The sequence below is a fragment of the Heterocephalus glaber genome, unplaced genomic scaffold, assembly GCF_053883595.1.
Source record: "Heterocephalus glaber isolate CG9 unplaced genomic scaffold, H.glaber_assembly_v1.0 deba00001608, whole genome shotgun sequence".
Classification (NCBI taxonomy): Eukaryota; Metazoa; Chordata; class Mammalia; order Rodentia; family Bathyergidae; genus Heterocephalus; species Heterocephalus glaber.
The window spans coordinates 38,613,426-38,684,850 of NW_028258379.1; the positions used below are offsets into that span (position 1 = coordinate 38,613,426).

At 48.1% G+C, this 71,425-nt stretch overlaps 2 long non-coding RNA genes across 6 annotated transcripts in view; both read right to left on the reverse strand.

Moving 5' to 3' along the window:
• Window positions 1-8,950: 8,950 nt before the first annotated feature.
• LOC101697405 (uncharacterized) lies at window positions 8,951-37,844 on the reverse strand. 5 transcript variants are annotated; one of them, XR_015444962.1, is made up of 7 exons: window positions 33,908-37,837; window positions 33,302-33,570; window positions 32,233-32,350; window positions 31,107-31,546; window positions 30,121-30,309; window positions 28,432-28,590; window positions 8,951-9,252 (listed from the first exon to the last, which is right to left on the reverse strand). It is a non-coding gene; the product is annotated as an uncharacterized LOC101697405 (long non-coding RNA). The 5 variants fall into 5 exon arrangements; XR_015444960.1 differs by having other exon boundaries at window positions 31,107-32,350; window positions 33,908-37,842; XR_015444964.1 differs by having other exon boundaries at window positions 30,121-30,188; window positions 31,388-32,350; window positions 33,908-37,841.
• Window positions 37,845-62,443: 24,599 nt separating this feature from the next.
• The window catches only part of LOC110345721 (uncharacterized), a 10,336-nt gene continuing 1,354 nt past the window's right edge, over window positions 62,444-71,425 (reverse strand). Inside the window, exon 3 of the long non-coding RNA XR_015445179.1 lies at window positions 62,444-63,098. This is a non-coding gene — a long non-coding RNA (uncharacterized LOC110345721). The remainder of the gene's footprint in view (window positions 63,099-71,425) is intronic.

The following is a 71,425-nucleotide window of genomic DNA, read 5'->3' on the forward strand; positions in this document are numbered from 1 at the left end:
CCCCTAAAGCTGTAGCTTTCCAACTTCTTTTTCACAAACCACTCAAAACCAGGACCCAGTGCACACACTCGGCAGACACGTGTACTCCGTGCATTGTGCGTTGTCTTGAAGGAAATTTTCCTGTCACTGGAACAAAATACCTAACACACACAACTTAAAAGAGGAGAGAGTTTATTTTGGCTTAGAGTTTGGGCCCATGGTCGGCCGGCTCCCAGGCAGAAAGGGCATTGTGTAGGGCCTGGGCAGAGGAAAGGTGATGGCATCTTGGCCCCCAGGAAGCAGAGAGAGAAGGGAGGAGCCAGCAGAGAACACACCCTTCCAGGTCATGCCCCAGTGCCCCACCTCCAACCAGGCCCCACCTCCTCACCACACATCCGGCCTCCGAACTCATCAATGGCTGAGTCTACTGATGAGCACAGCATCCCATGATCCAATGTCTTCCACACATATGAGGCTTTGGGGGATCTTTTTGATCTAAACCATAACACATAAGGACCAAGGACTGCATCAAACAGTAGCGATTGCTTCAGGGACCCTCTGATTGTTATATTCTGCTTATTTCTTTAAAGAATGTTGTTGTGGGTTTTTTTGGTACCAAGGATCGAACTCGGGACCTTGTGCTTTTGAGGCAGGCGGCAGAATCATTGAGCTAAATCCCCGGCCCTAAGTAATGTTTTTAATGGTCCACTAAAATGACTTTCTGGACCCACCAGGCATCATCTGACCTACACGTCAAAAATCCCAACCTAAAAGGTGCCTGCTTCCAGTGCTGGCTGGTCTGAGTCAAGTGGAAGAGTAGGTGTCCCACGGGAGCTCAGGTGGGCACCTGGGATCCTGAGGCCAAACTGAGGTGCAAAGGTTTGGTCCTGAGAACAGGGTTGATTTTAGGGTCCACAGGAATGGATTGTTGGAGCACTGAGCGTTGGGAGCTTGCTGGTTCCCAGAGCTCCAGGCATGGCCCTGGCAGCAAGAATAGGGAACTTTTCCCTCAGCTCTTCTGCCATGTGAATCTTCCATGGCACCTGCCTGGCCCTTTCCCCACCTCAGGGGACAGAATTTTGCCTCCTCTCCTAAATGAACGTGTTAAGGCCCAGCCTCCTGCATACAAATATTGAGAGATGGAGCCTTTGGGAAGACACTGGGACAGGAGCACAGAGTCCTCGTGGTGGTGGACTGTCCTCTTAGAGAGGCAGGAAGCCTTGGAGCTTTACCAAGAACCGAACCACTGGCACCTTGATCTTGGACTTCCAGCCTCCAAAGCCATGAGAAAGAAGTTTCTGCCCTTCAAGCCACTCTGTCTATATGATATTGTCTTAGCAGCTCACTAATACACCCACCCAAAACTGAATCCCTAGGCCTTCACAGACACCGTGCCTGGACACTGAAGTATTGCCAGAGCCACCCAGGAAGGCCACCACCATGTGCTATCCACTGGGAGACACCAGTACAGGAGACCTCCCTGTCCCCACAATTGTTCGGGGGAAACTTCCTTTTTTTCACTTCCTGAAGTTCTTGGCTGTTGTTCAACATGGGCTCTAGCCATCCACATGTTTGTGGGGCAGCATGGCGAGATGGCCCCGTCCCTCCCTGAGCAAAGGTGGCAGGACAGCCACTCTGCCGTTCCCATGGAAGACCAGAGCTCCCTCATTGATCTCACATTAACATCACTTGGGTCAAAAATACAACCCAAGGAGAACCAGAGTTATTACAGAAACATTCCTGGTAACTGCTTCAGCCTCTTGACACTTGGAAACGATGACTTCCCTCTTCAAACACAATTCTTTAAATTGACAGCAGCAGGGCTCAGTAAAAGATCCACATCTCCATGGGAGTGTAGCTGTCCAAGAGGAAAACTGCATCTACAAAATCTCCATCCATGCTAAACCTAGCTGGCTCCCTCCCACATGCCCAAGGCCCCCTCGCCTGGAGACATAAGAAAGCCATCATCTTTTCCTAACACACGGTCCATCTAATCAAAGGGGAGCACATCCAAGCCCCAGTGTGAGACACAGAATGGATGCAGACTGGGCCAGGTCCCCAGCAGGACCTGGCTGGCCGGGGGCAGGGCCAGTAGAGGTGCCGGCAGGCTGATCGGCAAGATCAGATGGGTTGTGCAGCCCTTGCCGCCAACCCAGACACCTGACGGACAGAATAGGACAGCAGGTGGCACCCGACACCCTCAGCAGCCTGTGGTTTCTCCCTCAGCAGCAGCGCTGCTCGGAGGATGGCAGAACTCCATCTTGCAGCTGAGTTCAGTTGATGGCAGCATCAGAGGAGGAAATTGGGAAGGAGCCAGCCGCCTCCCCACCCTGTCCTCCTGAGGCCCAGCCTGTAGGTTTTCCTAGGTGAGGCCCAGGCCTTCTGACCCTTAGAATGTGTACAGCACAGCCCTGGAGATTGCCAGAGCAGTGTGGCAGGCATGTGGGTAGGTCCCCTGGTCTCCAGGAGGCAGAAGAAGGGGTTGCCCTTCTCTCCTCTGCATTTCTCCACACAGTGGAGGGAGTCCCGTTCAGGCTTTGTAGCCACTTTCCAGCTTTCTCGTGCATGTAACTCTCATGATGCTGCCTCCAGACTAAGCTGCATCCTTGCTCTGTATCGGTGAGGAAGGGTCACTCACCGGCAGGGCTATCTTACTTCCTGGACAGTTGCTCCCTGGAGGCCACACCATAGCAACAGCAGGGTGTGCCCTCCCAAGGGACTTTGCACCATGCCCATCCCTGGCCACCCTACAGTCCTGCAGGCCCCTGGGAATCTTCAGACAAGGGGTGCCTGGAATCAAGGACTCCTTTGGAGAAGAGTTGACCTCCACAGAGTCTTTTCACATGTCATCTGTCCTCGGAGGATGCAGACAGGCTGGGAGGCCCAAAGAGGCAGTGATAACCTCACCTCGTGCACAACTTGCAGCGTGGCTGCTGTGGCCAGGCCCTCTAATGGCCATCAACCACCCTTCCAGCACCAAGGACCTCAAAATTTTCTTTTACAGAGGTCTTTTTAAGAAAAGAGAAGAAATTGTATATGTCCGCTCCACGTTTCCAGGGCCTAATTCCATTCCAAGGATCCCCACACCACTCATTTGGAAGAATGTCCTTTAGGGTTTCTCACAGTGGAATCTAGTCACAAAATCTTTCAGCATTTGCACATCTAAATAGGTGTTTAGTTTGCTCTTGTTTTTTGAAAGATATTTTTGCTGAGTATAGAGCAGAAGGTTGATCTGTTTTTTCTTTCAGTAAAAACATCACCTCATTGTCTTTTCATTAGCATTGGTTTTGACCAGAAATCTGCTCTCCTTCTCTCTGTCTCTCTGTCCCTCACAGGTGCCTTTTCTCCTCGTGGCTGCTCTAAGACTCTAGCTCAGATTTTTCAGCAATTTGATTAGATGTGTCTTGGCATGCTTTCCTTTGTGTTTCATATGCTTGGGACTCAATCACCTTGTTGGGTCCAGATGTTCATACTCTTTATCAAATTTGTAAACTTTTCAGCTGCTATTTTTTTCAGATTTTTTTCCTGCCTCCTCCTTTTCCATTCCAGAGATTGAATTTTACACTGACATTGGGGCTCTGGAAGTTATCCACCACTCCCTGATGGTCTGTTTACTTTTTCCCATCTTTTTTTCCCTCCAGATTTCTCTTTGGATAGTTTCTATGATTGTGTCTTCAAATCGACAGGTCTTTTCTTCTACAGTATTTAGTCTTCTCTTACTCTCATGCAGTGTATTTTTAATCTCAGAAATTTGGCTTCTATCTTCTTTTATTACACAGCTCTGCTTTGCATCTTTAATCTTTCCTTTAGCTTCTTGAGCAGAGAGAACAAAATTACAATGACTGTTTTTGTATCTGTCCACTAATTCTATCACTTCTATTATTTCTGAATCTATATTGATTAACTGGGTTTTCTCCTACTCGTGAGTCATATGTTCCTGCTTCCTTGCCTACTGGACAATCTTTTAATTAGATCCTAGATGCTGTGAACCTTCCCTTCTTGGGTGCTAGATGTTTATATTCCTGTAAATATTGCTAAGCTTTGCTCCACACAGTTAAGTTACTTGGAAACAGTTTGATTCGCTTGAGGCTTGGTTTTAAAATCCCAGCCCCGTGTGTGATCACTGCCGATGCTGACCCTTTCGGCTTATCCCGCCCCCCTCCGTGCTCTGCTCACACAAGAGCCCATCAGCCTTCTGCTGGGCACCCAGGAAGGACCCTCTGCACACCTCTGGGACTTCCTTTCTGCACCTCTACCTCTCTCTTGTTCCGTCTTCTACCAGCCAGATTCCAGCCGCCTCAGTCTCCTCCAACTCAGAAAGGCCCACTCCGCCTGCGTCTGCCTGCACCGCAGCCTGGGGACACTCCAGCTGGTGACCCTGCATGGTCACAGCCAGCCCAGCAAGGTCTGTACCCCATGTCCCAAACTGACTCGAACTCTTTGACATCCATTGTCTAAAACGTGTTGGTTTCATACATTCTGCCCAGATTTTTAAGTGTTTCCAGAAGGAGAGTAAATCTACTCTCTGTTACTCTATCTTGGCCAGAGGTAAAACTTCATCAAATATTTACTGAATGTCAAATATTGATGAAGTGCCAGCAATTCTGGACCATCTGGCAGACTTCTAGGTATTCGGGATGCCCCAAACCAAATCCAGCGTCTCTTACCCTCTGGGTGGATGTTGGAGCGGAGCGGGGATAGTCTGAACCAGAAAATAAAAAACAAACAAAAGAAATCAATAGATTCTATGGAGTAGGTTGGAAGCCAATGTGTGTGTGGAGGAAAGAACAGAGCAGGCAGGTGAGGGTCATGGTGCTGCAGCCCGTTCTGAGGAGGGACTCGGGGCAGGTGGGAGCAGACAGCCTCTCCCCCACCCTCCCTAGTGTGGCCAGACCAGGCTGCTTCCTTGGAGTCCGCCCACAACGTCATGGATTCCTGAGAGCCCCTCTCCTTACAGGCTCTGCATGCTGATCGCAGGGCTGGCCCGGAAACACACCCGAGGAAGCACGACCGCAGGCCCCGAGCCCATCTCAGCAGTCACTGATGGCTGTACGTGCTGTCAGACCGGAGGGATGTTTATACTGCAAAATCTAGGACTCAGATTCAATGCGAAATGCCTCTCTGCAGGTGAGAGTCTGGGTCTGATCAGGGCTTCTGGGTCTGAGTGGCTGGGCTGGGCGGCGCTGGCCACCGTCTGGTTTCCTGGAGATGAGCAGAGCCCACGGTTGGGTCCCCGAGCAGGAGCTGCACCATGCCCACCCTGGCGCTTCTGCCCCAGCACGGGGTCTCCCTCAGGGCTCACTGCGCTCGTGGTGCTGCTGCTGTCCCTGGACGGTCCTCTCCAGGCTCCTGCTCGTGGGCCAGCCTCTGTGGCACGCGGATTCCCAGAGTGCCCAGCCCACACTCACTGCCACTGCCCTGGGGCGGGACATCCCGTCCTGGGCCCTCCCGCCTCACTGTGCCATCCGGAACCAGTGTCTGTGGCCCCTGCCGTCCAAGACGGTGCAGAGGGCAGGGCACATGGCGGGAAGGATGGAAGGCAATGGCAAGAGCGGAGGGCATCCTCAGGGGAGCGACATAGCCAAGGCGGACAGCGGCTGAGATCCCAAGAGTGGAGTCACGTGGTGGGAAAGACTGGGGTCTTCTAACAGTCTGAGGGTGTGGGGAAAGGGTGTAGACAGCAAATGTGATTACCTAGGGAATGTCTTTCTCAGGGCCAGCTGCGCCCTTAGATCACATAGCGTCCTGTCGACCTCTCAAGTGGGAAGGGATCAGGTAACGGGGAGAGGGGATGGAAAAGGAATTAAGACGTGCTTCACACGTGCACCAAGTCCACTCACGGAGTGTAAGTTGTGCTGCAAACATGGACTGAACACATGATAAATAGACAGCACTGGGCTTTGACAAGACTGTGCCCCTGGCCTATGGGAGGCCTCTCAGCTCGGCCCACGAGGTCCGGGCGCGTGTAGTTTGGATCAGTGTTGTATTGTCTCACGGCTCCCTGCTCGGTCCTGGCTGCACAGGGTACCTTTCAGGCAGGAGCTCTGCTGCTAAGGGTTTTAACCCTCTTGTTGACAATGGGTATGCTCTACAGCCCCCCAAATTCCCATGCTGAAACCCTAACCTCCAAGCCGCTGGTGATCAGGGGAGGGGTCTGCAGGAGGTGATGGGTGATGGTGGGAGTGTGTCCCTGAGCGCCCCCCACTTCCACAGCGAAGGCATCAGTGGAGGGATGGAGCATGCCCCGGGGATTCTTAGAATTGGACCTGACACTCGGGAAAAGCACCAAGCTTGTCTGTTCAGTGAAGATGGAAAAGAAGGCCACTCTGCAGGCTAAGAGGGGCCAGTGGAAAGGCTCGCAGCAGTCTCAAGGATAAAGGAAGGGAGGCTTTTGTATCCAAAATTCCTGGGCTGGCTTCCCACTCATGAAAATGAGGCACAGGGATGGCTGTCCTATCAAAACCTCACTTGGTGTTGTGCCAGACTGAAACTGTCCGTGGAAAGCCGTACTTGGCCTTCAGCCAGATGTGAGGGTTGAAAAAGAGGCCTGGAAGGCCTCTGATTGGCCCTGGAGCAGCGCCAGGCTTAAATGAAGGATTAAAACCCGAGCGGCCCCACAGCACTCAGCTGTAAGCCTGGTGTCCCCTGAGGTCCTGTGTTCCGTGTGTGTGCTCTCTTTTTTAGGAAACGTCTCCCTCAACTTGTTGGCCATAGGGGTTTTGATCTTGGACATGTTCTGCCCACTCAGTTGCCCGAGATGCCACAGCCCTAGTCTTCAGGGCTTCCCCTGCACCCCACCTTGCTGGCCCCGATGCTGGGCTCCCAGTATCCAGAACTGGGAGGCAGAAGCCTTGCTGTCACCACCCCCAGTGTAAGGCGACCAAAGATAACCTTGGCCTTCTTCAGCCCACTCTCCTCCCTGGGGTCCCACATTCCACCCTAGGCTGGGCTCCCTCCTGGGCTGCAGCCCCGGGGTCTATAAAGGACCCATGAGAAGCTGGGACTTTGGAGGGGCAGACTCTCAGGAAAGGTGGCTAACGATGATGGCCACAAAGTCCCTGGGTTACAGGAGCCCCGAGAGCAGCAGAGCCCAAACACTGTGTCCCTCCCGGGCTCCTTCTGCATCCCTGGGAGACTCACTCCAAAGGCCAAGGCCCGGGTAGCCCCCTGTCGCTGGGGTGTGTGAGGCACAGGGCCCTCGACAGAAGAGCAGCTGGGCGGGGAGTGAGCACACTGCTCCTTACTCGAATATTTTGACCTTGCTCGTGGATTTCTTCCAAATCATTCAGCTTTTCAGTTGCACAAGAACAATTTCTTAAAACGTTTCTAAAACTTAAACAAACAACCTCAACAAAACAAAACAAGAAACAAAAACAACCCCCCTCCCCCAAAAAACCTTTTCATTTTCATTTCCCCCAGGCACAGATCCTGAAAGATGGCAAAAAACAAAACAAAAACAACTCCTCCCAGTAGAGAATCAGGTGGCTGGGTTACCTCCCCACCGTGCCCGCTGCCCAGTCCCAAGGCCCCCAGCCCTCTGCACCCCAGGGTGCCCTCTCCCTGAGCACTGGGGGGCTCCTGGGGTGCAAAGCCGCTGTTCCCCTAAGCTCCACTCCTCTCCGACCACTACACGGTGTAACTCAGCCTCCCCAGGGCGCAGTGTACAGGTGGTGTTGCAGGGCATGGGCTGCAGTCTGCTCGGGGAGCACCAGACCCTAGAAGGCCCCACTGGCACCCCGAATGTGCACCTCCCGTTCTGCAATCAGACTGAGCCACTGGTCCGGGTCGCCTTTCCTCCTGGGTCGCTGTGAAGGTGCACTCAGGTTAGAGAACACAGATGGAGGATTGTGAGAGGGTGGGCTGTATGGATACCTTCCTTACAGCCTGTTCTCAGCTTCGTGGGGGGTCCCATACCATCCTCCCCAAGTCTCAGTTCCCTTATTTGTGGACTTGTTCCTGGAGTAATTATGTGGGGTTAAAATGCAGTTTGTGAAGAGGGTTCATTGATTGGGAGGGAATATGATTTATTAACATGTGAATGGCCCCTGTCATCCCGGGAAGAAAGAATTTTGACCTTGCTGGTTCAGCTTCCCCCAAGAAGGCTTTCTATCTGCCAGCTGGGCTTCAGGCGTCTTTGTGATGTAGATCTTGGCACAAAGACAGAGGTGTCCAGAGGGCAGTGGGGCTTCTCACTGGCCAGCGAGCCCCAGGGCTGCCTTTGTGGTGGAGAAATATGGAGAATGGGCAAAGCAGAAAGGAAACCAAAAAGAAGCCAGGGGGCCACGGCCAGCTAAGGCACAAAGAACCAGGGCGGGGGGCAGTCAAGGAGAGAGAAAGCTGGTGACAGGAGCAAGGCGAGGTTTCTGCCAGCTGGGCGGGGTGAGGCTGGGGACCAGGAGGAAGGCGGGGTGCATGGTGGGGTGGTGCTGTCCGGCTATGAAGCAGCATCAGCCCAGTGCTCCAGCAGGGCAGGGGTCAGAGCTTTGCAAAACCTTTAGCTGCTGGACAAGACCAGTTGGCGCTGGCCTAGATGCATGAGCATGAGCCCAGGTGCATCTGGCCTCCACTGCCCCCACCCTGCTTCCTACACGCCCAGGGAGCAGAGGGGTCCATGGGGCAGGTAGGGGTTCTGGTGTCCAGAGGGCCAAGGTCTCTGCCTCAGAGAAGCAGGGCATGTGCAGGCTTTCTCCACCCAGAGAGGAGCAGGTGGAAAGACCTTCGCCTACAGGGTCAGAGGAGACGCCTGAACTCACCCTCCTCGGAGAACTAAGTGGCAGGTCTGTTGGTTCCAGTCACAGAGAAAGAATTGAGCTGGGCGTGGTGGTGCACTCTTATAATCCCAGCACTGGCGAGGCTGAGGCAGGAGGATCACTGTGAGGTCCATACCAACCTGGGCTACCTAGGGAGACCCTGTTTTTTTTTTTTTTTTAAAAAAAACAAAAACAGAAAAGAAAGAGACTTTTCTAGATGGATCAGGAAGAGACATAAAGGGATTTATTAGGCAGAATCTAAAGTAAACAAAGAAATACGTGTGGACTCTCAAGAGAAAGAGGTGCTCCGATTGCAGCTGGTATTTTATGGGGCGTCTTGAAGAAGGGTGATGGGGGGTGTGCTCCTGCTGCCCATCTTGTCTGGTGGGCTGCATCGGCGCGAAAGCCATTCACATCCACTAATACTGGTGCTTCGGTGAGAACGGAGAGGCGAGGGTGGAGAAGTCCATTCCCTGGGGAGAGGGCCGGTGTGCGGGTGGAAGGAGGGGCCAGCTTGGTGTGTCTGGGGAGAAGGAGAGAAAAGAAACTAGGCTTGGGCTTGAGTAACTTTCGTGTCCTGAAGCTGCAGGGTCTTTTTTTTTTTTTTTAGTACAATTTTTAAATTTTCCTGTCTCCTATTCTTCTTTTCCTGTCTCCTACCTCAGGCCCAGGACAGGAGGAGGTGCAGCCCATGGCTAAAGCCTCCAGCTGGAGTTAGTCCTTAAATCCCTCCCTGGGCAGAGGAGGTGGTCAGAGTAGATTTGTTTTGGCAGCTGAGGGTGGTGAGCCCACCCAGCCTGGGTGTGTGTGTGTGTGTGTGTGTGTTCCAGCTCTGGGAAACTGAGGCAGGATGGTCCCTCCTCTAGACATGACTCTCCCTTCTTCCCCCATGTTCCCGCAGAAGCCTGGGGTCACAGGACCAGCTGGAGAGAAATCAATTTGCTCTTGGCTGCAGCCCGGCTCAGCCAATTAGAGCAGCCCAAAGTGGTGGTGGACCCAGGCCTGTGCCCTGCTCCGGCTCTCTAGCACCCAGCCTGCTCACTCTGGCCTCACCCACGCCCTTCTTCCCCTCTTCCAGGGCCACGTGGATTTCAGGGAGGTGCGTGACCCCTCGGCAGGTCTCGCCTCACCTCTACGGGCTGCCTGCACCATCCCTTGGCCCCTCCGTCCCTCTGGGCCACCAGCCCCTGTGTGCACCACTTCACCTGCCCTAGGAAGAGGACAAGGCGGCTTCCACTTCCTTCGGGCTGCCCAGGCCTCGGCCATGGGGGCTGCAGGGCTCCAGCAGACAGTGCCGGGGGACTCCGCCCGAGCGTCTCATTCCCCCACACAGCCCGACTCTGGCTCCATTTTAGTCTGTGCCACATGCGTTTTGCGACAGTGCCAGGGGGTGGGACAGGAACTGGGGCTGTCCCTGTGTGGGGTTTCCTGGGCACAGCACACACGCGTATGTGCGCACACACACAGAGACACACACACTCGTGTGCCAGGCCCCTTGTCCCCCCGCCTTGCTCCAAGCCAAGTGGGTGCTCAGGAAGGGCCCACGGCTTGGGGTGGCCCTGGGTCATCACAAGACACTGCCACCTCCTCTGACCACTGACCACAGTGCTCCTGCACACATATCCTGAGACTCCACCCACCCGGCCGCTCCTGGCTGTGGGTCTGAGCCCCCTCTGGGCCCCCAGGGGCCCTGGCTCCTGTTTTCCAGGAAGCCTCACCTGCAGGCTGGGATGAGCGGCTGTGCCTGCTTCCTGGAACTGGGCTTCTAGGAACTGGGAGGGCAGCTGGGGAGGGGCCACCTCTGTCTCCTCAGGGCGCCTGTCCAAGCAGGCGGTGCAGGGGCCTCCGGGCTGCCCCACTCCAGCGCACAGTCCCCTCCCCTCCGCTGGGCCCCACTGTCCTCTCCACTGTCCCCTCCGATGCCCCCTCAGCATCACTCCCTGCTGCCCGATTCGAGGACGCCAGGCTGTTCCTGCCCAGCCCAGAGACCTCGTGGCTGGCTGCCAGCTCCCCCACTTCCTGAGCGCCTCCTGCCGGCCAGTTCGGGGCTGGGGCTGGACTCCACCATCCAGGTCCTGGGGAAGATGTCAGGGTCCCGACCAGACCCTCCGAACCCCACTCAGGTTGTCGGGAGCCCTCACGAGGGAGAGCTGGGCTCTGGGCAAAAGTGCTAAGCAGGAGGTGACATCCAGTGCCCGGAGGGGAGGAGAGTGCTCCCCTCGAAGTGGCCCGCGGGGGAGGCAGGGAGCCTGGGCAGGTGGGGGGACACAGGGCCTCCGCAGCTGCCCGAACCTGGGCAGCAGGGTCCTGGGACGGTGGCAGCCAGAGCGTGCAGGTGGGAGCCACCCTGCCCGGCACACCGGCCCCGGGAGCTTCGCCTGGGCAAGGCGGACTCCCCTGCAGGGTCCTGTGCGGCAGAGAACAGGGCAGAGTCAGGACACTGCCCAGGCCACTGGGGGCGGCCCCAGGCGGGCCTTCAGGCCCTCGAAGGAGGAAGAAGGAGGAAACCCACACAGGAGGTGTGCGCACGCGGACCCGCACAGGGAGGCAGCAGGTGCGGGTGGGGCCCCAGCAGCCTGGGCCGTGACCCACAGGAAGCCGCCTGTGCTGGTCTGGCCAGAGTGTGGTTTCACAGCAGTGGGATGGGAGGACAATGGCAGTGGAACCCAGGGTCAGGTTCACGCTGCCTCAAGGGCCGTCTCCCGCCTTGTCCTTCCCTTCTGCCTTTTCATTGCCCCCCCTCCCAAAGTGTTGTAACCCTGTACCACTGCCTCCCCCCAGCCCTGTCCCCGCCCAGAGCAGCCGGCTTCAGCCCCTGGCTCCTGCAGAGCGGAGCAGCCAGCCAGCGCCACCTTCCTCTCTCTCTGCTTGTTCTCGCTCTCAAAAAAAAAAAAAAATCAGAATCAAGAACTTCTGGTAAACAGCAGCGCCAGGCTCACTCCCAAGCCGCGTGAGTCATCGCTGTTGTTTTGCTGCGGGGACCTTGTCTCCCTCGAGGACCCGGGGGCTTCCAGGAAGACTGCGAGGACCCCAGGCCCGGGACCGAGGAGCTGGCTCTGCACCCGAGCTCTGGCTCGGCCAGGCCAGCTCACCCGGGGCCCGGGCCCGGCAGTGGCACCGCTCCTGGTCCACCCACCTCGGGCCCGGAGCACCCAGGACACTGGGGGCATGGAGGCTGGGGGCGGCCGTCCTGGCCACTCCTCAGTGCCACTGATTCAAAGTTGTCCCCTCGCCGGGCCTGTGAGCCCCAGTCCTTGGGGAAGGCTGGAGTGGTTCCCGTCCTGCTCCCTGGTCCCAGCTTGGGGTCTGTGGGTGGGGACAGGGCCCTGATGAGAGGGGGTCACCCTGGCAGGGACAACCAGGGGGCTCTGTCACCCGGACACCCAGGACAGGCAGCGAGCCTTGCTATGGCTGGCTGTACCTTCTCACTGGGCCATGTGTCCCCACTGCTTCAGGGCCCCATGGGAAAACTCTGTTCCAGAGCCACTGAACGGTGGCTGGTTTTGATGGAGCCTTTTCCTAACACCAGTACAGAGGCTGAGCCATAGGACAGCTGTCTCCAGGACACGAGAGGGACCTCATGACATCCCCATCATGCACGTCCCCCACATTCCCCAGACACTTGAGAGGAGGAGCTGGAAAACCCTATTCTAAGGGACAACAAAGACAGTAGAGCTGAGCACATTTCTCTTTTCACCTTGGCTGCCAGGAATCTCAGAGATAAATTCAAAACACCAAACAAACCTACTATACAGGACCTAGAAGCCTCCATATCTCTGCTTCTCCTTGTCATTTAATTCTTAGAGCTCAGTCCTGGGAGCTTTTCTATGTCTATATTTCATGCATGTTTGCTACTTCTCTCTCAGGGGCTGAGGCATTCCTTCATGAAGTAAGGCCAGGTTTCAGTAAATGCCAACATGCACCCGGCCTGAAGCAGACCCTCCTCTGGCTCCGTAGTCTCAGGAGAAAAACCTACCCCATCCCCTCCTCCCGAGACTGTGCACTCAGGACTGCCCAGAATGCCAGTCTGGGAAAGCGCCACTGCCTGGTGGCATGAGGACCTGACCCACAGGGACACCTGGTCCTTCTTTCAGGGGGCATCAAAGCCGAAGGGCAGGTGGTACCCCATCACAGAGCTCCGAGGTGCTGCTCAGGGTAGCTCCCCTGGCTTCCTCCGGCACACAAACACGCGCTGGCAAACCTGCCCCAGTTCCGGGCCAGTGACCACCTCACGGGTGGCAGTTGGAGTGAACATGACATTAATTATTATTACTGACCGAGGGTCCGAGCTGTGGCTGGAGATTTTGGGAACCAGGACAGGAACTTCAGACAGCTGGATGCTTTCATCACACCTTTCTGCAATGTGGGAGCCACCTGGAGCCCAGCCTGAGGTCTCCCCTCAGGGCAATAAACACTGCCGGGCCAGGACCTCCAGCAGGAAGCACCCGGGCCACAGGGAGACCTAGCAGCTGCGGTGGGAAGAGAGGACGGACGGGTGGTTGCCACAGCCACCATCAACCTTGTGCCCACCCCATGCCCCCGAAGTCTGGCCCGAGTGCACCTGCGTGCTCACATGGTGCTCTGCACATGCATGTGCAAGATACACACACACACACACGGTCACGCATGCACACATCCCCGTGCGTGCACACATGCTCTCAAGGCAGAGCAGGGGGTCTTGTCCACTCGCAGCCTCGAGCAGCCCTGCCCCCTGGCCAGGGATGGTGAGATGGATGAGGACGCTGCACCGCACACTTGCTTGGTGCTGGGCACGCTGTGGGGAGAAGCAGCTGCCCCAGCCCTGGGGAGGCAGGCTGGTTAAAGCGGTGCCTCTCCATCAGGAATGGAGAGCAGACCTGAAGCCCAAGTGAGCGCAGCGCTTCCTGAGTCCTGCCCTCCCCCAAATCCCAAGCCCCAGCTCCCTGACAGACACCCCGCCCACCTGCCAGCCCCTCATCTACTCTTTCCTGGGGAGGGGGCTGTTTCTAGGGCCAGGACCCAGGCCACCCGCAGGCTGCGCCCCATCCCCTCTGAGGCCAGGCCTCAGGGCATCTCTCCTCCGGGAGCCCACCCAGCCTGGGCGCCTCTGGCTGAAGGAGCCTGATGGCAACAGATCAGAGCCCAGCCAGGTGCCTGCCAAAGGAAGGCCCTGGGAGAAAAATGTCCCCTCTGCCCAAGGCGCTCAGGGACCTCCATAAGAAGACCCGGGTCAGTCACGTGGGGAGTCCGGCAACAGGGTCCCCGGGCCCAGCCTCCCCTCCAGGGTGCACAGAACCTGAGTCCTACTCTGCACCACATGCTTCTGTAAGCTCTGATCCCACAGGCACCCCGAGAAGTGGGCTGTGCACCTCCACCTACAGAGGAGGCACTGGGGCAACTGGGAGGGGCGGCAACCCCCTTGGCAGCCGCAGCCAGGATCTGAATCCAGGCTGGACGTCCACACGAACCCCAGCTTCCCATGGAGCCCACCAACGCACATGACTGCACAAGGACACTGCACCCCAGGGCCGAGCCACACAATGACCCGAGCGGGTGGGGGTCACAGCAGGCTCACCTGGCACCTGGAGAAGTGGACACGGGTGCAGACGCCACCTGGCCCAGAGTCTGCAAAGGAAGGACCTCGGGCTTGGGCTTCCTCTGTGTGGAGGTGGGAGATGCAGTCAGGACCAGCTGGGTAGGCTCTCCTCTCTGCCACTCGGTTTGGATTTTGCCATTTGTACAATGGGCAGCAAGGACAGCAAGGAAGGAAAGATAGGAGGAGAAGAGCAGGTGGGATCCCGGTCTCCAGGGGGCAGAGAGGTCGGAGAAAACGTTAACGCTAACGCTGGAGCAGCTCCTGTGAGGCCCTCGGGCTGGGTGCATTGGGAGGTCCAGCGCATGGGCTACGAGGAGCTTGGGGCCGGGCTCCAGGCGGAGGGCGGGGTTCCATCCCCATCCATGGGGCGGGCAGTTGGCCTGGGCCTGCACGGAGGGAGGGAGAATCAGACAGAAGCGTGGCCCGAGCGTGGCTGGAGTGTGGCTGAGCATCTCTGTGTGTCGTGCATGCATGTGAGGTGGATGCCTCCACGCATGTGTGTGCAATGCGTTGCGAAGTGTGTGAGTGTGGGGTCGGAGCGAGCACATGTGTGCTCACTATCGTGTGTGCTTCTGTGTAGGCAGGGGCATGAGGTGGATGCTGGGGAAAGCCCAGGCCCCAGCAGAGCCTTGGCCCACGGGCTGGGCAGGAGCATCCTCACGCCAGGCTCTTGTCCCCCTGGGCAGGGCCCACTGGGTGGGCAGCATGGTGGATTCCTGCCAGGTCTCCTGGCCAGCACTGCCCCCCAGTGGCCATGCCCTGCACCCAAGGGACTGGGGCAGGGGACAGGGAGCTAGCTGGCTGCAAGCCCCCGGGGGCCAGGACCACAGTGCCCTCCCAGCAGGACCCTGCTCTCCACCTCCTCCAGGGACAGGGCACATTTTCTCCCTGAGACCTGCAGACCCAGCAAGACAGTGGCCACCAGCCTTCGGGAAGGAAGAGCCAGATGCTTGGCGTGTCTCTACTGCCAGGGGCTCAAAGAAGACCCAACCTGTCATATGTTATATGCAGTGACCCCAGCACCTCCCACAGCCACCTGGTCAGGCCCCAGGACACCAAGGCCTCCCCGTGTCCAGGACTCTGACTTCTCGTCACTGAGCAGGAGAAGGGTTCAGCCACTCAGAATCCCCCAACACAGGGACCTCAAGAGCCCCCCCAGGAGTGAGCAATGCAGCCAGGGACCCAGGCCGCACTGGACAGGAGCCCTCCCTGCACCAGCACTGGGCACCAGGGCCAGGGGCTGGGCACCCCCCATAGTGGGGTGCGTTTTCCAGAGTTGCTATTTCTGGCAGGACAGAGCTTGCAAGTCCCCCGTGGCCTGAGTGATGGCAGGGGACAAGGTCCGCACCCCAGATGGCACAATCAGTCGGAACCCAGGCTCCCTTGCCAGGTTTGCAGGTGAAATATAACACATCCAGCTGTGCCCCAGTTCTGATAAACACAGTGCACATGCTCGCTGGGCCGTGTTTGCACTGCAACATTCCTTGTCGTCCCTCTGAAATGTAACTGGGCATCCTGTATCTTCATTGGCCGAATCTGGCAACCTCCAGCTTGTCAGTGACGTTCTCTTTCCCTGGCACAGGGCCGGGCCCAGCTCCCCTCAGGAGGGCACCATCCTGGGGGAAGCTCCCGGGTCTCCACTGCCTGCAGAGCCCGATGTCCTGTGGGTAGCAGCAACACCCACAAGGTCACATGCACAAGGGTGGCGAGCACTTCCAGCCCCAGCCTGGCCTCCCTCATACGCCATCAGGAGTTCAGTTCTGCTCAGGAGGAGCCAGGGCCCAAGGACCTTATGGAGTATTTCAAATGCACTTGCCTCGTGACCGTGAAGGCCCCCAGGGCTTGCCCCCCAGGTGTGGGTTCCCCTCTGTGTCAAGGGGCACAACTGCATCTTGTCTGAAACAGGTCAGAAACCAGCACCGCTGCAGGGGCTGCGCGGGCACAGAAAGAGCCAGTCCTGCTGAGTGTGGCTGAAGACCGGCAGAGGCCCCTGTGCCCGAGTGCAGCTGGCCAAGCTGTCCAAGTCTCTGCTTCACCCCCAGTGCCCACTCAACCCCCTGCGGCACCCCAGGCCTCCGCAGCCGCTCAGATGCCCCTGCTGCACTTGGAGTGCCTGGTTACAGGGCTGGCGGCCAGGCCCTGGGGAAGAAAAGGGAGCAGTCTCTCTGGCCTCAGAGATCCTCAGGCTTGGGGGGCCGGGGCTCTGTCTGCTGGGACAGTGGGAGTGGGAGATGGTGACAGGGCAACAGGAAGTCCAGAAGCAAGTGTGCCAGGCGTGAGCACACAGAAGTGTGGCCCGCACATCACCTCCCCCGGGAAGCCCACCGTGACTGCCTGAGGCAGGGCCAGCCCGTGCCCTTCCACGTGTCCACTCCCCGGGCAGAGGGTGGGAAGGGGACTAGACGTCCAGAACCATTTCAGTATAACACGGTACGCAAAAGTGTGCTTGTGCAGCACAAAGTGCAAACACACGTGGAGGTCCTGTCTCGCTCTACGCCGTACAGTGATCACAGCCGGCCACGTGGCGCATGGGGACCCTGCTGGTGGACAGTGTCCACACTCGTGACAGAGGCCCCATCAGATCCCAACAGAGCCAAAGGGCTCCTGTCACCAGAGACTTCGCAGCACGATGCCTTCCTTGTGTGTTTATGGTGAGGCTGTTGTGAACAAACGCACACTGCCGGGCATGTAAAAGCACAGTGTGAACAATCACAGGCACAGCATTCACTGCAGGGTGTAATTTACAGAGTTGCTACGCTAGACATTTCTTTCCTTTTCTTCTCTCTCTTCTTCTTCTTCTTTTTTTTTGTATTCAGGATTGGACCCCAGGGCCTTTGCATTGAGGTACATCCTCCTTTTTTAATTTAAAGGCAGGGTCTTACTAAGTCACTCAGTTGCCCAGGCTGCACTCAAACTTGCAATCCTCCTGCCTCAACCTCCCAGATTCCTGGGATTATAGGCACGCTCCACCACACCACATCACTTTTGTTGTTAGACTGTGCTCCAACTTAAAGTCGACAGTAAAAGGATCACCCTTCTATGGCAGCAGCTTCGTCCACCTCAGGTTTATCCCAGCTCTGCGGGCAGAGTTTTTCTCTAGCTCAGAGCTCTTGCTGTTATGTCCATCAGGAGTCCGAGGCCACTGCACACAGACCGCGTGGATACATGTGGTGAGTTACGCTGCCTGGCTGTGTCTGTGCACTTGACTGTGTGTAATTGTGCAACATGTTATGGTTTCCGGATGTCACCATAAAATGAATCAATACGATCTTATTAGTAATGGAACATATTTTAACATTTTAAGTTTTAATTTCAAATGTAATCAATAATAGAGTATATGATAACATGTAAATATATTTTTATGTAAAATACAGAGCCTGCCAAAAAATGTATACACGCTTCAGCAGCTCACCTTACTAATAGCTGTCCGGAAGCTCATGGACACCACTTCGAGCCCCTCTTCCAATAGTAGAGGCCAAAGGTGTCTTGTATTAATCTCGTGGTGTTTCAGTAAATTTAGTATTAAAATATTTCCGCAAGTTTTTCTTTTCCTGATGGATACATCTTTTGGGTGTACTCTACATAGAATAAAAATATAAAGAATTGGGTAGACACATGGGCACACTTAACGTTGACTGCGCATTTGTTAAATTGCTGTGTAGAAGTCCACTGAAGGGATTGGAGGGATTGGGGCCTCCTGGGAGTGGCAGGAGTTGAATGCTGAAGTATGGCGGCTACTGTGGCCTCCCCATGAGCACAATCCCCAGGACGGGGACCCGGATGCTGGCAGGACCTGGTCCTCACACCCTGAACAGCCCCTCCTCGGGAGCTCAGCTATGCACCTGAGAAGAGCAGAGGCCGCATCTGGGAGTGAATGGGCATCGCTTTGGCCTCCTGAGCAGGGCGGACATAGGCTCCGGGGTGAGCTTTGGTCTGCAGCCAGCCGGGGGTGAGCAGGCCCTGCTGAGAAGGGAGTGGGGCGTCGGGGGCTGGAGTGGGGAGGGTGAGAGGGAGAGTGCGGGGTGGGCAGGTGCGGCAGGAAGGGGACAGTGGGGTGAGAGGGCTTCAGGGCGTGGGCTGGAGCGTGGGCAGCTGGTGGGAAGGTCAGTCGTGCATGTAGTGGTGCTAACAAGCGCTAACAAGCTACACCTTGATGATGAAGCAATGAGGCACAATAGGACAGGCCTTTGCCTTGCCCCCATGATTTTTTTCTCCATAAGATGTTCTGTCCCAGAGATGTAACTGTTTGGGCTGCACACTGTTCCTGCCCAATGTATCAAAATGTTCTGACTATTTGTGCTGTAGGATGTACCTGCTCAATGTATCAAAAGTGTTGTGTTAAACAATGTAACTGTTAGTACCTGATGTTTCTACCTGCCCCCTTCTAGTTATGTCTCCACCCTAAAAGCTTCCTCTCAACTTTTTTCCCCCAACTGTATATAAATGGACTTTCACTGCAACTCAGGGCTCAGAATTCGGAGTTGGCAAACTCCTCTGAGCCAACCAGCTAATAAAGGTGTTCTCCATCTCTTCCAGTAACTTTCAGATTCTCGAGTCTTCAAATTGCTGTGGCTGTAACAAAAAGCTGTAGCACTTGGCTGTGACCCTTAGCTGTTCCACTTTGCCACAACACTGGGACCCAGAGACCTTTGGGAAGCCCTGCTAACAGGGAAGGGTGGGTGGGTAACAGCTACCAGGTCTGGCTCCAAAGAGCTGTCTGCCCTGGCACCACAGACCCAGGGCTCCAGACAGCCCAGAGGGTTGTTCTGAGTGCAGGGAAGCAGGGCATCTCTTACCCTAAAGGGAAGGGTGAAGAAGTCAACAGAAATGGAAGACAGCCAATCAGATCTGTCATCCCAGCTACTCAGGAGGCTGAGGCAGAAGAATGTCAAACTTAGTTCAGCCTGAGCAACTTAGCAAGAGCCTGTGTCAAAATAAAAACAGCCAGGGATGTACTAATAAAGTATAAAAATAAGAGGCTGGAAATGTAGCTCAGAGCTAGAGTCCCCCTGGGTTCAACGCATAGGACAACATACATACAAAATCTACTAGATCCACATGATGTGGCCTACAGGCTGCCAGGGTCCAGAGGTGCTGGTTTAAATCTCTGCTGCGCTGGTGTCTATGACTTCCATAACAAAGCCCACCACCCAGGTGGCTGAAAACCACAAAATGTACCATGTTCAGGTCAGGGGCAGAAGTCTAAGCTCATGGACAGACCCATGGGGACCCTCCCTGCCTCTCCTCATCTGCACTGGTAGCCACAGTCCCTGACCACTGTAGGCTCCTGGCTCATGCTGCATCACTCCAGATGCTGCCCCAGTCACCACAGGACCAGGCTGTGGTCCCTTCTCAAATGACCCCTGTCATCACGAGGAAGAGGGAACCCTAACTCCCTCTAATTAATCATACTGCCTCAGCCCTGCTTCCAGATAAAGTCACATCCTAATATCCTGGGGGTTAGGACTTTATGTATCTTTATTTTGAGGGGAGAGCTAATGCAGCCCATAATACTCCCTTTGACCACCCCCTCCATCTCCATTTTTGTAAATGCAGAAAGACTGTATTGAAAACCTTTAGTGAATGATCAAATTGATTTCATGATGCCACTTCCTGAGAGGACTGTGTTGCTAAGCAGAGAAGGTGGCACCATTGCCGTGGGAGCCGAACCCAAAAGGAAAACACTACGAAGGAATCTGATCATCTTGGTCACTTTCCTTGGTGCCAGAAAGAAATACCCGATGGCTACACCTTAAAGAGGCAGGGTGAGTTTTAGAAGTTTCAGCTGTGGCATGGTTGACTGGCTCTAGGCAGAAGCAGCACGGTGGAAGGGTCTGGAGAAGGACAGCTGCTCAGCTCATGGCAGCCAGGAAGCAGAGAGACCAGGGAGAAGCTGGGAAGGGAGACACAGCCTTGCAGATCCCCCGTGACTGCCTCTGCTGACCAGACCCCACCTCCTGACAGCCAATCAGCTGTAGCACCCCCACAATGCAACCACCTTCCCAAAGCCCCACCTCTGGGCGCATGAGGCTTTTGGGGGACATCTAGCTGTAAATCATAAAACCGACGATGTCCAAAGGGCAGGAATTGGCCGGTTTCCCAGGTGCCTGTGGGCTGTACTGCCCATGGAAGTGGTGCCAGACAGTGCCTCCAACCCAGGTCTAGCCAGGGTCCCCATCCGGTCTCAGTGTGTCCAATTGTGCAACGAAGCTCCTCCAGACCTCAGTAGCACTGAAGTCATCGAGAAAGCAGAGGTCACCAGGAGTCACTCTATTATCAAGTTAGTAGAGAAGCCCAGCCCAAACCAACTGCACCCAGAAAAGCTCCAGGCACATGCTACAGCGACTGGGTGGGTGGGTGGTAGCGTTAGAACCACGCCTTGATATTTCTTTTTCCAACTCCGCATATGCTTCATGGAGCCAGAGCGGTGCCCCTGTGCCTGCGTCCCTCCAGAAACCCAGCTTCGGGGCCCTAACAGGCACGCAGCGAGCAGTTGGTGCATTCAAGAAGATATACACATCTCCCTGACCACCCTGATCCTAGGTATCCACTAGAAAGTTTCAGATAAGCAACTTTCACCACAGCATCTTTCCTCAGCAAATGAACTGTTTCCACAGTGATTCAAAAGGGTTATGTCTGCGAACCACTCCGCGGGTGGCATTTGACATTTTCTCTGACATTTAGCTGCTTGGCAGGGCCTCGTCCTTGGTGAGTACCACAGCTCTGGCACACAAGCTGCCTGCAAGAGGCCCTTGATGCATGAATGAAGAAATCGACAGGCACAGGTTGCTCATCACAGGCGACTCAGGAACACCTGCCTGCCGGGCCTCTGCTCAGGCTGAGTTCAGGAGGGCAGGGAGCAGCTCACTTGCTTCTCACCCCGAGCTGCTGGCAGGATACTCAGTTCCCTTTCTCTCTCCCTCTCTTTCTTTTTCAGTCCTTCCCTCTCCCCTTTCTCCCTTCTCTCTCCTTTTTTGCTTTCTTTCTCCCTTTCTTCCTCTGTGCATGGAATCCAGGGACTCGTGTCTGCCAAGCACTCGCTCTGTACTGAGCTCCCCGTACAGGAAGGAGCAAACCCTCCCCTCGAGAAGCAGGTGCAGGACACTGAGCCTACGGCTCACACCAACACGACCCCTTGTGCCAGCCACACAGCCCCCTGGTGACATGATCCCCATTCTGCACGGGGATCCCCAGTTGACCCTTTCAGCCCCTACCTGTGTTCTCAGGGCTTAGCAGAAGTGACCCCAGGACTGCTGCCCTCAGCTATCCCTCAGGTGCCAACCAACTGAGTCCACCGAGTCTTAGGCAGAGGCCAGGGCCGCAACCCTGCACACAGCCCAGCCTCACCATGCAGGGCTCCGCCCCTTGCAAGACACCTTTTCAGCTATTGAGGGACAGATTTACCAGTCAAGGTCTTGCCCTCCCCCTGCTTACTGCTCAGAGCCAAAGTCTTTCTAGGTCATCTATGAGGCCCACAGGAGAGGCCTGGGTGGAAGGGAAGACTTGGTAAACAGGAATACCAAGTACCAGTACCAAGGACCAAGGATCAGTACCAAGGCTGAGAGTTTGCTGATCTCCCGAGAGAGTGTCTCAGCCTGTCTTGGATGGAAAGCGGGAGCAATCTGTATCTTCTAGGCCACTCATGGCTGCACAAGCACAGAGGCCGCAAGCACAGGGAGAAGGCAGCTCAGTCTCAGCTGTCCAGGCGCTGCATACCGCTCCTGCTGGAAAAGCGCTTCCGGGAGGCCCAGGACGGAGCCTTTGTGGTCACGCTGGTGAACCCTCCACACCTGTCCCACCATTTTCTTTTTCTTTAATGAGAAAAACCATCTCAAAAACTTTTAAGTGAGTGGTTGCATCAATTGCATGTCCCAGCTGCCTAAAAGGACCAATGTTGAACATGCAAAATTCACTAGACTTTTAAGAAATGTCCTAAAGTATTTGCTTTTCACCCAAATCCTGTGGGAACAGTGGAGGACTCCACCTGCTTCAGAGCCAGGCAGTCGCGGGTGGGGTCTCCTGAGCTCTGTCCCTGTGTCCCCAGCCTACGAAGGACAAGAAGCAGAACCTGGCCTGAACCAGGCATCTCCCTGACCCCAAGAGTTAGGAGAGGCTTGGGATGGTCTGGCCTGCCTGCTCAGAGAGGGAAACTGATCCCTGAGCTCTTCCAAATGGAGAAGCTTGGCCAGCTGTTGTTGGAGAGAGATGTATGGGCCGGGAGAGGTGGCATTTATGTGTAATCCCAGTATTCGGGAGCCTGAAGAAAAAGGCTCCCTGTGGTTCGAGGCCAGCCTGGGCTACATTGTGAGGCCCCAGTTTAAAACCAGAAAGAATTAAAAAGGCAAAGAGAGTGACGCGCAGATGGGAGACGGATGGAGAGAGGCTGCAACCCCAAGGGCTTTGACTATGAGGCGCCTGGAGCTGAGGCACCCAGGCAGCTGTAGAAGCTGGGAGAGCGGAGACGGAGCCCCCTCCAGAGCCTGGGGTGGGATGCAGCCAGGCCACCCCTGTCTGCATTCAGCAGGGACGCGGAGGTCCGACTTCGGCCTTCAGAACCATATGGTAATAAACCTGTGTTGTTTTAAGCCTCCAGGTGGCAGCTAATTTCACAGCAGTGCTAGGAAGGGAATTGTAATTCCCATGGAATAAAACCCATGTGTCCCTGGAGCCAGGGCTCTGCTGCCGGCTTCCTGAGTCCTGGCCCAGTGCTCAGGCTCCAGAGCAAAGCATTTGTTTTTTTCTCCAATAGTGGCAACAGACAGTGGCCTGGCAGCTGGCAGCCCTCTGGCCTTGGGGAATTCAGAGCACAAATGCTCTCACTGTTCCCACGTCCCTCCATCCATCCATTCATTCACTATTCTGCAAATAATCCCTGAGCACCAGCCTGACAGCCGCTGTGCTAGTCCCTGGCGTGCAGCCCTGAAGGTCACCTGATGTCCTGCTTCCTGTAGCTGATATTCTCAGCCCCTCTGAGATGATCCCGCCCCTCCAGACACCTACATGCTATAGACAGCTCAAGCAGTGGATTGATAAACAAAACTGTGTCTATCCATATACTGGAATATTATTCAGCCATAAAAAAGGAACGGAGCTCCGACACAGGCTACAGCAGGGATGAGCCTTGACAATGGACAGGAGCCATTCACCAAGGGCTACATATTGCACGAAGCCATTCATACAAAGTTAGGCAAATCCCAGACAGAGACAGTGTGCACTGGTGGTTGCCAGGCAGGGAGGGGGGAGCGGGGAAAGACTGCCAATGAGGACAGGCTTTCATCTGGAGTGATGCAAAGGTTTGGGGACCGGATGGTGGGATGGTCGCACACCAATGTGAATGTATTTAAGCCACCGAATTATGCACTTTACAGTGGTTTAAATGGCAATTTTTTTTGTTATGTTCCGTTACCACAAAACAAAACAAAACAAAATAACTCAAAAGAACAAGGCAATGAAATTATGTGCACCTCTTGGCGAGGCATTGGGTTAGCTCTATTCTGACTGGCCAGGAATCCGGGAGTCTTGGGGGTTCTGGCAGCATGCACGGGCTTGCATGTTACCTCCTCCAACACGTGGCCACCTCCACCTGGCCACCCCACTGGAGTGGCTTCCCGAGCAGGCTCAGCCCAGCTGGCTTCCTCCCACCGCCGATTCACGCTGCTTGATGGCTCCTCCAGGCTGCTGAGCAGCAAACTTTAAACCTTTTGGAGGGCATCATTCGGTGGCTGCAGTGCACTCACTGCCGTCTAAATGCAGAACATATGGCCATGGGTGTTTCAGCCAGCCCTGACCTCCGTGTGAATGAGCAGGGAGCTCCACGTGCCCCGGAGAAGGGTGGAGAGGAGAGATGCGTGCAGATGTGCTAGCATCCTGTCAGGGGCAATGAGAGGAGCAGAGTGCCTCAGTACATGGGCACGGAGCAGCTCTGTTCCTTCCGCTCCAACCTCAGAGACACCAAGACAACCTACACTTCACAGCGAACCTAAAGCGCTGGGTATAAATGCTTGCAGACTTTCCATTAACCCACTCAAAGATCTGTCTGCAAGGCAGCCACAGTGTGAACATGAAGAATGGCTTGAGGACCGGTAGAGGTCAAAATTCTCAACCCGCAACCCATGTGCTGCTCAGCACCCCCCGGCTTGGCCGCAGCCTTCAGGCACTGGTGCCAGATGCTCAGCAGCCCGGGGCCAGGGGCTGTGGCCCTGCATGGGGCCCACTCCGGACGCCCCGTCCTGGGCAGGCCGTCCGGGCGGCTGACTGCTTTAAATAACCGGCCACTTTTCCAGCCGATGGCAGGCTGGTGGGATCAATCGGGTACACTGAAACAGATTACCAAGCAGGTGGCTTCGGGCTAAAGATAAATTGTGTCCTCATGTAACTTGGAAGAGTGGGCTGTGCACACTCCTACCGTGCAAAGCAGGATTGTTTCGTTACTTCTTTCTGCTGGGGAGCCCGGGCTGGGCTCCGAGAAGCCCGAGGACCCCCCACCAGCTCTGCCGGTGACCGGGGTGAGGCTCCTGCTGGCCAGGGTTTCCCAAGGCTGTGCGGATCCTGCAGGTCCCCACCTGGCCCGCGAAGCCACTACCCACGTACACACTGCCCCCGGCCATGCTTTCCTCCTGCCTCAGTTCCCCTCTGCAGAACCAGGCCAAGCAAACCTCCCCCAGAGACCTCCGCAGCTCCTCCCTCAGGGCCCCTGTCCCCACCTTCTCCTCTGCTCACAGGGCAGAGAAGTCTCTGTCCCTCACCGCCGTCCTGACAGAGCGGTAAGTAGCACAGCAGCCCCAGGAGGCGACCTTGCAGTGTCGCACACGCACACCGCCACACCGCGTTCCTCTCCCAGCCCACAGCCGCGGAGCTTCCGGGACAGGCGAAGCGGCTTTAACCAGCTCACTCCTGGCGGCTGCAGCCAGGCAGCCTGAGTCAGAGACCCTGGCTGGTTCCAGCCCTGCCTCTTGCTGTGTCCTCCTGTGGGACAGGAAGGCCATCTCCCTTTTACGCCTTCCTCATCCCTAACCCTTGCAACCAGTACTTTCTTTCCATAATTTTGTCCTTAACTTTAGGAATGTTCCATGGAACTGTCCAAGACTGGCTTTCTCACTCTGCACAATGCCTCTGAGATCCATCCCAGTTGTCCTGCGCATCCACAGCCTGTCCCTTTTTATGGCTGACTAGTGTTCCCATCATGGTTACTCACTCACCCACGGAAGGGCGTCTGGGTTTCTAGTTTGGGGACATCACCCAGGAAGTGACCATGAACATGTGCTCAGGTTTGGGGTGGAACATAAGTTTTTGTTCCCCTTCGAAGAATTCCCAGGAGAGGAACTGCTGGGTCAAACGCACACTCCTTGTTTTAAGGAAACTGCCAAACTTTTGCAGAGTAGCCGTGCCACTTTCCACACCCGTCAGAGAGAGAGATCAGCTTCTCCACAGCCCACCAGCCTTTGCTGCGATGACCTCACCTCTGTTCTGCTGTTTTGTGGAGCATTGGTCAAGTGTTCTCTAGAAGGCCTCCAGTGCAGCCCCCTTCTCATTGTTGCCCGTACTGCTATTTCAGTTGCTCTGACAGAGATGTCCTGCCACCTCCCTGCTGTTCATCTGCATTTCCCTGATCCTAACACTGCTGCACCTTCTCCATGAACTTGTTCGTCACCTGCCCTCCTCCTCTGTGGCGCTGTTTGCTGGCCGCTTCCCGCTGCCCAATGGGAACTGTTTGGCACTGTGGAGTCCGTAGCTCCTCCTGTGCTCCAGACTCGAGCCCTGTGCGGGACACGCACTCTGCATGGATTTTCTGCCAGTCCATGCTCGCCTTCTACCCTCTGAACTTCTGCACAGTACAAAGGTTCTTACTTTTGATGAAACGCATCTTATTTTTTCTGTTAGGAATTGTGCTTTCAAAGCCACATCTAAGAACCCTTCACCAAGTTCTTAGGTCCCAAAGATTGACTCTTACATTTTCTTTTCTAAATGTTTTGTAGTGTTACTGTTAAACCTTTGACCCCTTTTGAGGGATTTTTCTTTTCAGTATGAGAGATTGAACCCAGGGCCTTCACATTGAGCTACAACCCCAGCTTTATTTTCTTTTTTGCTTCATTTTAAGACAAGGTCTCAGTCAGTCACTAAGTTGTCCAGGCTGGTCATGAACCTGAGGTCTTCCTGCCTCTGCCTCCCAGGGTGCTGGGATTTCAGGCCTCCCACTCCTGCATCTGACCTCCAGACCCCCCCTTGCCTGTGGCCCCACGTGGAGCCTGCCCCTACCTGTGCTCAGTCTCAGGGGACATGGCCACCACTGCCCACTGACGGCCCCGACAGCTGCAAGCCCTTCCCGAATCACTGCTTCTGTCCATGTGGCCGACCTCAAGATGAGCCTGTCCTGCTGCACATGTCCCAGAGTGATGTCCCTGTCTCGTCACTGTGAGGCCTCCTGTGAGTCTGGCCTCAGCGCCCGTCCGCCCAGCTCATTTCCCTCCCCTTCCTCTAGTGGGGCGTCCTCATACCCCCTCCTTGGTGCCCCCCCACGCCCACGCCCCTGCCCGGAGACCCGTCACCATGGCAGAAGGAGGACATGAAAGCCTGACTGTAGGTCCAGGAGAGTTCTCTAAGCCCCAGTCCATACCACCGAGTCCCCCTGGATCGGGCACTGTGAGTCTCATCTCTGGACCCAGACCTCAGCACCCCAGCTGTGTTTCCTGGCCGCCATTCCCACCTCTCCACCCGTCCCTAGCCTCCCTGGACTTGTGGCTTAGAGCATGCTAGCCCTGCCCTGCCCAGAGCCTTCTCATGCCTCAGTGGGAAGGTTCGGCCCCATGAGGGACAAGTCTCCTCCCAGCCCCAGCCCTCAGTTTCCCCATCAGTAGGGCAGCACTTTGAGGTCTGGGTCCAAGTAATCCCAGCACTTGGGAGGCCGAGGAAGGAGGATTGCCGAGAGTTCAAGCCCATCCTGGACTACATGGCAAGACCCTATCTCAAAAAATAATAAATAAATAAATAAGTAAAAGGAACCTGACGCTGAGCAGGAGCTTGAGGAAGAACGAGTGGGTGGACAGATACAGAAGACCAAGAAGAGCCGAAAGCTGGAGACCCAGTGGGACAAAGCAGACAGGAGTCTCCCCGCCCCCAGGCCCACAGAGAGGGAGATGCGGGCTGTGCCCAGCAGGGGCCGGCCCACGGCGGGACAGGCCAGGAGTGAACAGAAAGGGAACTGAAGGACACAGAGAATGAGAGACAGGGCCCGAGGGCCACAGAAGCTCTGTGTGACTGCACAGTGTGGCCCAGAAAGACAGGAGTGGGCTGGACCAGGCGAGGGTGGCTGATGCTGACACTGTCGCCGAGGTTCTAGTTGCCCCTGGTGGAAGGAGCTAGGGAACAACAGCCACTGCGACCTGAAGTGACACCTGTCTCTGCCCTGCAGGCCCTGCACCCTCCCCTCCGTACCTGCCCAGCCTCTCAGGGGTCAGGGTGGCTGCCCCCTCTCCTCGGGGGTGTCCTGCCCCCAGTGCTCACCGGTGGTGGCTCAGCTGTCCCCCTGCACCTGTGGGTCCCTTTCTGCCTGCTGCGGCCACCAGACAGGGGGGCCGTGTCCTCAGCTGCCCGGCTCAGGGCAGTGGTCCTGTGGGGCTGGCCACCGTGGCTGTGCACCATTGTCCTTATTTGACTCAGCCTGGTGCGAAATGTCACCTGACCAGCCCGGTCTGAAGCAGGGTGGAGGCTGCCTCTCCAGCAGCCTCACAAGCCCACCCTGCCTCAGTCTGGGAGAAGGAGGCTGTGGCAAGAGCTTCCCCACGGACCCCGGACCTGCAGAACCACGCCACGCCTGGCCTTCACCAGGAGGTCCCAGGGGGAGCAGGTACCCCCGTAGAGAGGAAAAGGGGGTGCAGCTCAGGGGTGCGATGCTTGCCTGGGACACAAGGCCCCAGTGCATTCCCAGCGCTGCAGACCCCTGGCTGCCCCCGGGGTGGGACTAGCTGTGCACAATGCAATATGGGGCTCCCTAAGAGGAAGTTCATGCCAGCGACAGCAAGGACATTAAGCCACAGAGTGGGACCCAGGTGCAGGTCCACGAGTCCGGCTCAGCCTGGGGCCCCAAATAGAAATTCATGTCCCTGCCCAAAGAGATGGATGCCAACTTACACAAATGGCCTCCTCTTGCTGTTATGTAAGTTCACACATCACCCAAACAGTCTTCCTCGGGAACAGCCTCCTCCTGCCAATGAGCATCTTCGGTGGACTCGCTGTGGGGACCATCCGTCCTCCTGGCCCCGCCTTCCTCAGCCCCAGGGCTGCCCTTTCCTGCAGAAGGGGGTCTGGGTTAGCAGAGCCCTGCCTCGGCCGGGAGGACGGATTCGGGACACAACAGGGACCAGGCGCTCCCCAGCTCTAGCCTCCCACCCTCAGCCCTGACCCTAAACTCCTTTCCCCTCCTTGCATGGTGTTTTTAGCAAAGATCCCTCATCTTTGGACCAAACCCAGCTGTTACCCTGGAGGCCACCAATAAATTTCTTAGGCAAATAAAATTGACTGAAAATTAGCATAAGAAGCCTTAAATTAACAGGATGTAATTTTATGAGTATCTCACAAGCCAGTCAAAGATGTATGTCAGCCCGGGTGAGTCAACACTTGAAAGTGTCTTTCATTATATAATGCTGCTAATTTTTTTCAAATGTAAGCAATGTGCTTTCTTCCTAAACATTGTGTTCTTTGTTCTGAAATTCGGAAAAATAAATTCTCTTTAAAGCAATGCTTTGCCTAACCACAAAACAGAGCGGGAGGCTGGGTCAGAAGTGCCGGCCTCCGCTCTGTCTGGGGAGCCCCCGGTCATGCCCGTGCCCCAGGCTCGGAGACCCCATCTCCAGGCACAGCAACCAGTGGCTGGGAGACTTCCAGGCAAGCCCATGTGTGAGGGGACAGCCGGCCTCTGCTTCTCCCCAAGGACCCGGCTGGGTGTCAGCACCAGGCCGTGAGGCCCAGCCCTGTCATACTGTGCTGTAATGGGTGCTGGGGGCACGTGGAGGGGCGCTCCCGGCTCCCCTTTGAGCTGTGCACAGATTTTCAAGAAGCAGAGGCATGGCCAGGTGGGCAAGATGGCCTGCTGAGCACCATGGGGCCTGCGGGAAGCTCCCCGTAGCCCAAGGCCAGCAGAGGCTACAAAATGGCAGAGCATGGAGGAGGCCTCAGACACCAGCACCAGTCGCTGGTCCGGGGGACTGCGCTGTCAAAGGCCTCATCAGAACATCAGAGAGGGTCTGGCCTGGGGCTCCTCTCCCAGATTGTGGTTCCCAGGGAGACCAGGGCCCCAGGAAGCAGCTAACCCTAGGTCAACTCTCTGCCTGTCCCCCGAAGGCAGGCCTTGGGAAGGAAGACGTTGGCACAATGGGTGTGGCCAGAGGGGCACCCAGGCTTCTGACCGCACCCCAAGGGTGAGCCAGAGGGCTCCGACTCAGCTCAGGGTTGGCCAAGGAGGAAGGCTTGGCCATCAGGTGAGGGCTGGCAAGATCTAAACTCCTCAGTGTGCAGACAGTCCCAGGGCCTGAGCAGGGGAGACCCCCATGCTTTGCAGAGCTGGAGGTTCCATCTCTGGAGCCAGGCAGAAAGGTGGGTGGCACGCAGAGTGGACAGGAGCCTCCCGCCATGCCCAGGCCCTGCCATGGTGAAGCGGAAGTGGTGTGCAGTGGCTCACACATCCGTCCCTGTCCCACTGCCTGCAGAGCCTCCAGTGTCCTGGGCCAAGTGCTGCAGGTGGAGCTGAGCATCCTCTGAGCCCCCTGCACAGCTGGGCCTGCGTCACCGCGCAGCAGCCCATGGCTTCAGAAAGCATCTCACCTGCCTCCCCTCAGGCGGTGTGGAGATCCCAGGGGTCACTCTGAAGAAACAGCCAGGATCTGGGGAGCCTGGAAGTAGGCAGGACGGGGCCTCTTGCTGCCTCACAACCCCTGGGGCTGATGACCACAGACCCAGGCTCCCCACTCCCATCACTTGCACAGCCCACGAGGCCAGGAGGTCTGGCTGCCCCTGGTGGGGAGACAGCACGAGAAAGTCACCCAGGAGACACACCCAGGTTTGCAAAGGGGAATTAGGAATCCTGGCGCCCCTTGTACGGAGCAAAGATGTGTCCCCCTTTCTTGTCCTTCCATGCCTGGATGACAGACAGCTGCCCTGGGCAGAGGGGCAGTGGACACGGAGCCCTGCCTACTTTTGTCACACTGTGTATTGGATAGACTCTCCCACTGCCTCAGTTTCCCCTTCTGGACAAAGCCAGGGACATGCCTAGGGGACCTGCCTGCTGTAACCATCGTGCAGCTGGTGTGGAGCACCAGTGAACTTCTGCACCTTGCGCCTGCCCCTGAAGTCCCTGCCCACCGCTCTCCACAGCCTCGGTGCTGTCCCCTCCATCCCCCCGGCCACTGTCAGCCTGTGAAAGGTGGCAGATGAGTGGCAGACTTGTCCCCACCAGGCGGGGTGCTCTCTGTCCAGAGTTCAGCAGTGGATAACTAAACGAGATCATCTCAGACCCTCCCACTGCACCTAGCTGTGTGCCCAAGGCTTTTGCAGTGCTGCCCAATGTCCAGGACACTCGTGTGACAAGGGCACAGCCACCCGCACGCTTGGCCAACCAGTGCCTGTGACAGAGACACCTGGATTCAGACCCACTCGCTTTTCTCACCCCTGGGTTGTCCCAGGGGAGCCCAGAGGCACAGACACAGAAACAAGGCAACAAGGCTGCCCCTGGGAGGCCAGGCAGAGACCAGACCAGGAAGCCTAGGAGATGCAGGTCTCGATGGATAAGTTCGGCTCCCCAGGAATCAAACCTCAGCTTAGAGTCGGCCAGGCCTTCGGACCCACTGTCATTGGAGAAGGTCCCGGGGTGGCAGAGAGGAGCAGGCGGTGGGAGACAGAGCCAAAGGGCTTCTGGGATTTCGGGCAGCAGGGACCCGTGTCCGGGCGCCTCCCTCCCGCCATGCTGGCAGGCCTGGCTGTTGTGCAATGGCTCGCTGAGCTATTCCTGTCTGCTGCCAGTAAACAACTGTCCTGTGGCGCTTGCCATCTTGGCTCTGATTCCCTGCCAGGGGGACGCTTGGTCCTGACTCACCTTCCCACGGACATCCAGCCTCCTCGAGCGCAGGGGTCCTGCCCACACAAGTGTCTGGGCCTCGTGATGGAGCATGAACAGGCTGGCAGCTGGCTTTATGGGCTTGGCTCTGCAGCGTCCCTCCGTCCCCATGACGCCGAGGCCGGGTGCGAGCCAGACCTGGACCCAGAGTTGCCCAGAGGCTGTGAGGGACCATGCGCCACCCCGGGCTCCCCAACGGAAGGGCATGGGTTCCCAAGATGGTGGGCACAAGGCCACTCTGAGGCCCCTTGTGCCCCTCCCTCTTGCTCTTGTTTTGGGAACTCCCATCCTTGCAAGTCCCTGTCATGCTCAGCCTTCCTGGGGGACATGCTGGAGTACAGAGCAGCATAGAGCAGGGACAGCAGGACCCAAGCAGGGACACAGGGCAGCAACTGGTCAGCGACATGTGCCACAGGACGGGACACCTGCTCCAGAAAGAGGCTGCCACCACGTTGAGACCTGCCATTGGAAAACAGGCAGGTTCCCAGGGGAAGGACAGATATTTCAGCCACGCCAAAAGGCCAGCGTGGGTAGACCAGGGAGTGTGAGATTGCCGGAGGATGCACTAACTACCACAGCTGCCTGCCATAACAAAGCCCTGAGACCCAGGCCGAGACAAGAGGACGTTATTTTCCACAGTCCTAGAGGGTGGAAGTCCAAGCTCAAGGCGTCCACAGGGTTGGCTTCTTTCAAGGCCTCTCTCTTGCCTGCAGCTGCTGCCTGCTTGGTGTCTGCTTGTGGCCCCAGCCAGTGCCTGTGTGCTAACATCCTCTGCTGGGAGGACACCAGCCATACCCAATTAGGGCCACCCAAAGTGACTTCACCTCTCCAAAGACCCCATCTCCAGGCAGCCACAGTCCTGGGTATTACAGCTTCAACAGGGGATTCGTGGGCGGGACACAGTCCATCCCCTAACAAGGCGTGGAAGTTGAACCTAAAGCACTTGAAAAGGAAGAACAAAGAACATAAACTCCAAAGAACATCCTCCCCCACCTTTGGGGCCCCGAGGGAGGGCCAGAGGTGGTGAGCGAGCCGTCGGGAAGAGAGCAGGACCTGGCCTCTTAATCAGGACAGGCTCTCAGCAAGACACAGTGGAAGATAAGTGGGAAAGCACTTCATCTCCAATGCGTTAATCTGCCCTGAAATCAGCCAAGCATTCATCATCATGATGCTGATTTTCCAGGAAAATTAAATAATTGCAGCCCAGGTGGGAGGACCTGAGTCACGGCCCTTAACACCGCCCTCCAGGGCCTCGGCGAGATGGATTCCATTGCTGCGGACTTGCGCAAAGCCTCTTTTTTGTGTATGGAGACTGTGGGGATCTGACAGCCAGCTCCTGAGAGCTGGTGGGCGGCTGTCACAGCGACGGTTCTCTTGGACATGAGCTCTCACGGTGCCTCTGGTAATGGCCCACTTCAAGAGACTGAGGGTCTCTCCAGCCTGTTACCAAGTCCTACAACTTCTGAATCACAGAGAAGTGGGTGCCAGGGGTTGCATCCGAGCAGGGACAGCAGTCTACGTCCCTGGGACGCCCAAGCCCAGCCCTGGCTTCGAGCCACCACGCCCTGTGCCCAGGCTCCGCAGCCTCCCTGTCTGTTCTTGGGAGGCACAGTCACAGCTGTCCTCACTCTGGGATCACAGGCCTTGGCTCTGGGAGGAAACCCCTGTCCCTGAGAGTGACACACAAGGCCCTGGGAGGACAGGCTCCCTTCTAGGGCTGTCACCAAGATCTCTGCAGCCAGCAGCCTCCTTTCTTTATTTTCCTCATTTCCATATCTTTTCTAGATGCCTCTTGGTTTCAAACAGTTGAGTTCATCTTACTCCTTACTTCCTGGCACATAATGATCAACTGCCCGTCACATTTAATGCTACAAAACCCCTATGCCCACTTACCGGTGCCCCCAAAGCACTCACTGGAGGACTTCATCTACACTCTTGGATGTGCGTTGAAACAGGCGGAGCTCTTGTTTTGTGTGCAAGCATGGCTTCCGCTGTAAGTATGTTTTGTTGTGCTCTCCAGCCCCTGTTTCTTACTTTTTTCATCCAACAATATGCCTTGCAAATCTGTCCGCGTAGCTCGTTGCAGTATGTGCCTCCAGTTCGGTGATTCTGACAAGAGCACGAATCTTGAGTTCCACATCTTCCTGTTACTTACAGGTGCCCTGGGGTGGACATGAATGGACCGTCTTCCCCCTGCACCGAGCGGAGGGCCCTGAGGAGCCTCCCAGGGATCCCCTGGCTCTTGGAGCGTCACTGAGGCCTGCTGTGGGCCCAGCCCCGGACCTCCCCTCGAGTTTCTCTGGGCACATGGGAAAGAGGGAGGCCATACAGTCGAGAGCCACACAGGCTGCGGGTGGGCAGAGCACTGTCTGGCAGGCATGAGGCCCTGGGCTCATCCTCAGCACTGAGAAAGGAAAAGGAAACCACACAGACGGACTGTCACTGTGGGCCCCCAAGAGCAAAGCACTGACCTGCCCTCCCTCGAATCTCTCCACCTACCCGTTAGCTTTGCAGGTTTTCCTTCTCTGCACTGCCCGTTGTGTTCCACACACTGGCCCAATTTGTGTCTGAGTTCTGTACTCTGGAGAGCAGCCCTGCACCAATGTCCCTGTTGTAAACATCACACCGCAGCCTGACCTTTGCTCCTAACCTGGAGTCCACTTTCCATGGACCGGTATCTTTAACTCTGATGTAGGCAAACCCACCAGCAAGTCGCCCTGAGGGTTATGTTTTGTAGACCTTAACCAGCCCCACCTGCACCTGAAGGTCACAGAGGTATTCCATACATTTTTAACTCATGTGATAGTTTCACTCCTCATGTGTAATATTTGAACCATTTATATTTAACCTGCCCACACTTCCTAGACATGTGGTATGAAGTGTGAGGAAATCCACTTAATTCTTCCTATATACAGGGAGCCAGTTTTCCCAAAGGGATGATAAATTTATACCGTCCCCTCTGGCTTCTGATTCCCCTGGTAGCATTTACACTTCGTTGTCTGTATCTCCCAGTCTTGGACCAAATAAGTTTTAAAAGATGGCTTCCTGCTTTCCCTTTCTGGCCATCATTCCCCAAACAATGCAGTATAACAATTATTTACATAGCACTTCCATGGTATTAGGGGCTATATGTCATCTAAAGCCGATGAGAGGATACGGGTGGACATGTGCGGTTCCCTACAAGTGCTACATGTCATAGGAGGGTCTTGAGCCTCCTCAGCTTGGTATCCATGGGGATGCTAGAATGCGTCCCTCTGATATCCAGGGATGACTAGACCGTGCCTCCTTATGTGAAGGGTGTGGCTCTAATCTCTGTGGGCTTTTCATCATCATGGCATGGTAGATGGAAGTCCAAGATGCCCCTAAGACCCCCACAGTGTAGAACCCCTCTCACTAATGGGAGGGCAGCCTGTGTCCTCTGTGGGGCATCACTCCTGGGATTGGGCTACTAACCAGGTGACTCAGAGTTGATCAAAAAGGAGGTTATCCTTGTGGCCTGAATAAGGTGAGCCAAGGCCTTCCCTGGATGAGAGGTTCGACACGGGCTCAGGTGATAGGAAAAGTATCTGGGGCTTTGCAGAAGAAAGAGGGGTCTGGCAGACAGCACAGGAGGCCTCTGGGGACTGGGAGTGGCCTTCTGTGGGTACTCAGTAAGGAAACAGGTTCTCACCCACACCAAAGTCAACTGGACCCACCACAGAATGAACCTGGAAATGAACTGTTCCCCAGAGGAGCCTGTGACAGGTGATGCCATGGCCCCAGCAGAGACCTGATGGGTCAGGCCAGACTTCTGACCTGCAGAACCCCACACAAAAATTTTAAAACTGATACACGGTAAAAGAAAATGAATGCATTGTCCCTGCAGGATGTCTCCATGCTAGGCAGGACAAGCCCACCTCCTCCTTACCCTCAATCCTGAGCTCTCCTTTTAAAATAAACTTAGCAAGTTGTGGACATTATGGCTTATATATATTTTAGAATGAGTTTGTCAAGTCTCTCAAAAAGTCCAGCTGGTATTTTGAACAAAATTACATGAAATTTATAGATTAATGTGGGAAGATCTGACATTTTGACAATTTTAAGCGTCCGTGAAATGGTCTCTCTCCACTTGTTTGTGGGTTCCTTTAGGTCCTTCCAGTGCTTTCAATTTTATCTCTCCCTTCTTCATGGCTTCTTTTGTGTCCTTTGCATTTTAAAGAAAATTTGGGCTTTTACCCTAAAAGGTTTTTTGCATTTATTTTTTACCTAATTTCTAGATCCTTCATCATTTTGGTTCCTCTTGTGAATGTTTGTCTTTTTCTATTATATTTCTAATTGGTTAATGCCGGTGTAGAGGAAAGCCACTAATTTTAGTAAGTTGATCTCGTATTCAGGAGTCTTGCTAAGCTCTATTATTAGTTCCGATAAATTTTCTGTTCATTCTGTTGGGCTGCTATATAGATGACATATAATCTGTGTGTGCTGACAGCCGTCTCTTCCTCTCTTCCTCTCTTCACAGCCTTTCACTTTCTTGGTCCAGGGGCCCCGCCCAAGGCTCCCTTTGGGGCTGAATAGCTGCGGTGTCTCCACTTGTCCTATTTCCCAAGTGCAAGGGAATGGTTCTGAAGCACCTCTGTACCGTAGCTGATTTCCCACTGAGGTTTTAATCTGTAAAGACTTTGCCACAACAAAGATGTTTGTTCCTACTGAGAGTTTCCTGAGTTGTTGTTTTGTTTGTTTCTTTGTTTGAATTGCAGTCCTAGGGAGTGAACTCGGGCTCTTCCCACGGAGCTGCAGCCCCAGCCATTTCTTTTTTTTTTTTTTGGTACCAGGTATTGAACTTGCTCGGGTCCTTGCACTTGCAAGGCAGGCAGCAGAACCACTGAGCTAAATCCCCGGCCCTCCAGCCAATTTTAAAATTTTATTTGAGACAGGGTCTCGCTGAGTTGGTAAGTTGCTTGAGAATTTTTTTTTTCAAATCACCATTTGATGTTGAACTTTACCAAACACTTCTCAGTTGCTCTTTTAGTCCTTTAATATAGTAGATAGCACATTCATGAGATTTGTGATGTGAAGTTGTTCTCGCATGCCTAGAATAAGCTCAACTAGATCATTTTTCAAGATATACCACAAGGTTAACTAGAAGCTTATTTTGAATTTTGCAACAATTTTTATAAATTAAATAGCCTTTTTTTTTTTTCTTACATTGACCAAACCCAAATTTGGAATCCAGGTTAGTTTAGCCTCATAAAATGAGTTAGGCAGATTTCTCTTATTTTCACTCTTCTGGAAAAATGCCTCCAAGAGTATTTTATCTGATCTGATCCTTAAATATTCAGTAGAATTCTTCTGTAAAGCTCTCTAGGCTAGGCTTGATAATTTTTTGACAGGAACGTCTTTCTCATTTCAGCTTTCTCCCTTCTTTCCTTCCTTCCTCCCTCCCTCTTTCCTTCTCTCTCTCTCTCTCTCTCTCTCTCTCTCTTCCTTCATTTTGTTTCTGTTGTTGCTGCTGGTTCCAGAGCCCAGGGCCTCAGGTATGCTAAACAAGTGCTCTACCTCTGAGGTACAAACCCAGCCCTGACCGCCATTTCAATATCTTGAGAATTCGGTTTCCTTATATGTTATTACAATCTTCTCTATATTTGTTTTATTTATTTTTTGACTGATTGAAATGTCAATCTATCAGTTCCTAAGAGGAACATTTTATAAAAAATGTTCTAAATGTTGATTTATACCCAACTCCCAAATCAACATTTAGAACATTTTTTAATCAGGCCTTATTCCAGTGAGCATTCTCTCTTTAATATCAGAGCTTGGCTTGCCTGCTGGAGAACTTCACTTAAAAAGAGTTGTCTTCGTTCATGTCTAGATTTATTCAGCCCAATTCCATGGATGGTGATTGTATTAGTCACTTTCCTGTCACTGGCACAAAATACCAGATACCTGCAACTTAAAAGAGGGGTGGTATATTTGGCCTGCAGTTTCAGTGGGTTCGGTCCATGGTTGGCTGGCTCCAAGGCAGAAATGGCATGGTGGAAGGGCCTGGTGGAGAAAATCTGCTCAACCTATGGCAGGCAGGAAGTGGAGAGGGAGGAAAGGAGGAGCCAGGGACAAAAATACCCCCTTCCAATGCCTCCAGTTATTCACCTGCTTCAACCAGGCCCCACCTCCTAACAGCACACTTAGCTATGAACTCTTTAATGAACTAATCCACTGAGGAGCACAGCACCTCATGCTCCAATCATCTTCCAAAGGCCCCACCTCTGAACACAGGAGACTTTGGGGGGTATCTTAGATCTAAACTGTAATAGTCATTCAGGCCATTGCATATATCAGTCAGAGGTTCTTGGTGCCATAGAATAGTTTTCCTGAATAGCCTATAATGTATTTATTCATCAACTGTGGAGGACATGCAGATTGCTTCTGGTTTTTAGTTACTATGAATAAAACAGCTATATATGATTTTATATAAAAAATTTAGAGATTTGTGTTTTTATTTCTCTCAGGAAAGTACCTAAGAGTAGAACTGCTTAATGACTAGGTAAGTGTGTATTTACATCTATAAAACCATCAGGAAATATCACATGGTAACTCATAAACATGCACAATTTTTATGTCAATTTATATATAAAAAAAAGCTTCTCAAAAGTTTCCAAGTGATGGCAGCATTTGACACTTCAATAGTACCAAGAAAGGCCACTTACTATCCTACTTTTCAAGGGTACAGAAGGCACCATCCATGAGGAGTCACAAGACACTAAATCTGCAGTACTTTGACTGTGGATTTCCTGGCCTGCAGATCAGAGAGAAACAAATGTTTGTTGTTGATGGGCCACTCAGTTTGTAGCATTTTGTGATAGCATCTCAAACTAAAACCCTTTCTTTTTCTTGGGTAAATACCTCGGAGTAGAATGGCTGGAACATAGGACATGTCCGTGTTTAACGTTTAAGGAACTTAGAAAGTGTTCTCAAAGGGGTCACATGGTCTTATACTCCTCCAGCAGTGCTGGAGACTCATTGCTCTACACTCTTGTCAATACTGGGTGTGGTGAGTCTTTCCAATTTTAGCCATTCGAATAGGCCTGCAGTGGTGTCTCACTGTAGCTCACTAATGACTACTGACACTGAGCATATCTGCCATCCACGTGTGTCTTCTTGGACCAAGTAAATTTTCAAACATTTTATTCATTGTAAAAATTAGATTGTGCTTTTTGTAACTGAGTCAAGAGCTCTCTATGTGCTAGATAAAAGTTCTTTGTCAGACACATGCTTTAAAAATATTTTCTTCCAGTCTGTGCTTTGTTTTTTTATTCTCCTAACAGTGCCTTTTGAAGAGCACAAGGTTTTGCTTTTAATTTATCAATGTAGTTCTTTACAGAGTGTACTTTTAATGACATATTTAAGAAATATTGGCCGAGTTCGGAGTCACAAAGATTTTTCTCCTATATCTTTTTTATTAGAAGATGCATGGTTTTACATTTTACATTTAAGTCTAGGATAAACTTCGGGTTAATTTTTTGTATATGGTGCAAGTTAATGGGCCAAAGTTGAACTTGCAGGATATGGCTGTCCGACAGACCCATCATCATTTGCCACCATCCACTCTTCCACCTTTGCATTGGTATCAAAAATCAGTTTGGTATTTTTTAAAGTTTATTTCTGAACTCACCATTCTGTTCTATTCACCTATTTATCTATCTTGCAGTCAATATCTTTGTGTAGCTTTTTAATAAATCTTGAAATCAGGTAAGTCAGCCCTACAACTTTGTTATAGTATTTATTTAGGTACTGGGGATTAGACCCAGGTACTTGGCACTGACTGAGCTACTTCCCACCCCTTTTATAAAATTGTTTTTATCTTGAGACATGGCCTCTCTGAGTCATTAAATTGCCCAGGTCAGGCTTGAACTTGAGATTCTCTATCTCAGCCCCTAAGAGTGCTGGAATGGCGGGCATGTACTCCAGCATCCAGCTTCTGTTTCTTTTTATTTTTTAATGTTGTTTTCCCTACTTCTGCTCCTCTGAATGTTCATACAAATTTTTAGAAATTTTTAATTTCTACCAAATGAAGTAAAAGCCTGAGATTTTGGTTAGGATTGCATTATATCTATTGATCAATATGGGGTGAGGTCCGGGGATTTAGCTCAGTGGTTCCGCCACCTGTGTCGAAAGTGCAAGGCCCTCAGTTCGATCTCTGGTACCAAAGGAAAAAAATGGGGTGAATTAGAACTTCATCAATTTAGGGTTTTCTGTTCCGTATCTCCATCAGGATTTCCGATCATAGGTATATTAGACTGCCTGGAGCTGTCCTGTAACAGGAGGGTGCTTTTCCACTTACGTATTTTCTCTGTGTGTTTCATATTGAGTATTTTCTATTGCTAAAACTGGAAGTTCACACTTCTTCCTCAAGGTTTAATATGCTGCTGATCCTATTGCTAATCCCAATAATATGCTCCTAAGCCTACATTGCAGTTTTCATCTCTAGGTGTTCTGCTGGTCTCTTAAAATATTCTCCATGACTTTCTTAACTTTTGAACATCTGGAACATAGCTGTAAGTGGCTTCATTGACCTTGTCCTTTAATTCTAACTTCTGAGAATGGTTCCAGGTTGGTTTTAACTGATTTTTCTCTTCCTTATCGTCTTACTTCTCTGCTTCTTTGTATGCCTAATAATCTTTCACTGGATTCTAGACACTGTGAGTTTCACTTTGCTGGGTGCTGGGTTTCTATAAAATTCTCAAGCTATTCTCTGAGATGCACTTAAACAGTTTGATCTTTTGAGTTTTGCCTTTGAAATTTGTTAGAGGAGACCAGAGAAGTGTTTAATCCAAGGCCAGGGCTGGACAAAGGCAGTGAAAGTGAGGTGCCTGGTTGCAAAAGCTAAGGAGATTCATTCTCAGAGTTAGGTGAGTGCAGGGCCTCCCTTTGCTTCTGTGCTGGAGAAGTCTCATTGCCCCACTCTAGTCCTGACCCCGATTAGGACTGATTATTTCCCATTATGGAGGCAAAACCTTTCCATGAACTTTACCCAAACCTCTATGAATCATGAGAGTTTCTGGTGAGGACATTGGAATAGGACATACTCCCAGCCCCGTATGGACACCAGATGCTGCTGCTCCTAAACTGTTCAAATCATTTGCTCCTCAGCTAACAGTCAGCAGCGGACCAAGGCTAGAGGCGCCTCTGATGGTATCTGGGGTTCTTTATCTTCATGCTTTCTTCTCTCCTGTGCTCTACATTGCCACAGGCCGAACCTGAAGATGGTTGCTCGTCTCTTCCTTGCTCTCTTTCTCCTTCATAGAGTAGAGAGTCAAACAGACTGTGTCTGTAGACCCTGGATGGCACAGCTCCAGGAGACAGTTACATTCTATCCTTTCCTGCTCCCTTCCACATGCCCCCATCACGAAACAATCACGCTGTGTTCCGCCTAGGCCACATAGGCCACGTACCACTATTTGCCCCGCCTTCTCTTCCTGTTTGCTTCCACTACAAATAAAGAGCATGTGGCTCTCCAGGAGGCCACCAGCTCCAGACGAGCCATCTGACGGGCTATCCACGAGCTGTGGTTCCACCTGGTCCCACCTATCAAGAGTAATCTTGGTCTCACCGTCCTTTCTTCATCTCCCACTTCTCTCCCCGGCTTCGGACCCTATACTGTGCAGGTCACGGCACTGCATTACGAACCCTCTCTGCCTTGGTCCCCCTGGGCCCTTAGTCGGAGACCTTCAACATGGGATCTGCTCCGTTCTGCTGGGCTCCTCCACTGGGCACCACACCTTGTCTACTCTCTCAAGGCAATGAGTTGTGTCTACCTAGTTTGTTTCTCATCTCTCGGGGATGACTCTCCTCTATTGATGGTCTTGAAAAACAATGTTGAGTTCTTGTCGTTTAAAAAACTTGTTTCTGATCAAAGAATAAATTTGATGTTACTTCATCTTAGATGAAAGTATAAGCCTGTATTTACATAAATTTAGGATGAGTTTATCAATTTTTCTACAAAAGACTCCTTGGGCACTGGTTGAGATTGTGTTGAATTTACAGATCGCAGTGGTAATCTTATATAGCAGTGACTCTCCCCATCTATGAACATGGTATAATACCCCCATTAAACAGGTTGTCTTTCAATAATCATCGCAATATTTTAATGATTTTATCTTATTTAATTTATTCCTAAGAAGTTAATGTTTTATGCTATTTTAAAAATATTAGACATAGATTTCCTTTTTTTGATTGTTTCTTGCTAAAATATAGAAACTTAGTTTTTATATACTGACTATGTATCCTAAAACCTTGTAAGTTATTATTTTGGTAGTTATTTTTGTGGATCCTTTTTAGTTTTCATATGTGAAATCATGTCATCTGAGAATAAAGAAAGTTTACTTCTTCTTTTCAGATGTTTATATCTCTTTTTTTCCCCTATTCTATTGCACCGGTGATGAACCCAGAATGATATAAAATGGATGTCATGGGAATGAAAATCTCTGCTTTATTTCTGATGTAGATTGACTGTAGATTTTTGGTACAATTCCTTTATTAGTTGGAGAATGTTTATATATATATATATATATATATATATATATATATATATATAGTTTTGGGGGGTACTGGGGATCGAACTCAGGACCTTGGACTTGCATTTCCTTATATTCTAGTTCACCCAGGTGCTCCTTTTTAATTTTAAAATCTTAAGCAAGCATTAAATATTAAAAATTCTTTCTTTGCATCTGTCAGGGTGATTATAATTATTCTCCTTAACCTATTAATATGATGACTAACATTGAATTTTTTTTAAATCTCACATCCTGAGATAAACTTAATATGGTCACTCTGTATTATCATTTATATACAGTTGGTATTAATTTGCTCCTATTTTGTAGACAAATTTTTTCACTTATGTTTCTGAGCAATATTGCTTGAAAATTGTCTTTAATTCCCTTTCCAAGTCTTGGTATCACCTTTGCCCTGCTCATTAAATGAGTTGGGAAATTTTTGTTCTTATTTTCTGAAAAAGTTCATATTACATTGGTAGTATTTCTCTCTTAAATGTTTGATAGAAATAAAAAATGAAGCCATCTGGACCTGTAGTTTGCTTTGTGGGCTTTAAATTATAATTCAAGTGCCATAATAGATAAATATAGGGATTTTCATATTTCTGTTTCTTCTTGTCTTAGCTTTAGTAAGTTGAGTTTTTCAAGGGAATTTTCCATTTCATATAAGTTGTTGAATTTATTTGCATAAATTTGCTCATAATATTCCCTTATTATTTTCGTAATGTAAAAGAGTAGCAGTGTTACCTCTTTCGTTCCTGATATTGGTGATTTATTTTTCTTCTATTTTTTAAAATCAGTTTTGACAGATTTTTAAAAATCATTTTTACCAATGTTTTAAAAGAACCAACTTTTGGGTTTGTTGATTTTCTGTATTGCTTGACCATATTCTATTTAAGAGATTCCCAAATTTATCTTTAAATTTCTTCATTTCACTTACTTTAGGTTTGATATGTTCTTCTTTTTCTAGCTTCTTAAAGTGGAATACAAGATCATTAACAGTAATTTTTATTCTTTTTTAATATAAACATTCAACCTACAATTTTCCTCCAAAATTGGCTTCACTGAATTCTGTCACTTTTTAAATAAATATATTAATTTCAATAGTTTTTGATTTACAAAGAAGTTGCAAATTCAGTACAGAAAGTTTACAAATACCGCATATCCCGTTTCCTTCCTTGATAATACCTTGCATATATGGCATATGTATACATTCATTTTCTGGTAGATTTGCCACAGCTAATGAGCAAATATTAGGACATGATGATTAACTATAGCCCATATTTTGTCTGGATTTACTTAGTTTTATGCTAATACCTTTTATCTGAACCAGGATCCCATTACTTTTAGACTTTATATCTTTTTAGATACTTTAAACCTTGACTGTTTTTCAGACGTTTTTGTTTTTGATGATTTCAATAGTTCTGTGGATGACTGGCTAAATATGTTGCAAATGTGTGTACACCACACATTTTGATATGTTATATTTTCATTCCCATTCCATTTGAGAGCTTTTCTAATTTTGATCATATTTTTTCCACCCATTGATTACTTAGAAGTGTATCGCTTAATTTCCTCAAATTTGAGGATTTCTATCTTAGTCACTTCTCTTTGTTGAGACAAAATATCTGGCATTCACAACATAAAAAAGAAGAGGTTTATTTTGACTCATGGTTTTAGTCCATGGTTGGCTAACTCCAAGGCAGAAATAGCATGGCAGAGGGGCGATGTGGAGGAAAACTTGCTTACTTCATGGCAGTCAGGAAGCAGAGAGCAAAGGAAGGAGCTGGGGACAAGAATACAGTCTTTCAGGTCCCACCCCCAGTGACCCACTTCCACCCAAGCCTCACCTCCTAACAGCACATTTAATATAGCATTCCAATAATCTAATCACCTGTTACACACATGAGAATTTGGGGGACATGTTAGCTCAAAACCATAACCATTTTCAACCATTATCTTTTGGTATTGGTTTGTAACTTAATTCCATTGTAATCAGAGAATGCACTCCCCATTAGTCTACCTTTTTATATATATTGAAATTTGTCTATGGCATAATATGTTCCATTTTGATGAAATTCCATGGGCACTTAAGAATGCACATTTTGCATTTGTTGGAAATAGTAGTCTAGAAATGTCAATTATATCAATATGGTTGAATGTTCAAATGTTCTATGTCTTACAGAGTTTTAATCTACTTGCTCTATCAATTTCTGAAAGAGTAATATTACATTTTTATTTAAAATTTTGAATTTTTTTGTGCTTGGAAGGTGATTGGATTATTGGGGCCTATACCTGACTTCCTATTAGGAGGTGGGGACTGGTCAAAAGAGGTGGGTAACTGAGGACATGACCTGGAAGCGTTTACCTCCCTCCTTGGGTCTCTACTTCCTGGTCACCACAATCTGAGTAGATTTCCTCCCTGGGAAGCCATGACATTTCTGCACTTGAGTCTACTGAACATGAACTGAAACTTCTGAAACATGAGCCAAATATAAACCTCCTCCCAGGCATTTTGTCTTACTGAGGAGGCAAATGACTAAGACACTATTCCTCCCTTTAGTTTTCAAGCTTTTGCCTTATCTATTTCGAAGCTCTGTTATAACGTGCAAACACACTTAAAGTCACTATCTTTCTTAATGAATTGATGCTTGTAGTATGAAGTGTCCTTTTTACTGTAAGAATATTTTTACATTCATATAGGTACTGATGCTGTAAGTAAACTGTCTTGCTATTTGTTTAGTTTCTCACTTTTGCTCTTTTTCTTTTGTTCCTTCTCTCCTGCCATAATCAAATATATTTCACCAATTGATTTTGCAGTTGCAAAATGCATTTTACCAATTAATATCTTCTTTTAGATATCTAGGAATATCTCTTTGAATGGTTACTTTAAGGATTACACGATTCATCTCTGAGTTGATTGATACACCTCAAATCATGCCATTCACAACAGTCTTACTGCAGTGTATTTTTGTTTAACTTCCTCCATCCTTTTTGCAGTTCTTTACTACATGTAATAAAATCCACATTACATCATTATATAAGCAGTCACTTGTTTTAAATAATTAAGAAAAATATTCTTTTTATATTTGGTGCTCTTTATTCCTATATGTCTGTGTTTCTACCTAGGGTTATATAGCTTCATATTAAAGAACTTCCTTTAGCATTTCTTGTAGTGTAGTCCTACTAGCAATTAGTTTTCTCAGCTTTCATTTAATAGAAATGTTTTTTCTATATCTTTATTTTTTAAGGATAGTCCATGTTGACAAATTTTTTTCAGAACTTTAAAGATATTTCTGTTTTCTTCTTTTATAAAAAGAAATGTGGAAAACTTCTGGCACTATTTCTTCAATTTTTTTCTTGTTTCTATCTTACTTCCTTCTGAAATTCTCATTTCACATATTATAGACTGCTTAATACTGTTCCATAGGTCACTGAGGCTCTGGTCATTATGATCAAGATTTAGTTTGTAGAATTCCTTTGACGTATCTTCATTTTCACTTATTATTTTCTCTATATAGATATCAAATATGAAGTTAATCTTATTGATAAATGTTTAATTGCAGACATTATTTTACATTTAGTTCTTTTTTATGATTCCAATTTCTTCTAAAATTTCTCATTACTTCACACATTATAGCCATTTTTCTGGAGATTACTTAATATATTACAATGGATATTTTAAAGTCATCATCTGTTGATTCAGAGATCTGGATTGTTAATGTAATTTTCTATATTAAGCCCAAACTATTTTTTCTTGATTGTAAGACAAGTTTTTGAACTTTTTGTAGGTCTATTAATTTTTTATTCTATGCTGGACATCATAGGTGATATTTGTACAGACTTTTGATTTCATTTGGATGAAGAATGTTAATTTAAATAGCTGGTGGGTCACCTAAATCCCATGTAGACTTTGTTTTCAAGCTTTGTTAGGGCAGGTCAGTCCTTGTGCACCTTGGTCCTGAGATAAGACATTTTCGGTTCCTAATAGAAATCTCAAAATATTTATGAAGAACTTCTTCCTTGCATGTCCTAACACTGGGAAACTGCTAAAATTCCTTTAGCAGTTTTAGCTTTCCAGATATTGCTTTTCCATTGGATTCTTGAGTCTTAGCTCCATGGCTACACAGTTTGGGAGTCAGACAAAAATGTGAGGGCAATTTGCACTCAGGAGTTTGAGGTACCCTTACTATGGTTTCCTAATTTCTAAGATTTTCCTCCTGCAACTTCTAACTCTTTGAAAGACTTCTGCCTCCAATCATGATGGAAAAGGGGGTCTCAGAATGTTTTCTTCTGCTCTAAATTTAAAAATGGGACAAAATATATGAAATAGTTTTTCTGATTTTGAACAATAGGCACATAATACAGTTAATCTTAAGGGAAAAGAAAAGAATTACGTGATGAATGTCAAAGAACAAAAGAAAAGGGGAATAAAAATATTCAAAGAAACATATATCTGAAAGCTTCTCACAATTTCATGAAAACATTATTCTGCAGATACAAGAACATTTTACAAAAAGCCCAAATTGGGACTGTAAAGATATCCACACCTACAGACATCAGACTCAAAGAGCTAAAGGTCAGAGACAGAGAGAAGTTCTGGAAAGTGAAAAAAAATGACCAATGACTTATTGTGTACAAGGGAAAAATAATTAATGGATGACTTTTCATCAGAAATAATAGCAAGAAGGCAATGAAACAACATGTTTAATGTATAAAAAATTTAAAACTGTCAATCAAAAATTCTATACCTAGCAAAGCTATCCTTCACAATTGAATGAAAAATAGAAACACACCCCCTCCCCCCGCAAAAAAAAGAAAGTTTCAGAAAAAGCTGTGAAAGTGAAGTCAAAACTGCAGTGGAGATCCCAGGAAGTGGGGGATGCCTGGAACACAGAGCATATGTTGAGGAAAGCTAAGGCACTGACCAGAGCCAGCACAAGATAGAGGCCATGTGAACTGCAAGGGTATAGGGGTATAATAAGTGTATCGGTATAGTAAGGATATAGGGATGGGAAGGTCCAAACACTTTGGAGCTCATGTCTCACCACAACCTGGCCCAAGTGCTGGATAACCAGCTACAAGATTTATTGTTAGCCCTGCTGGGTTTCAGTCTTGTTTTGGTCCAATTCCTTTCTATCCCCCGTTCCTCCCTTTTGTAATGGGAATGTGTGGGAAACCAGGTGCAAAGGCTGAGGCCTGGGTTGAACTCTCCTTGAAACAGGAGGGAGGAGATAGCAAGCTGTCCCTTGGGTGTGTTCACTAGCAGTTTCAAGGAGAGAGTCAACTACAGCCGAACTCTGATTTTTAAAAATATACATTCGGTGCAGTCTGTAAATTATGAGAACCTGATGAAATTTCCCCAAACCCTGGATCACAAGCTAGCTTGCTCTTTTGTGAGAGTCTAATAAAAGAGAGGAGTACTACCAGTTTGGGGCTCTTTGTTCACTGGAAGGAAGAGCCCTCTGCCCCCTACCCCAATTATTACTTTGTCTTTTGTCTTTAATCCTTGTTCTCACCCCGGGTTGGGATAAATTTATAGGGTGAGTCCTACAGGATTGTTTTCTCTGTGCCACTGTATGTTGAAAGTGTCTAAATTTCTTTTTGATTTTCACAGGCGTTCACAGCTAAGAGTTTGGCTTGAGACTCAGGAGATTTTGGATGTAGGCTTTCCAGCAATGCTGGCACTATTAAGACTTCGGAAACCCTTGGAGACAGACCAAATGCGTTTTGCCTAATGAGGTGGACATGAGCCTTCTGGGAGTCAGGGACAAAATGTAATGTTTTAGGTCTAAATGTCATCCAGAAGTCTTGTGTTCAGATATGGGGCTTGGTCAAAGGGAGACGGTCACTTGGGACACAAACTGGAACGCTGTATTCCTGGCTCCAGTTCCTTCCTTCCCTCTCTGCTTCCTAGGTGCCATGAGTTGAGCAGCTTTCCTTTACCATGCCCTTCTTCAATGCCAGTTCTGCCTTGCAGCCAGACAGCAATGAACTCAATCCTCTGAAATTGTAAGCCAGAATAAGCCTCTGTCCTTTAAGTTGCCAGTATCAGGAATTTAATTCTCAGTGACAAAAAAGTGACTAATACAATCAGCCTCCTATGAGTCCCTATACAAAAGAAAATAAAAAATAACTTGAGTAGTATAAAATACAAATTGTAAAATAGAAGATATAAGCCCAATAATAGTGATAATTTTATGAAATGTGTTGGACCAACTGCCCCAATTAAAAAGTAGAAAATGTTAAACTAAATAAAAAAGAAATATCTAACTAAGTGTTGTCTAAATTTAAAGTACATGCTTTAGATTTAAAGACACAAATAAATTAAATGTGAGTGAATGGAAAAAGAAATACCATGTAAACAGCAACCTGAAGAGAGCTGTACCAGTCATAATAATATCAGACAAAATAGACTTAGGTCTCTAGAACCAGAGACAAATTCTACAATGGTAAGAACATCAATATGCCAGGGTGAGGTAATTGTAATTGCACGTGCCCGCCGAAATACAGCCTTAAAATAATGAAGTAAAACCTGACCAAATTGAAGACAGTAATAGATACCTCAACAAGTACACTTGAATTTAATATAATTGGTTAAATAAGCCTCTCTTGGTAAATGACAGAACAATTAAAACAAATAGAAAATTGCAAAACACTACACCTTGACCTAACTAACACATACAGAACAATTGAACAACAAAAGACATACATTGTTTCCAAGTACATCTGCAACATTATTCCAGGTGAATCATATGCAAAAGTATTACAAAGTTTTTCAATGCATTTAAAATAATTAAAATAATATAAAGTACCTTCTCAGGTCAAAACAGAGTTAAATTAGAAATCAACAACAAGAAGAAATCAGAAAACACTCAAATATTGGGAAATTATAAACATCACACTTCTAAATAATCTGTAGGTCAAAGAAATTGAAACGTACATCAAACAAAATAAAAATGAAAAAACAAGATATTACAAGCTTTCCAATGTAGCTAAAGCAGTACTTAGGAAATTTTAGCTGTAGAATCTTGTATTAGAAATGAAAACTTAACAAAATCAGGAATGTAAGAGGAGATATCATTGCAGAAGATCAGGGAGTAAAAATATTATAAAAGAATATTAGGAACAATCTTATGTTAAATATTAAACAATTTAGATGAAATGAAAAAATTCTTGGAAGAAATAGTATCAAAACTGATTAAGGAATAAAAAGAAAAAATCTCAATAGACCTATACTAAGAAATTGAATTTGTAATGTGAAACTTTGCCTCAAAATAGACCCCAGACCAATGTAGGTCCACTGGTAGATTTTATCAAGCATTTAAGGAAAAATTAATCTTTAGCACTTTACTAAATATTTCAGATAATAAAATCTATAAAATATTTCCAATTCAATTTGTGAAGACAGTGTTCACTTGGTATCAAAGACCAGCAAAGAAAGTTTTATTGCATTGACTAAAACCTTGGACACAGAGCATGAAAATAAAACTGTAGAACATTATCTCTCATGAAAAGTGATTCCACTCTTCTTAGTAAAATATTAGAAAATTGATTCAAGGAACAAATGAAAATAATTTATACCATAAGAAAGAAGAGTTTATCCCACAAATACAAAGTTGATTTGACATCCAGACATCAATGGCTATAACACAGCACATTAAGAAAATAAATGCAGGAAAATGATGACGTGAGAGATGTAATAAAATCACTTGACAAAACATAATATCAACTCTTGATAATAGTTTCCAACAAAGGATAAATAGAAGGAATTTTTCTCAACCTGATAAGGTCCATCTATGCAAAGCCTATAGCTTATGGTGAAAAAACTGAATGTTTTCCCCCTAAGAATGGGAAGAAATCAGAAATCCCTGTTACTACCACTTACATTCATTATTGTGGAGGTTTTAGTCAATGCAATAAGATAAGGACATTAAAGGTACAAAATACTAAGAAATCTGTAGAGTTTCTACTAGAACAAATAAGCAAATTTAGCAAAATCACAGGATACAAGCTCAAATTACAGAAAAAGCAATAATATGTCTAAAGAGTATCAATATTCAATCTGAAGATAAAAATTAAGAAAACATTTTTGCTTACAATACATTAAGAAATAAGGTTAACAGGGCCGGGGATTTAGCTCAGTGGTTTCGCTGCCTGCTGCGCAAGTACAAGGACCGGAGTTTGATCCCCAGTACCAAAAAAAAAACAGAAGAAGAATTTCCTACCGGGTTCTCAGAATGTATTTCCTGACTTTCTTTGGGCCGGGGATTTAGCTTAGTGGTTCTGGCGCCTGCCTCACAAGCGCAAGGTCTGAAGTTCGATCCCCGGTACCAAAAAAAAAAAAAAAAGAAAAGAAAGAAGGTTAACAACCAGGGATTTAGTTCAGTGGTGCCACACATGACTCACACGTGCAAGGTCCTCAGTTTGATTCCCAGTACTGGGAAAAAAAAAAAAAGAAATAGGGTTAAAATTAACAATAGAAATGTGATACTTTTGCACTGTTAAATTATACAACATTGGCAAGAGAAATTAAAGTTGACCTAAATAATGGAAAGATACACCATGTTCATGTCACGGATTAGAAGACTCAACAGTCATAGGACGGAAGTTTGTTTCAAATTGGTGTACAGATTCAAGGCCATTTTCCTCAAAAATCTCAGAAAGGTTTTTAAGAGAAATTCTCAACCTGATCCTAAAGTTTATGTAGAAATATAAAACATATAGAATAACCAGAAGATGAACAAAGTTGGAGAAAATTAAAAATACCTGATTTCAAAATTTACTAAAAATCAGTATGACTAGGTATTGGTGTAAAGATAGACATATAAACCAAAGAAACAGAATTAACTCATATGTTTACGGCTAATTGATTTAGCAAAACTTCAAAGGCAATACAATGAAGAAAGAATAATATTGTTAACAAATAGTGAAGGAACATTTGGATATCTATATGCCAAAAGAAAGAAAAGGGGAAAGAAGGGGGAATGGATGAAAAGACAAGAAAAAGTAAAAGATTCAGGCTCTTCACCATGAAAACATTTACTTAGAATAGGTTACAGACCTAAAATGTAAGAGCTTAACTCATAAAACTTGTAGACAAATATATAAGAGAACAATTTTGTGATGTAAAGCTAGGGAAATTTTCTCAAAGATGATACCAGAAGCACAATGTGTAAACTCAAAATTTGATGAATTAAACTTGATCAAAATTTTAAACGCTCACTCTGCCATTAAGGAGATGGAAAGACGAGTCAAACACTTGGAAGAAACCCATGCGAACCACACAGAGTTCTGTTAAAGAACTCAAGTCTCTCTCATGCAAACAAGGCTCACAATGCAATCAGAAGAGGTCATGAAATGAAATTGGAAAAAATGAACTGTGTATCTGTATAAACAATTCACTTTAAATATATGTGAAAGGTTAATTAACACAGAAAAATGCTCCGTGTCAGTTGTTAGGTTTAAATTCAGCTTCAACCACAATGCGGTATCACTACATCACAGCTAATACCCACTTCACGGTGAAAGAAGAAGGAACAGCCTCTCCTGAGATTAGAAATAAAGCAAAGGTGCTCTGTCTGGGCACTTGTATTCAACTCATTTATTCACTGGACTCTAAACTACCAAACAAAGCAATTTAGAAAACATAGAGCATGAAAAATAAACTCTCTATTTGTACTCTACCCAATTATGTACACAAAAAAGTCCTAAGGAATTTACAAAAATATCACTTTATAAACTACAGTAGTGGTTCTGTCACCAGACAGGCTACAAGGAGAGCCTCCGGTGAGGAGATGGGGCCCTCAACTCGTCACCCATGGAAGGAGTTGTAGGTTTGCTGACTCCCGGTACAGAAAGACAATTTCCAGGACTTGTCGATGAGAGGCATAAAAAAAAGGTTTAGTAGGCATAATTAAAGAACTACACACTCAGAATGGGGCAGGGACCCTCCATAGACAGACTCACTGTGGTCTGGGGCTGGGTTTGTAATGTGAGCATGGGGTGTAGATGGATGGAATTTGTTAATCTGCAGTAAAGGGAGGAAAGGACATGCACAATTTAGGCTCAAAAGACAAGAGCCCATTTACAGGGGAAAGGCCCATCTTACAGGAGAAAGGCATGGGCTCCACCTTAACAGTTGGGAATCTAGGAATGCACAGTGGCCTGGAAGGAAAGAAATTTTTAAATTATATATATATGACTTTGGGTAACTCTGTGTCCTGAAACTGCAGTTTTAAAAAGTACAATTTAAAAATTATAATTTTCCTCATCTCCTTTCTACCTGCCTTAATTTCTTCCATTTTACCTCAGTTCTAGCACAGTACGTTCAGCAAGATCACAGGATACAGTGCCAGGTACAAGCATTTCTATGTATTAGCAGCAAAATTGAACTTGGAATTTCAGAAATGCCATTTAAAATAGCATAAAGGATAAGAAGTGTTAGGGATAAGTGTACCAAGATACCTAATATCTGTACAGTAAAATCTATGAAGCATCTCAGGAATTAAAGAGGATGTGAATGAATAGAAAGATACACGATCCCAGGCTCCTAGGGCAGAGAAGCTGAGCCAGTCCCAGCATCCGGAAGGAAGCTCCCCCACTGCCATCCCAAGCTCCTAAGGCAGAGAAGGTGAGCCGCGTGGGTGCCAGAAGCACACCCCTCCCACCCCGTGGAAATGAGAAGACACATACACAAGCCTCAAAAACAGACTTCTTGATCTCCTACGGCAACCCCAAAGGGAAATGAGATGGAACAATCTGGTACTCAACCACCTGGACTCTGAACTGGCAACAAAAGAGGATCTGGGGAAAATGAAATCACAAATAATCACTCAGATAACACCAAAGATTTTGCTCATGGTGTAAGACATGATTTAAAAATCTAGAGAGGACACAGATAAAAAAATAGAAGATCTGAGGAACATGATGGAATCCCAACATAGGAAACAAATGGAATCCAGAAAACAGATACAAACAGATTTCCAAGAGATTAAAAACTCCATTGAAAGTCTGCACAGCAGAATGAACCAATGTGAGGATAGAATTTCAGATATAGAAGATAAGATTGCAATTAGTGAGGAGGAAAAGAAAAATTGCTTTAAAATTGTAAGGAAACATGAGAAATCAATCCAGCAGCTGCTAGATGATGCAAAGAAGAGTAACATAAGACTGATTGGAGTCAATGAAGAAACAGTGCAGATGACATAAAAAAACTGTTCACAGAAGTGATGGCAGAAAACTTCCCAAGGAGGGGAAAAGAACTTGACATACAGATAAGTGAGGCATATAGGCCTCCAGCTAGGCTTAATCAAAAAAAATCTACACATAGGCATATAATAGTTAGGATTCCAGAAATCCAACAGAAGAACAAAATTCTACAAGCAGTGACAGAAAAGAAACAAATCACATACAAAAGAAAGCCCATCAGAATCACAGCAGACTTCTCAATGCAAACCCTCAAGGCAAGAAGAGCTTGGAGTGATGTATTTCAAGCCCTAGAGGAAAACAGCCTCCAACCCAGATTGATATAACCTGCAAAACTATCTTTCAAAATTGATGGAGAAATAAGATACTTTCATGATAAAGAGCACCTCAGGAACTTCATGAATACCAAACCGGCACTCCAAAAAATTTTAGACAATACCCTAGGAAAAGACAATGAGGATCACAACCCCAGGAAACCCAGCAGAATGAATCCACTGGGCATGACAAATTAAATGCAAAAGGGGAGAATCCAACAAAAAGAAAAAGTCATGATAAGGCTTTTGAAGCTTTTGACTTCATCTCCCTAATGAGTGTATAATTCAATCTTATTATTGTACTGATTAGTATTTTTCTGATTCTAGAATTGCACACCATTCCTTGTGCTATACTGGCTATTTATCATCTTCTTATGTCTACATTTTAATTGGGTTATCTATTAATGAGCTCTAAGAATTCTTTGTATATTCTGCTCATAGGTTATATGCATTGTAATTATGGCCTGTTTAAGGACTACTTTTCATTTTAATGATGTCATTTAAAGTTCTAAATTTTGATGGAATCTCATTTATCATTTTTTTTCTTTTATACATCATGTTTTTTGTATCCTAGGTAGTTCTTGCCTACCCTGAATTCATAAATATTTTCCCTTATAATTTCTTCTTAAAGTTTTATACTTTTAGGCTTTCTTATTTAGGTTCATAGATCCCTTCAAGTTATTTTCATGTATGGAAAAAAAGGGTTGAGGTTAATTTTTTATATACGGATACCAGGTGTTCTAGTGCTGTTTGCTGAAGACACTGTCTCTTCCTTGGTTCTTGAATCGAGTTTATATTCTATAAAATGCTGATGTTGGATAGTCTTTCAAAACTCAGTGGACCATGTGTGTGTGGTTCTATTTCTAGATTCTCTGTTTTATTCAAATGATCTATATGTCTTTCCTTACACCAACACTGCCTTGGTTACTGTAGCTTTAGAAGAAGTCTTAAAATTGGGTGCTAAACGTCTTCCAACACTGTTTTTGTTTTTGTTTTTGTTTTTGGCTTTTCTGGGTCTTTTGTACTCCTGCATGACTTTTAAGTTTCAATGTCCAATTCTTCATTTATAGCAAGTGTCCACAAACCTGAATTTTTGTATGTGCCTTGTGTTTTCTGGTCCTGCTGGATTCAGGTACAGGTTCTGGGGGCTCTTAGAGATTTCTTGGTGTTTTCTCTGTAGATGATCGTTTCATCTACATGTAAAGATTTTGCTTCTGCCGTGCCAATTCTATCCTAGTTGTGTCATTTTATTGCCAGACTATTTTGGTTTGGACCTATGTTTCAGGGTCTAATGGACAGATAAAGAGTGGGCATATCTGCCCTTGTTCCCCACTTTAGGGAGAAAGCATTGTATTGTCTCCATTCATAGAAGGAGTTTTCGTTGGAAGTATGGAGTACATGTCTTTGATCTGTTGAGAGGGTTCTATTCTACTTCTGGTCTCCTGGTGGCTTTTGCCGTGAACAGCTGTAGAATTTAGTCCAGTGCTCTTTCTCCAGCTGGTGACAGGATCATGTGGCTTTCTGCTTTCCTCTGTTGAAATGATTATTTTGGGGGGTGGATCTTCCAATGCTGAGCCAACACTGCCATCCCTATAGTGAAACCACTTTCTACATACTGCCAGATCTGACTTCTAAGAGTTTGCTTTGTTAAACAAATTTCTATCTATATTCATACTTTTTTTTTCTATTATCTTTATCCAGTTTTAGGATTAACACAATGTTGAGTTCCTAAAATGAGGGGAGAAGTGTTCCTTCTTTTTTCTGCTTTAATTGTTTGATATAATTTATCAGTTAAAATGTTTATGAGCCTGCTGTTGTCATATAGGTAGGTTTTCAAGCTAGGAATATACTTTCTTTAATAGGTGCTATTCAAATTTTCTATTTCCTCCAGAGTTAGTTTCATTAATTTGTCTTCTAAGTTACTTCTTAGAAGTTGTCAAATTTATTTCAAAAAAGATTTTTGTAATATGCTTTCTATATCCTTTTAAATTCTGTAAAATCTGTGGTAATGTCTCCTAGATCCTAATATTGTAATTTAAAAAATGTATAACTGATATTGTGTAACAGGAAGAAAAGGTCTAAAAGAGCAGGGGAATTGGGAGGGGTAGGGGAAGGGAAAAAAGGGAAAGGAAAAAATATGAGAAGAGGAAAAAAATGGAAACAAGGTCTTTGCAAATAGGGAAGGGTGGAGGGGTGAAGGGAAGGCAAGGGAAGGGGAAAAAAAATAAGAACCAAGAGACTCATGTAATGGTACAAGATCCCAATGATGAATGTAACTGTATTTTATACCTAAAATGTACCGATAAAGTTAATGGGGAAAAAAAAAGAATAGAAAGACACACTGCATTCATGGAGTAGACAGCTCAAAATTGTCAAGTTGTCATTTATCCCCACATTGATCTGTAAGATTCAACATAATCACAATGAAAATACCAAAGGCTCTGTTTGAGGAAATTGACAAATTGATTCTAAAATGGGCAATTTTCTCTCAAAATGAACAGATTTGAATGACCTATCCTATTTGATTTCAGTGCTTAGTATAAAGATATATAAAATTGGCAACATAGTACTAACATGAACATAGGCAAATGGAATAATGCAAATGGAAGGAAAAATTTTAAATAGACCAATACATATGTAGTCATCTGGCTTTTAGTGAAGGTTTCAACTCAATTCAAAGGAGGAATGGATAATTTGTGGGGAGGTGTTTTTTGAGACAGGGTCTCACTATGTAGTTCAGACTGGACTTGAACTCTCTATGTAGCCCAGGCTGGCCTGAAACTCCTGTTGATCCTCCTGCCTCAGCCTCCCAAGTGCTGGGATTACAGGTGTGCACCACCATGCCTGTCTGGATGTTTTTGTCTCATGCTGAGGCCATTAGATGTTCCTGTGCAAGGATGTGTGTGTGTGTGTGTGTGTGTGTATATATATATGATATTATAAATTATATATAATTTAAACATATTATATATTATATAATTATATGCTATAAAATTATATATTATAATATAAATTAAATTTAAATATATTATTAAAATACTATCTATTTCAACTTTTATCTATACTTGTTATTTCAGGTGGATCATAGATCTAAGTGACAACCTAAAAGTATAAAAATTCTAGGATAAAATTGTGATCTCAGATTTTTAAAAAAAGATTTCTTTTTTTTTTTGGCACTGGGGACCGAACTCGGGACCTTACCCTTGCGAGGCAGGCAGAGGCACCACTGAGCTAAATCCCCGGCCTCTCAAAAAAGATTTCTTAAATAGGATACAAAAGTAGAACGAAGAAAAGAGTTTCATTGTTAGGAAAATGAAAAGAGAAGCCACAGAGTGGGAGAAGATATTTGCAAAACATATATTCGAAAATAGACTTGTATTCAGAATATGTAAACAATCCTTATAATCTAATTGTACAACAAATAAGATTGTTGTTTGGGCAAAACAAAAATGAGCCAAACATCTGAAAGGCGTCGTCACCAAAAATATACATAGATGACCAACAAGCACTTGAAAAAGTGCTAAGAACCATTATTAATTAGGAAGACAATTTAAAACCACAATAAACTACTTCTACATGTTTGTGAGAATGGTTAAAGTGGAAAAGATGAACAATACCAAGTGTTGGTGAGGATATGGGAGCAACTGGAACTCTTACATGTTATTGCTAGAAATGCAAAATTGTTAAGGCATTTTGGAAAAGTTTGGTTGGTGACAGGGTCTTAGAGGCTGGATCTATAGGTATGCAATACGTAGTTAAAAGCAGGGTAAAGCATAGCCTTCATTTCTATATCTGCCTCCTTTATTACTTTAAAACTGTGGGTCACATTACTGCACAGCCCTTTGCATACGTACGTTAATCATTTAAGAAATGCCTATCTAAAAATCTAGTAATACAAGGCTTCTTAGCCCTAAATTTACCTCCCTATCTCATCCTCCTTCAAGACCTCAAGGAAAGAGAAACTAAAGTAAATTTCAGGATTTGCAAGAACACCCAGTTCCCAGCTTGTGTAACATCGAGGAGCGATTACCTTCAGATGAGAGCTGAGGCTCCCTGCTAAGCAGGAGCCACCACTGCATGCAGAAGCGGTGCCGGGGAGGGATCAGCCAGACGGACCATGCCGACCAGGACTATTCACCTATGCTTCCAAGTAGCCAATCCTCGGCCTTATTCCACTTTTCTAGAAAACCTCCAAAGTTTCTTTCAGTCCTCGAAGACAGATCTTGAACATCTTTATCTGTCCTCCTGGCTTGGCCAGGCTGATTAAAGTCCTCTCCTGTTCTTCACTTCTTCCTGTTTGGACACAAGTACCCGAGTCTCATCTGTTGGGATACTTGGAGCTGTGGGGTTTTGCCCTCAAACTCTGGCAACAGGTTATTTCTTTGAAAGTTAAATACACATTTACCATATGACCCATAGATCCCATTCACGGGTTTTCACTCAGGAGAAAGGAAAACAGATGCCTCAAAGATGTATGCATGACTCTTGAGAGCAGCTTTATTCACCACTAACAAAAACAAGAAGCAGCCCAAATGTTTGCACACATTGTGGATTTTAAAATTGTGGTATATCCACACAATAGACATCACTTTGCAATAAAAAGGAAATATTTCTAATATATGCGATAACATACAGTTCAAAGGCAGTAAACTAAGCAAAATGGAAGCCAGACAGAAAACACTATTCATTTTATGATTCTAGTTAGATGAGGTTCTAGAAAGTCAAAACTGTAGTGAGTAAAAGCAGTCCAGAGCTGGCCAGGGGATCCAGGAGATTCTGACCTCAAAGGCAGATTGTGATTGTGATGGAGCAACATGAGTCCACATTTTTCAAAACTCACCAAATTCTCTTCCTTTACACAGAGAACTTTATTGCATGTAAGATTAGACTGCAGGAAGGCAACAAAAAGAATTTCTAGCTTCTTAAATCCTAGGTCAAACCTTTCAGCCCCATGGGGCTTCATTTCCTGCTTGGGGTGCATTCCCTTGTGGCCCGTGGGTGGGTGGTGCCCTCCTCGGAGAAGCAAGTCAAGTGTGGGTGTGGGTGTGGGACCCACCCAGGCCATGGGCCTTGCTTTCTCTCAGAGGCCTGAGCCCCTGGTTTCTTCTTCCCTTGGTCAGCCCCATCAGACCTTGGATTTCATGGTCCGCCCTGCCTTTGAAGTTGGGGCTGGCAGGGGGCTCGCCTGATTCAATCTGTTTGGCCAGAAATTGGTTCTTCGCTGCTTATCTCCTTTTTGACTTACACCATGTTTTCAACTTTAGAGTCTATTTTGGAACACCTTTAAATGTCTGTTACAGTCATTTTAATTCTTGTATACCTGCACTATATATTTTGTCTATTTTCAAACCTTAGGCATCCTTTTATTTTAAGCATATAGTTTGGAAAGAATTCATCACTGGAACATTTGTTTTTAAGTCCAATACAAAAGATTCTTTCTTTTAATCAATTCAACCATTTATATTCCCTGTAAGTACTGTTTTTGGTTTGTTTGTTTGTTTGTTTTTGGGTACTGGGGATTGAACTCAGGACCTTGTGCCTGTGAGGCAGGTGGCAGAAGCACTGAGCTAAATCCCCAGCCCACTACTGTTATAATCACATTTATTTCTGCTGTTTTATTCCATTATTTTCCCTTTCCCTTTCATTTTGTTTTCTCTTTTTTCCTACTTTTCATTAGGAAATGGAATTGTTTTCAGCTAGGTGAAAGTTGCATGTTTTATTATTTTAATTGCGCTTATGTAGCACTTATCGTGGCCCGAAATTCACTGTATCTGCAGCCTCACTTCGTAGCATACTGTGAAACCATGGGATCATCACTTGCTTTTTGGTTTCCTTTTGGTGTGGCTCTCTTTTGTTTGAATGACAATAAATCCTGCTGGGCTAATTCACTCTCCTTTACCACTCTGCCTAGCGCCCTGCTGGATTTAAGCCCCTTCTGCCCAGGGACAGTCTCCCATGGAGGACCAGCCACCTCCCATTGCCCAGAGATTCTCAAAGTCTGAGGGCCCATCCGCCGACCTTCTCTTGCATTCTGGAGCATCAGAGGGTCAGGTCTAGGGGAGGGGCCAACAATCTGTTCAGCATCTTGCTAGGAACTGGAAGTTGTCCAAGCCCCTCCTGTTAGCAAACTAGGACTCCGAATGGGACTCCCTGAGTCATCATCCATTCCAGTAACAGCCATTGATCAATGTCCAACCTACACCCGGCGCTGTGCTGCGCTCTGGGCTCTGCACCAGCAGGAGCAACACGAAGCCCGCACTCCCTGTGGGCAGACACTCAGAAGAGGCAGGAACAACTGGATGTAACAATTGTCACTGGGAGAGTGAGAACCAGGGCTGGCACGGGGTGGGGGACACAGTGTGGGGTGAGCGGGTGGCTCAGCTCAGTCTTGGGGGAGGAGGGGAGAGCTGGGGTGCACATGTGAGGGCAGGAACTTCGCTGGTGGAGTCAGAATACCAGGTCAAGGGCAGAGGAGAGGTAAGGGCAGGTGGAAGCCAGAAGAGGAAGAGGCTCCTGCAAGGACACACAGCGACGATTTCTGAAAGTTGCTCCTGCACAGAGTGGGTGGAGAAGCCCGGCTCTGAGCAGCCTGTTAGATGCAGAGCAGATACCACAGAGCCCTCATTAGTGGACTGGCGAGTGAACGGGCCACTTCTCCGAGTCTCAGGCTCCTCACCTCCTTGGGGAGGGCCTGGGTGACTTTGGACTCCTGAGGAACGGTGAATGGCCGTGGGCTGTTGACTCTCTCCCTGAACCAAACTGTAGAGTTCTGGGGAGGCAGAGGAGCAGCATGGACCTGCCGGGCACAGTGAAGGGCGGCCCAGGCATTCTGGGCTTTTCTCAGCAGCATCCAGGTGGCTCCAACCCCACTGTCCATGCAGAGCTCGTGCAGGGCACCACAGGATCATGGCAGAACCGGAGAGGGTAATGTGTGTCCGTGCTCCTGCCTGGAATTTGCTCTGCTGTGGGAGTCATGGAGAAAAACGTGGCAGTGGTTCAGATCAACAAGGGGCATGAAGATGGAGGAGGCAGTGAGGCACCAGGAAGCGCAAGCTATCAAAATACTATCTCTTGCCTGGTGGATCAGATCAGGACTGTGGGCCAGCCGGAAAGCCTCCTCCAGGCAAACAGCCATGAGGTCTCCTGCCCGGGTAACAGGACAAGATGGAAAACACATTCAATGATGAAACCCTATTTAAAAGGCGCAAGTCAAAACAAATAAATTAACTTAGTGTGTTATGAAACAATTACAACAATACCCACTGTCCTGGCTGCACAGCCGCCCCCACCTCTAAGGTGTTCTTTCTGGCTTGAACCCCGGGGTTTTGGCAAAATGTAAAATGGCTTCAGAGTACAGTCCGTGCCTTTGGACGTGGCCCGGCTGGCGTCGTTCTGTGCGGTCCTCAGCAGCACAGACGGCGGGCTGGCTGCCCCAGCATCCTTTCTTGCTCCCAGATGCACAACAGGGAGGAGCTGCTCAAGGCCTGGCCAGAGGTGTGCCCACTCAAAGTGGGCTCTATCATGGCCATGGGCGTGGTGGGGTCTGGTGGTCCCTGCTTCCGTAGCTCTGGCCTGCAGCCTGCTCTCTGCCGATCAGGTCTCCCTTTCAAAAGCCAGCTCGTTTCCTCTATCCACCCCCTGCCCCCCGCACACCACAGAGGCAAGGAAAGAAGGAAAGAGGTCCCTCCAGCTAGACCTCTGTCTCCCATGTCTCTCCCCAGTCCCGAGAGAGCTCTGGCCTCCCCACCCCCTGCAGACTCAGTGAGATGACGCCCCCTTGGGAAGCAGAGTTACGTACCCCCAAAGATGTCTGAATCCCTGGACCTGTGAGTATGTTACTCATGTGTCAAGAGGTGGAATGAGGTAGAAATGGAATTAACGCTGCTAATCAGCTAACTTTAAAAGAGAGAAAAGATCCTACTCCTGGGCTTCTAAGGAGGCCCCCGTGTGACACTGAGGCCCCTTAAATAGGGAAGAAGGAGGAGGGGGAGATGAGAAGGACCCCAGGGCTTAGAGAAGAGAGGAGGAACACAGCCGGGCAGGGTGGGTGGCGATCACTGCGTACCGATGCTGGAGCAGACACAGCTGGGTGCCATGCGCAACAGTGAATGAGGACATGAATTGATAGAAGCAGCAAAAAAACAAAACGATAGTTTCAGAAGCCATTCTTTGGGCCGTGTGTCTCGCTTTCCTGTTGTAAGACAATCAGCCCCCCACCCCCCAGTCTCGGGGGCAGCGCAGTTTTGTGGCGGGCTTCTCCTGTTTGCTGGGCCCAGCCTCCCCTGCCCCTTGCCTGCCTCCCCCAGGGGTCGCCCCAAAGCCCAGGAGGTTTGGGAGCTCAGTTACCTGAGGAAGGAGGGTGCTCGGCACAGCAGCAATGTGCCCTGCCCTGTGCAAGTAGGGCTGCTCCACTTGCATTATCTGTCCTCATTTCCTCCCAGCTCTCCTCAAGTTTGTTTTTTGTTGAGTTAATGAAAAGAGTGTGTGTCTGTTTGTGCTGGATTAATGAGAAGAGCATGTGGTCTGCTTACCTCTCTCACTACAGGGTCAGGAGAGCCAGCAAACCTGGCCCTCTCCTGAGCCAGGCTGGAGCTGGGAGTGCCACAGTGCCCCCAGAGCTGGAGGGGGGCATCCTTGGCCACCCTGGGCAGAGGGAGAGGGCTCCTTACAGCAGGACTGCCCAGTCCACCTGCGGGTGTCATGGCTGCAACCCCCACTCGCTGTGGTAACTGCCCTGGTCCCCTTCGGGGGGATGGTACAGCAAACTCCTGAACTGAGTGTGCTTAGCTCCCGAGGAGCCCATTGCTTGAGATCAGTGACAAAGCATGGAGCATGGCTGCTCTTCTTCCTGTGCCCTTTCCCAGGTCACAGTCGCCAGCAGGGCTGACCAACTGACAGCCACCGCCCCCCCTCCCGCCCCCCCGTAGCAGGAAAACGTGTCAGTGATTACCCAACACTGATCACAGCTCAGGCTCCAAATTCATTCATGCTGAGGACTGGCTTGGCCCCTCTGCCTTTCCCCACACTTGGATTCTTCCCTTCCAGACCAAGAACAGCTGGAAAATTAGACAGCGACTTCATCCCCGCCTGCTCATCCCAGACCCCAGGCCCTGAAATGGACAAACCTCCCACAGGTCCCTACCAGGCAAAAGCTCCCCAAGGAGCAGAGGAACTCTGGAGCACCAGTGAGTCTCGAAGACTCTGCAGCCGCAGGCCATCAAGCAGCGATTGAGGTCACTTGTTGCTTCTCTGAGGAGGGATGCGCTGTCCTCGAGGGCAGACTCCAGAGGGGCCATCTGCCCAGGGCACCTCCTTCAGGGAGGGCAGGACTGAGGGACAGAGGGGTCTGCACTTGGAAAGGCTGCAGGGATGCCCGGGGGCTGTTACTAGAAACTTCCAGGGGAAGACAGAAACTGTGCACAGACTCGGACTCGAAGGGACCATGGCCAACAGCAGGGGTCAGAATAAAACCCACTTCCCACACCAAGTCTTGTCTTTTATTTACCTATCTGATTCCCAGGCTAACCATTGTGCAATCCAATCCCATCAATGTACAGTTGAAACAGGTCCCCTGCAGGAATATTGGTCGTAAACATGTTTGCGCTTTGTTCACCCGGTACCACTCTAGTTCATCAGTTGAACCTCAAAGAGAAAAAAGATAACCTTGATCTCAGAGGTTAATTTTTACCAAGCCTCTTTGCAGTAAACAAGGGAGTTAGCATAGTTTCCTTTCAATACAGCACTCTTGATAAAATGTTTGTAGTATAACAAATAAAAACATTTTCTTGGACTCTCCAGGAAATTAATGGCTTATTTTTCCTGGCAGACTGATGTGAGGGATACTAAATTACCTTCCACTGATTAAAGACAAGCCACTGCCTCTAGGCAAAGAGAAAAAGAAAAGAATTAACCAAGCCCTTAGCAAAAGGAGGCAGTGGTGAAAGTTAGGTAAACAATTCGGATCTTCTTTGATCGGACAGTGCAGCTTCCAGATGCCACAAAACGCTGAGAACCTGGAAGCTGCTCGGGAGACTTCTTATGTGGAGAGGAACCTCGGCACTTTCTAAGGACCTACTCTGTGCTTGACTGTCACTTAATTTCCCACCAAGCAAGTATCCTGTAAGGTAGGTGGACCTGACCTGGTTGCAGCTCCAGGCACAACCAAGGGATCCAAGGGGTCCTCTGGGTGTGGTGGTAGCAGGGCCGCCAGCTCAGGATGCTGGGGACAAACTGTTAGGGCCTTTTGGACCACACCTGCCTGGCTGCGCCCTGGCCCCCAGCAGGGACTGACTCGTCAGGTCATAAAGGTCAGCGAAGGAGGGAAGGGGCTGGCAAAGAGGGTCACTAGCCACGTACGCAGTACACAAGTCACTGGCAAACACACGCGTGTGCTCTCACACGCACAACCCCGCACACCGCTGGGAATGTCTGAGCAGCTCAGGGGGTTTGGGCTGAGGGACCCGGAAGCTGACTTCGCAGACCCAGCCTTGCCTCTCCGCGGAGCTTCGCGTGGACCGAATCCCTGTGCCCCGGTGGACTGGGGAGGGCTGTCTGGAGTAATATCTGAGGTCCTTTCCGGTTCTATGCACTCCACGATCCTGGTAATACTGAGAGTGGGTTTTACATGCTGAATGGAGTCCATGAAGGCGGAATGAATATTTCTCCAGATTTAAAATGTCTCTCTACTAATTGAAACTAATTCTCCAAATTGCACATTAAAAGCTCCAGGCCGATTTTTCTGTCTGATGGGCCCTGACAGAGTGGCGCATGGGGACGAGTGATGCGCTCTCTCGCCAGCCCCTGCGCGGCTCCAGCCCCGGAGAGGCTTCTGGTTTCCACTAATGCTCAGCCTCCTCCACCTAAACCTCACAGGCTCGTGGCCCGCCCGGTGCTTCCCTCTCTCCTCTCTCGCACCTCGCACCCGGTGCTCCTGAGAGCCCGGCAGACTAATGGCCATAATTAGCCGCAGTTCCTCCTTCAGGGAAGGGGAATTCGCATTCTCCTGCCTGGGTAACTGAGGTAGAGGAGGCTGTGTGCCCCAAATCTGGACGATTAGCAGACAGGTCAGGGCCAGACCCTAAACCCTAATAAGACCGAGAAGTAGGGCGAATGCTGAGGTCTGCCTGCAACCTCCTTCCTTGGCTCTTGAGCCTTCTGAAATTGCTGTCTTCCACTGGCAGGGTTTTGAGTTTCCAGTTGTTTAAATGTATGAAAACAAAGGCTGTGAAACAATAGTTACTCTTCCTCAATGCGATGCACCTTTCGTGTGTGTGCTACAATATGCATAGCATAAAACTTGACCGTTATGACCAGTTTTCAGCACACAGCTCGATGGCCGGCAGTCCGTTTACACTGTAGTGCAGCCTCCAGATCAACGCTCAGAACGCTACAGAACTTTGTCCTGCCCCCAGGCAGCCCCCATGAAACACAAACTCCCTGTTCCTCCTCCCCCAGACCCTCACATATTCTAGCCTGTTCCCCTGAACAAATGCTGCAAAACAAACTTCCTTTGGCATTTTGGAACCGTGCATCTCTCCCCGCACGGCTGGTGGGAGAGGGGAGCAACCCGGATTTGAGAGCTAGGCTCATCCAGAGGGTTACCTCTGCCTGACTCACTTTTTTTTTTGGTACCAGGGATCTAACTCGGGACCTTTTGCTTGCAAGGCAGGTGGCAGAACCACTGAGCTACATCCCCGGCTGACCCATTTTTTAAAAAAATATAAACCACACTTTTATGTATGTGGCCCTAATTGGCTTGTCTGGTCCTTTCTTCCCTAAGAAACTAAGCTATAAGGCTAAAGATCACAACACAACACTGGTGCAACCACCACCTCCAAGTGACAAGTGTTCATATCTTGGCACAATGATTTGACATTTTCACGAAAGAATATTTCACAGAAAGCTGCAGTCCTGCCCCCACCCCCAGGGCATGCTCTCACATGCTCTCACACGCTCTCACGGTAGGCAATGAGAATTTCCCCCTCCTGAACTTGGTGTAATTTTCCAGTGCAGTTTTTGTGTTTACACCTACAGAAAGAGGCATCCATGAATAATTCATAGTGTTGTTTGCAGCATGTTTTAAAACATTTTCATAAATGCTGTTGCACTCAACATTATGTTTCCGAGATGTAACCATGTTGATACGAGTGTGTGTGTGTGTGTGTGTGTGTGTGGACTTCAGTTGTTTCCAATTTGTTTTCCCATTACAAACAAGGCCACAATTATGCCTCCCCGCATACAGGGGAAGCTCTGTGGAGCTGATAAAAACAACTACTTGAGAGTTATAGGTTGAACAGTTCCCAGAGCTCATTCAGGACTGGCAGAATGGAAGGACCTGAGGACAGGACCCTGGACGACCAGGAACCCTCAGAATGGGCACAACTAAGTGGTCAGCTGACTTCGCTCGAGAAAGCCCTCTTAAAATGTGCCCCCAAGAAGACTAAAAATAAACCTTAAAAGCGTCTGAGCTGCAAGCAACATAGCTGCCTGCTAAAATAAATTTCAGCATTCTTTGGAAAGCAATACAATCTAGACACTCAGTAATCTTATCATACATAGGATTGGGCATCCAATTAAAAATTGTTAAGCAGATTAACAACCAGGAAAAAATGAGCCATACACCAAGGAGGAAAATCAAAGGGAAACAGAGCTAGAAATGATAGGAATTAGCAATCACTTCCTAAAATGTGCATTAGAAATATGGCCAAGGATTTAAAGGAAAACCTGAACAGAAAAGGGAAAGATATGGAAACTATAAAAATGAGACGGATGCAACTTACGGAGATAAAAAGTATCTGAAATGAAAAATCCACCGAATGCCTTCACAGCGGGCAGTGCTGAATAAATGATCAGCAGATATGCATACAATTTTTGTTGTTAATTCCACCTTCATAAAGCCAGAGGTGGGCAGGGAGTGGTGGAGGAGAAAGTCTTCAAAGGACCCAGAAACAAAATAAAAGAAAAGGCACATTCGGGGCCATGATGATAAAATGGTTATTGGTGTCTCACTGTAAGCTAAAATACCATGAAAAATAACCTTTCCATAACATGATAAAATGATATTCTTATAGAATTCTCCACTCACTGAAATTATACTTCAAAAATCAAACTGAAATTGAGACTCTTTGAAATATGCAAAGGCTGAGAAAATTCACCAATAGCAACTCTACATTAGAAGAAATGATCAGATCTCTGTCCTGAAAGATGTCATGCAGGATGAAGACTCAGAACCACACGATGGAATGAGCAGTAATAAAACTGGCCAATATGTGAATAAACATGAAAGGCATTGCTGGCTCCCTTTCTTTCTTCCACCCTTCCTTCGGGTGCAGGGACGGGACCCAGGGCTCTGTCCCTACTGTTTTTAGCCGAGGGCTAAATCACTAAGCGACACCTCCAGCCCAATGTTTTCTTGTTTTTAGGCTTCCTTTTAAAATAACTGTTCAAAACACAACTCATACTAGTGTTTTGTGGAGTCAGTAGGAATTTGTAGAAGTATATAAGTAGGACAATTGTACACATAGAAGCCAGGAGAGGGAAATTGAAATATACAGTTTATATTTTTACAGAATACATGAAATACTGAAAGTCTTTGAAGGTAGATGCAATAAATTAAGTGTTCCTATCCTAAATCATTCTTAAAACATAAAGAAGAACTGTTCACAAGCCTATAGAGGGGTACAATGAATGCTAGAATGATAAAATAAATGAATCCAAAATAATGCAGAAAAAAAGAGAGGGAAAAGCAACACAACGTATGACAAGGAAAGAAAGTAACAAGGTTTAAATATTAAATTAAATATGTAAATGGTCTAAATTAATCATTACTTTTCCAAAGATTATCAGACTAGGTTTTTGTTTTTTTCTGGTACCAGGGATCAAACTCAGGACCTTGCGCTTACGAGCAGGCAGCAGTTTCACTGAGCTAAATCCCCAGCCCCAGACTAGGCTTTTACAAGCAAGACAAGATTTCCAATTTCAGCTCTGACGTGTGGCTTATTTGCAAATAATCACTTCCATCCTTACTACAAAAAAAATAATATTAAAGCTGAACAAGGTAAAAGTCGGTGTCCTTGGCCCGTTAGAGAACTGAGGCTGAGGGTCAGCAGGGCCTGGAACAGTCAGGGGAGATGTGCGGACCTGTCGGAAGCCAGCAGGGCAGCGCTCAGGGAGCTCTTCCATGGCAACTGGGACGTCTGCAGGCTGCGTGTGGGCTGACAGCAGAGTGAGGGTTCCTGGTGACTTCATTCTCAGCCACCCCACCAGGGCTCACCATGAAGAGCCAAGAAAAACCCTCTCCTGTCTCAAAAAGAGAGAGGGGGAATTGAACCACTTTGAAATACTCTCGGAGCATCTCCATAATAAAAGCCTACTCAGCAGGGGAAAGACGATCACAGACTTATTTCAGCTCTGAGGAAGGGCAATTACCAACTCCAGTTCCCTGCAGCCTTCCTGTCTCACCTAAGTGGGGGAAATGGGAACCAGACGTATGAAGCAGGAACTCACTTGGGAAGGCCTCAGCCCAGGGACCTAGGACCATTAACAGCTAAAGGTAATTAGAAGGTTCTAGACGTCATCTGCTTCCCAGGCTCTCACCACCTCCACCGGCACCGGGGCTCCAGGGGAAAGAACACAAAGCACAGACTATACCTAAGATGCGGTTCTCAGAGAAACCTAAAGACAACAGGAGGGAGAAAAACAAGGAATTTGAAATCTCTGGAATTTACAACAGCAGCACAAGTTAACCACACTTCAAGTCCCAGCCAGTTAACAAGCAACTTTATGATAAAGGCTGGTTTACCCCAGTTATTACCACATACATCCTGTTGGGCTTCTGACAAAAAAGTTACAAGATGTTCTAAAGGGAGAAAAAACTGCTATTGTTAGGAAACGCACTTTAAGTATAGAGATGCAAATAGATGAAAATAGAGACTGAGAATAGAGATAACATATAAGTGCTAATGACAAAACTGGGGTTTCTACATTAATCAGTGACAAAGTGCATTTCAGGGAGCAGAATATTCCTAGAGGGAAAGGGAACATTTTATCAGGCTTCTTTTAAAAATAACACAATGGCATAAACAACAAAAACACGCATGCTCCTAATAACTGAGCTTTAAAATTTGTGTAGCAGAAACCTGACAGGACTAAAAGAAGAAATAAAAAAACAATTAAAGATTCCCATAACCTCTCTCACTCAGCAATTGAAGAACAAATGCTTAGAAAAATGACCACAAAAGAGGCTAAGAATTACTCTGGATCCTCTTCAGCAACTATGGAGAGAATAGAGTGAGGCATTTAATTGTAGGAAGAAAAACAATCCACCAATCTAGAATTCTGTACTCAGTAGTCATCGAAAAGTACAGAAGAAATAATTTCTGAACCAAAATTTGAAGGAATTCATAACCTAGTAGATGTTGAAGGAAAATTGCTCAGAGAAAAAGAAAATGATAAAGGTCAGAAACTTGAATCTAGATAAGGAAGGGACGTGTATAGGAGAATGAATAAACAACGATAAAATAAGATCTTTAAATATTTTTTCTTGGTGGGTCTAACAAGTAATACTTTGTTCAAAATAATAATAACGACAACAATGTATTCAGTGACCACTTGTGGATCAGTGGGAGGGGGCAGCAATATTACAAACACAGGAGGGAAGACAGGACCCTAAATATCTGCACACCTGTGAGACACTATAGCGGAAGGTGACAATGGATTTGCAGTCCTTGCCAAGGTACTGTGGAGACTGAATAGGCAGAAACCAAGTTGATCTAGAGTTCTCACTGGGCTGGGTCTGAGAGATTCCAGAAGCTGAAATAAGGAACCTAACCCACCGTTTTTATGGCACGTTCACCGACTCCCATCACAGAAAAAGAATTTTCAGGACTCTTCAGAAGGAAGCCAGAGAAGGGTTTAGGGTTTATGAGAGATTTAGGGTGCACCCAAGAATGGTGTGTGGGTGCTCAGAGAAATTAGACACATTCCAGTTTGGAGTTGGGAACATTTGTATTTTTCTCAAAGGGGTGGAAAATCCCAGGGAAAGGTCCCCCCTCTCTCAAAGGGTATCACCCTATGCTACAGGTATTTTTTTAAAAAATAGGTAATTTAAACATTCTTTAGGTTTCCCTCATCCTGCTCATTTATCCTGGGATCAGGCTCCTGCTGCTAACTCTCCCAGTCCAGCCAGTTTACAGACTTTTAGTGTTCCTAAGGAATTCGGGATGGAATGGGTTTGGTAGGGAAAGAGTTTACATTTAACCAAAGGAATGCTGATACACAGGGCCTTGGGTAACTCCACCTGGTTCCTAGAAGCTGCAGTCTTCCTAAAAGTACAGTGTTTTAGTTATGATTTCCCATCTCCTTTCTGCCTGTAGTCCTTCTATCCTACCTCACAGAGGCCACATACAGCAAACGCAGCTACTTGCCCGCCAGGCTTCTGTGAACCAGCTCGTCCATGAGAGTATAGCGTGGCACACAGACGAACCTACACACTACACACGCGAGGCAGTAGTAAGTGTGCCCTATGTGGAACATGTATTTCTTCCCAATGGTCTGTGACCTTTTTTGCAGAGTTGGTGCACACAGGGGTAAAAGTCAACAGAAATGGAGGTGGAGGGAAAAGGTCTGGCCCACCAGACTAGGCTCAATCTGGATTCTAAACCGAGCTGTCTGGAGAGTGAGTCAGGCCACAGTGCCGGGCATGAGATAGAAAATGTGACTCTCAGGTGCCACACAGCTTACACCAGGCCCTAGTGGGTGGCAAGGCTGGGGTTAACTTCCATCTCTGGATGCCACAGGAGGGGGAACAAACCTTCCCAACAAACTGCAGGTCCACTGGGGTGTGTCTTGACTGACTGGTAAGTTCACTTTTTAATTCTGTGGTTTACGTTGATATTTTTGTCTAAGTGACAGGCCTAGAACATTTGTAAACAACTTTGGAATTATTCTCAAAATGCATTCCTAAGGTTAACTTGCTCTTTCTACTGGTACTAAGATAATTTACTATTTGAGGTTACTTGAAAGTCTGCTATTCAGCCATTCCTAATTGAAATGTAAACATCTGTGAGCTCCCTCTGAGACAAAAGAAAAAAATGTATCAGGCATTTGAAAATCCAAGGGGCTACAGGGCTGGTCTGTCTCACTCACATATCAGGCAATAATGCAGTCATTAACATGATTTAGTAAATGTGTAAAAAGCCTAAGGCCATCCTTTGATTTTTGTCAGTGATATCAACCTATATAAAATTTTTAAAGACAACACCTTTCTGATCATCAAAAGAATTGGATGTTAGTCACCAAAGAAATATATCTGTAAACAAAAAGGAGCCCATTGGTCCTGACATAAAGTCAATGATGATTGTTATTTTAAATGCTATATAAAACAAATAACTGAATTATCCCATCAATTATTAAACTACTCAGAAGTCTAGCCATTGGCTGTTCTAAATCCTTGTCATTCACAATTATGCTTCTTTTCTAAAGCATTTGCAATCAAATTCTTGAAAGAGACTCAAAACTGTTGTATAAACTCAATTTGTTTTGTTCTGGTTGGTTTTATTTTATGCTTTCCTTTTGAAACCTTGTAAATGTTGCCTCTTCAAATTCTACAAGATTACAACTCCTAACAAAGAGATCTGATCCACCATTTTGAGGTATTGACCGTCACCTATAAAACTGATAAAACCAAACTTAACAACGGGCTATAAGTAAACTTGGCATAAGAACTACGCTAATACCTCAGTTCACAAGCACTTCTGTTTGAAAACAATTTGGTTCGCAATAAAAAGCATTCAACATAATTTTGCTTCTGGTCAAAATTCTACATCTGGTGACAAACATTACCAAGGCCAATCTCCCCAGAATTCTAAAATAAACTAAGTTCACGAACCGAAGTACCACTGTACTTTTAAAAACCATTTTTGTTCCTCAAATGTGGCTAAAATGGAGCTGTGCAACTGACTCTAAATTGT